General features: G+C 36.9%; 2 protein-coding genes, 2 non-coding genes and 3 pseudogenes across 4 annotated transcripts; 4 read left to right on the top strand and 3 right to left on the bottom strand.

Moving 5' to 3' along the window:
* The first annotated feature begins 43,666 nt into the window (after nucleotides 1-43,666).
* Nucleotides 43,667-43,738, top strand: TRNAN-GUU (transfer RNA asparagine (anticodon GUU)). Its single transcript has one exon. It is a non-coding gene; the product is annotated as a tRNA-Asn (tRNA).
* Nucleotides 43,739-44,546: 808 nt separating this feature from the next.
* Nucleotides 44,547-46,772, bottom strand: LOC131029617 (NAD(P)H-quinone oxidoreductase subunit 5, chloroplastic-like; annotated as a pseudogene).
* A 1,846-nt stretch (nucleotides 46,773-48,618) lies between these two features.
* Nucleotides 48,619-49,803, top strand: LOC131029618 (NAD(P)H-quinone oxidoreductase subunit H, chloroplastic-like; annotated as a pseudogene).
* Nucleotide 49,804: 1 nt separating this feature from the next.
* Nucleotides 49,805-50,401, top strand: LOC131029638 (NAD(P)H-quinone oxidoreductase subunit 1, chloroplastic-like; the record flags this gene model as incomplete). The annotated part of the gene is made up of 1 exon (XM_059218232.1): nucleotides 49,805-50,401. A coding segment is annotated over exon 1 (597 nt), but the record flags the coding sequence as incomplete, so codon positions are not given.
* Nucleotides 50,402-52,269: 1,868 nt separating this feature from the next.
* LOC131029637 (cytochrome f-like) lies at nucleotides 52,270-55,374 on the bottom strand. The gene is made up of 2 exons (XM_059217339.1): nucleotides 55,261-55,374; nucleotides 52,270-52,914 (listed from the first exon to the last, which is right to left on the bottom strand). Exons 1-2 carry the CDS (start codon nucleotides 55,372-55,374, stop codon nucleotides 52,270-52,272), a joined length of 759 nt encoding a protein of 252 aa, XP_059073322.1.
* A 234-nt stretch (nucleotides 55,375-55,608) lies between these two features.
* LOC131029636 (small ribosomal subunit protein uS2c-like) lies at nucleotides 55,609-56,725 on the bottom strand (annotated as a pseudogene).
* A 14,877-nt stretch (nucleotides 56,726-71,602) lies between these two features.
* On the top strand, nucleotides 71,603-71,674 carry TRNAN-GUU (transfer RNA asparagine (anticodon GUU)). The gene has a single exon. It is a non-coding gene; the product is annotated as a tRNA-Asn (tRNA).
* Nucleotides 71,675-72,089: the final 415 nt, after the last annotated feature.

The following is a 72,089-nucleotide window of genomic DNA, read 5'->3' as shown; positions in this document are numbered from 1 at the left end:
TATTTTAACTAAGAACATGTATGCATTATTTTTTTTTTTAAACATGTACGCTCTTTTATGAGAAAAAAATGTGCACGTGTTGTAACGCGTACATGTTATGGTTAACAAGCAAAATGCATATGTGTTTTTCTTACATTAAGCTAAAAAAGAAACATGGCCTTAGATGCTAATTCCTTTGGCCTTCCCTTTTTAAGTATAAGTTAGAATTTCTCTATCTTTTATCTTTCTTATACTTTAAGTTATATTTTATGTATATATTGACAGGATGTTTGAGAGTGATTTTAAATCTCTAGGAGTCATAACAAATATTCTAGATTTTAAGAGATCTTATGATGTTTCAGGCAGTCAAATTTTAGTAATTAGTGGGATTCTATTATTGTACTCTTGCTTTCTCTCTATCTCACGCTCTTTGTCTCCCCAAGATCTTGACCTATCTATTTCCTTATCTCTCTCATTTTTCTCCATCTTGATCTCACTCTCTCCTCTCTCCCCAAGCTCTAGATCTTATAATTTATCAAACTTAATCAAATTTTAGTAATCACTAAGCTCTCTCTCTCTCTCTCTCTCTCTCTCTCTCTCTCTCTCTCTCTCTCTCTCTCTGTGTATATATATATATATACCTCCCTCTCACTCCTCTCTATTTTTCTACATGTGTCTCCTTCCCTCCTCTCTCTCCCCTTTTATCTCTACTTATATCTATCTCCTCTCTCCCTCTCTTTATGCATACCTCTCTATCATTCCCTACCTACCTCTATTTCTCTAAATAAATCTCCCTCACCCTCTCTCTATTCCCACATCGCTCTCTCCTTCCCTACATACCTCTATTTCTCTAAATAAATATTCTTCTCACCCTCTCTCTATTCCCACATCCCTTCCTCCTTATCTCTCTCTACCTCTCTACTTATTCATCTATATGTACTCTTTATCTCCCCTCTCCCTTTCTCTAATTATCTCATTTCTCTCTATCCATCTATCTTCCCTCCTACTCTCTTTATCTCCCCTCTCCTTCTCTCTACCTACCTCTCTTTCCATCCCTCTCTACTTTTATCTCCCTTAACTCTCTACCTCCTTCCCTCCATACTACCATCTATCTCACCTCACTCTGTCTCTCTCCATACCTCTCTCTTCCTTTCTCTCCCTGCCTCCCTCATTCCCTCCCTCATTCCCTCTCCATACTCTCTCTCTAACTACTTAAATCTTTATCTACCCTCCCTTGCTTCAACTGTCCCCTCCAATTTTGTCTATCTCACCTCTCTCTATCTCTCTCCTTCCCTCTCCACCTCTCTATATCTATTTCACCCCTCTCAAATTATCACTATCTCCCCTCTTCCTCTCTCTTTCTTTATATATATCTCCATCCCTATAAGACTTCTATTTCTATCTTTTCCTCTCTCTCTCTCTCTCTCTCTCTCTCTCTCTCTCTCTCTCTCTTGTGTATATATATAACCTATTTCTCAACCTACATCTCTCCCCCTCGCTACATATTTCTCTACCTCTCTCTCTTCCTTTTCTCTCTACTTATCTATATCTACCTACCTCTATTACACTCCCTCGGTACTCTATTTAAATCTAAATACCTATATAAATAGAGAGAGGTGGAGAGGGAAGGAGAGAGATGGAGAGAGGAGATGTAGACAGAAGTAGAGGGAAGATTTGGAGTGAGAGAGGCTAGATAGAGATAAGTAGTTAGAGAGAGAGGAAGTACAAAGAAGGAAGGAGGGAGGGGGGAGAGAAAGTGATGGAGAGGTAGAGAGAGAGAGAGAGGTGAGATAAACAGTAGTATGCAGGTAAGGAGGTAAAGAGTTAGGGGAGATAAAAATAGAGAGGGATGGAAAGAGAGCTAGGTAGAGAGAAGGAGAGGGGAGATAAAGAGAGTGGGATAAAGAAAAATAGAGAGATAAGGAGGGAGTGAGGTAGAAGAGATAGGGGATATAGAGGTAAGTATAGAGGGAGCATTGGTGGGAGAGAGAGAGAGAGAGAGAGAGAGAGAGAGAGAGAGAGAGAGAGAGAGAGAGAGAGAGAGAGAGAGAGAGAGAGAGAGAGAAGTAGAGAGAGGGAAGGATAGAGAGAGCTAGGGAGGCGGAGAGAGAGGTGAAATAGAGGAGAGAATATGTGTGAGGTAGGTAGATAAGGGAGCGGATACACAAAGAAGGGTGAGAGAGATAAGAGAGTGAGATAGAGAGATGGGGGAGAGAAGGAGAGAGGGAGAGTGATAGGAAGAGAGATAGTTCTAGAGATCGATGGAGACAAAGAGTGAAATAGAGATAGAGAGAGAATGATAATAGGAGCTTAGTGATTATTAAAATTTGACTGAGTTTTATAAATTATAAGATCTAGATCTTGGGGGGAGAGGAGAGAGTAAGATAGAGAGAGGTATCAAGAGGGAGGAAAAGGAGAGAGATAAGAAAATAGATAGGTCTAGAGCTTGGGTGAGAGAAAGAGCCTGAGATAAAAAAGATAGCAAGAGAATGATGATAAAAACCCATCAATTACTAAAATTTGACCAAGTCTGAAAAATTATAAGATCTCCTAAAATCTGGAATTTGTATCATGACTCCTAAAGATTTGAAACTACTCTCAAACATCCTACTAATATATACATAAAATATAACTTAAATTATAACTTAAACTTAAATGTTATATTTTATGTATATATCCTAATGAAAAAGAAACCAAGGGAAGGCCAAAGGGATTAGCATCTAAGGCCATGTTCCTTTTCTAGCTTAATCTAAGCAAAACGCTTGTGTGTTTTTCTTGTTAACCATAACACATACGCATTATAATGCATGCACATTTTTTCTCATAAAAGTGCATATGTGTATTTATTTTAAATAAAATGTACACATTTTTAATTCAAAGAACACGTGCATGTTTTGGCTCAAATTTTCCAAGCCTTAACACAAGCAATTGCTGAATTTTTTAAAAACACATACATTTTTTGTTTGTTTTAGGCATTTTTTTTGCTAGTGGCCTCTTTTTTGTACACCATCTGGGTGCACATACCCCTATATAGACAGAGCACAGAAGGCGAATCAAAAAATATAGAGATGACCAAACAAAGAATTTGTTTACTTAATGTGACGGAAACAATGATAGAAAGGTAATAACTAACTAAAATAAAATAACAAAAATGCAAAGAAGAGTAAAAGAAGCTCACAAACATTCAATGAATGAAGCCTCCAACAATTCCTTTCTACCAAAAAACCTGCACACAACAAAACAAGGAAAAAAATGTTGGGCCTATTTTTAAGAGGTTGCCATAGCCAAACCCCTGCTTCAATCTTTCCACCTCCACAAACAACCAAGCTAGATTGATAAATGAAAATAACTAATATGATATGAATGAAGATAGCTAATATGATAGGAATGAATATATGGTACTAACTAAAACGATATGAATGAAGATATGATAGCCCCTCCTTAGAATTATACATGTTGCACAAAGAGAACACCAGTCATTCTAAGTAGAAGAAGTGTTGTGTCATGTCAACATAGCTAGATGTTTCCATGGAATGCCACCTTGCAACAAATGACACATGATATCCACAACATCAACAAAAATACATAGAGACAAGGGGATTTGATTATTCGGCATCAGAGGAACACATAGAAGTGAAATTAGATAATATATATATTTGCCTATGAGTTACTCATCATGGTCCTTAAGTTTTCCATTCAAAAGAAAGGCACATGAAGACAGAGTTAAAATAAATAAAAATTGGATCAACATGGAATAAGGCCTAAATTCTCCCAACACATTGCATTGTCCCACCATTGTCCTTGAATGCTGAAATTCAAGATATGATAGATAAAATAAATATGATTAACAAATGGCACAACAGATAATCCCCTATAAGTACCTACATAGTAACTTCAGTCCTCCAGGAGAACAAAACAACATAAAAATAGATACAACCTCCTATTTTCAAGTACCTATGAAGTAACTTAGGTCCTTCAGGAGGGAACAAACATGTAATGAAAAGCACAGAGGAACACAAACAGGAACACTCTAACCTACAAGATAAGAAGAGAACCATCCTAGTAATCCCCTCCATTAGATCATCATCCTCGCAATCTTGATCATATGGGGAGGGAGGACAAGCTCGAAGAGGGACAATCACGAGGGTAGTACTAGGCACCTCGCCAACAACAAGAGCCAAGAAGATGTAGCCTCAACATTCTCATCTAAGAGCTCCTAACATGTAAGAGTTAATGATCATGTGAAGATTGTAGACAATGTTGGGATGTCCTCTAAAGAATCAAATAGATGTCCCTTTGTAGAAGAGGCAGGTGACTAGGCCCAAGGAGATCTCACATTCTTGAGTCATTGCCTACTGACATTGCTTGTATACTCATGTGCAAGCTAGTTCCAACAAAGATGGGGACCATGAAGATAAGCCTAAGAAGGCCTAACAACATCATGCTCCATAGGAGAGGCCATATGTGTGATTTTCAGCAAAGAAGGCCAAACCAATAAGGTAGGAGGTATTCCTGTAGTAGGCACTATAGGCTTAGCCATGGAAACCCCTCCTTGTTTTGCTTTAGGAGAAGTTGAAGGAACAGGGAGTACTCTCAGAGGCTGAGATACAGGATCCAAAGGTGAAGTAAAATAATGAGGTGAATGCCTACCCTTACCATACTAAGCAGGACAAGGGATATCAGCAAGGATCAGGAACTCAAATAGATTCATGCCTCAGAAGTCAAAAATGAAAGTTTATTTCCCTTGTCTATACTAGGCACAGACGCAGGAAAAAAAGACACCATTGGAGGCTACGTAGTCCTCAAATAATAGGGATGTCTACCCTTAAGAATAGGTTTATCCCTATCCCTTGATCAAAAACGAGTAGAAGACATGCAACCCATTATAGTCTAGGATCATACAAGGAAGGAGTAGAAACTGATGTAGGAGGAGCTAAAGAAACTGCAAGTTGAACCAACTTAGGTACCAACTCCCTCATCTTATACTTATAATAATATTTGTATAACAAGTCACCATGAGAAAACATAGGCCCAAATAGAGTAGACCAAAAATGATCCAACGAAAAGCCCCCACAAGCCACCAATGGCTAGTATCCATTGTCTTGGACAACATGCTTTGTACCCTCATGAGGAAACTTCAAACACTTATGCACAACCAAGGGAATCTCATCTATGCCAATCCATCAGGGGATACACAGCTTGTGACAAAATAAATTCAACTAAAAAATAAAAATGAACATGCTCGATACTTCCTTGGGTCCCACAAGGACCATCAAGGTGGTGTAACTCAAAGGAGGAATAGATAGCTCATCATGTGTTTGAACAATAGCATGACACTCGTCATATCTTTCCCTATGCAAGCCATTAATAAATAAAACCTCCTTTGTGATAACATCAACTTTGCATGAAGGGTCAACCATCACACCTATAACAATGTGACTGTTTATCTTCACAAGGATGTACAAAGGAGCAAACTCCCCACAATAAGGAGCATCCAGAGGTATGATAGATATATAATAGGATTTCATCATCTAGCTAGGGGGAGAGATTGGAGTGATAGTAACCATATTCACATAAGGGCTACCACTCGATGTAGGAACTGATGATGCAGAGTTAAAGTTCAATGAATGAGATGAAAAAGGATTAGTATAGATCTAAATCTCATTGTTCATCTTATAAAAAAAAAAGTTAGATTTATGTTTTCAATCACTAACCCAAATAACACCACCGTCTATATGGTCCTAGACTATGTACTGCAGATGCATACAATGCTCAGTTTCATGGCCAAGCACAAAGTGATATTGACAAAATTTGGAACCATCAAACCAACATGGGTATGGCCTATTGTCGGGTAGCAATCTAATCTTAGGAATGGTCACAAGATTATCTTTTAACAATTTTTGCAATATGCTCATATAGGAATCAGATAATTTGGTTAAGAAACAATTTTATTGTGGTCCTATGTAGTTCTCTCAGTTTCCTAAGGCACAATGATAACATTCGCCACAACTTTATTCTCTCTAGAATCTCCTAAAGAAGACACACCCCCAAAGGTATTAGCACGAGAGTTTGAAGTAGAATCTTCAAACTGAGTTGGCGTATGTTGATAAGCAGTGAGCACAGAACAAGCATTGGTGAAATTAGAATATCAATTAAAAGAGATATTTTCCCTCAATTTTGGCTACAGATTCCAATGAACATTTGTTGAAGGTTTCTATCTAGTAAGGGAAATGGGATAGAAATAGACTAATAATGAGAGATAAAATTTATTACCTTCTCATTCGACTTTTTTTTACAATGAAAAAGGTTAGCTATATTGACCTTGTTGCCCATGTTTGCTTGAAACCTATTGATAAATGCATCCATAATTTGATCAAAGTTTTGAATAGAATGATCAGGTAAGGAATTGTACCATTCTAACACAGTTCACTTAAGAGACCGAGAGAATAGTTTCAACAAAACAAAGTCCAAATTATTATTTAATCACTACACACAGTCATGAAAGAATCAATGTGCACATGTGGGTCTCCCTCTCCATTATAATGATCAAACTTCAATACCTTATCCCCTTCAGGAATGATGGTGTTTAGGATACTCAATTCAACCAAACTTCAGTGGTAGTATGTAGGGAGTGAAGATTGGTTAGGAGTAGATGCAAGGTTGGTGGTATGTTGTTGTAACCATCCCATATTTTACAAAATGGTATTTGTGACAAGATTATTAGGCAAAGGAGGCGAAAGTGTGTTATGCATAGCAGCAGAGGCATTAGCACTAGAACCACCCCTAGGACCAGGGCTAGTACTAGCACCCACACCAACACTAGCGGAAGTAACTTCAATAGTGGAAGTAGCATCAGTAGAGCTAGAAGACATGTCGATGTACTCCAAGGGAACCTAAGAAACATTGATACTCAAAATAGTGCCACCAAATACAGGATCAATAGTAGGTCCAACATCCACCATATAGACTAACACCCCAAGTATAGTGACTCCGACCTAAGGGCCAATGACATCAGACTGATTGTCTTGGGTGTTAGCCTTAGCAAGAGGAACATGGGATCTAATAATCATGGATAATGCCCTCAACACATCGAGGCCCTTACAATCTGAGACAAGCATGTCTCTCAAATTATGAATAGCAATGTAACCATCCTGAGGAATAGCACCTTCTCAATCAAGAAACCCCTCAAATTCCCTTAGCTTCTCTAAAGATTGAATTTGGTCAAACGAGATCATAAGAGAAAACTTGTGATCAATAGTGGAAGGAGACCTCGAAGGACTATTTGTTGAGGTGTTGTTTTCGGAGTTAGGTTGCGAGCCAAATGTAGAAGAGCCTCCCATAATAAAACTCTTAGGTAAGGGACGGCAAGTAAAAGGATCATTAGGATCTGTAGTTCTCAAGAACATAGGGTTAGGTCTTATATGACTAACAATCTAGTGCAATACTTGGTCTAGAGGTTCTCCTCACAACAACCCTAGAGGCAATCTGGGTCGTAAAGCTCATAGACAATCCTTACAACACTTTGATAGTTTTGAAAGCATACAAAAGAGGAACCTAACATGAGCACTAAATTGTTTGTCTTAGGAAAAAAAATTACAAAGATTTTGAAATGGACTAACACAAGAGGTAAATTCATGCTGGGTTCACCAAAATGTAAATTAGGAAAAGTGAATTACTGCAAAAGGTGGTCAAACCTCTCGAGGACTCACTAACCTCCTCTCCACTCAAAGCAACCTTTGAAGTCCTCGAACCTCTAAGTTAACTCACTATAGAAAAATAAAGGTACAAAACTAACTAATGCTAATTGATAAAAATATTTTAACCACAAAAATCAAATGCATAGGTCATAAAGATTGTCTGGTAGACTTTGCAAGTTTTCTGCCTAGGACATAGGCATGATTCATGGATGATAGTACGAAACATCAATGTCTTGTATGGACAAAGCACATAAGTTGAACCAGAAAATACAAAGATGATGAGACAAAGGTTTTATTTACTTAATGTGAAGGAAATGATGACAGAAATGTATAATAACTAAATAAAATAAAATAGCAAAAATGCAAACAAGAGTAAGAGAAGCTCACAAACATCCAATGAATAAAGCCTCTAGCAATTCCTTTCTTCCAACAAACCTACACACAACAAAATGAGGACAAAAATGTTGGGGTTGTGTTTGTCTATCATAGTCGGACCCTCACTTTGGTGTTTCCACCTTCACAAACAGCCAAGATAGATTGATAGACAAAATGATAATGCAAGAATAATAAAAGAGATAGCATAAATGATATGCTAATGGAATGACTTAAAATGCAACAGGAGAGGAAGAAGCAACTTCCCTTCAACACCAAGAAGTAGGAAGCTCATTGGATTGAAGATAGGTACCAAACCCTTGGAGATGATAAAGCTTCAACAATGGTGATGGCATGAGGAACAAGTGTAAGGATGATATCGGAAAATCAATGATATGTCTACAAAAGCATGAGAAATTATGTGGAAAGCTCCAAGAATGCCAAAGATCAATTAGAGAGTCAAAATGGAGCAAAAAGGCAAGATAAGCAACCTGAAAAGGAATCCTGACATTGATGGATGCAGAATGAGGCATTACTCTACTGAAAATAGTAGGTGTAATGCTCTAATGGCCACCTTTGGACTACATTTTTTAGGGACACTAGCGTGGCATGCAAGTGTCCCCAAGTCTAACATAGCCAGGAAAGAGGACAAAAAGGATGACAAGGCAAGCCAAGTGAGCAGGCAAATGTTAGCCAAGAGATATCTCCAAGTCAACTTAAAGTAAAGGTGCTTATGTTACATGGAATTACACGGGGTGCAATTTATGATGTTACAATTAGTAATCCCATCCTTGAGAGTTAGATGATATGATTTTGTCAGATACATCTTATGGAGCACTCTATACCATGTTTTGTTGCATATTCCGTTTGTAATGGCTTTACAAGTTATTGATGCCAAGTGATATCTCCAAGTCATCTTAAAGAAAAGGTGCTTATGTTACATGGAATTACACGAGGTGCAATTTATGATGTTACGATTAGTAATCCCATCTTTGAGAGTTAGATGATATGATCTTGTCAAATACATCTTATGGAGCACTCTATACCATGTTTTGTTGCATATTCCATTTGTAATGGATTTACAAATTATTGATTATGGAAATAATGAAATTCAAGAGACCTCATTTTTTATTGATGTATGCATTGATCATTTATTTTAGATTGAACTAGAAGAAGACATTTGATGTATTGATATAATGTTGTACAATTATGCAAGAATAGAAGGGAAAATAGAGGTTTTATGTAGCCATCAAGGTCTTTTTTTGATACCTTGGTGTTTTTGATGGAAAAGAAAAATGACACTAAGAAGATATGTGTGGATTATTCAAGTCTTGGAAAAAGTCACTATTTAAGATAATTATCAACTTCCTCATTTTGATGTTCCTTGGATAATTTAAAGTGGTATTTATGTTCTTCAATTGAAATAAAAAATTGGTTATCACAAAATTAATTGTATAAACTTATTGCAACAAATTCTTCTCACTACTAGTCATGAACATCACAAGGTTTTCAGTCTTACTAAATACTAAAACAACCTTTATGAAAATGGAAAAAAATCTCTACAAAACTTTTCAAATTTGTGACATTTTTTTAGTGACTAGATACCCTAAAAGATTCTCAAATAAATATAACAGGAAAACAACATTATCTTCCTCAAACTTCCAAGATAAAAGTATTCAAATTTGAGCTTCTTTAACACACTAAGCCTTTTTGTTATGCTTGCTTAAGATTCATATATCTAAAACAACCTTTATGAAAATGGAAAAAAATCTCTACAAAACTTTTCAAATTTGTGACATTTTTTTAGTGACTAGATACCCTAAAAGATTCTCAAATAAATATAACAGGAAAACAACATTATCTTCCTCAAACTTCCAAGATAAAAGTATTCAAATTTGAGCTTCTTTAACACACTAAGCCTTGTTGTTATGCTTGCTTAAGATTCATATATATGACATACAAGGTTTACATATAAAACATAGAAGAGATACGAAATAGAATATCAACTTTATCACCAAAATAGAGCAGATTACAGAGAGTGGGTTCTGACTTTAACTTGCAGAAATTACCAGAAGAAAATTAATCAATATAGATACTTATGTCAGCATTGTAAGTCGTTGAGCATAAGTTTATCTTTGAATACCAACACCAATTACGCGGTCTTGTCTCAAGAAAGGAGAACTCTATGCAAAATATATTGTCATGGCTCAATAAATTAGCTTTCTTATCTCTTGCACACTAGTAGTATTACCTTCTTCAATCACAAATGGCTCTATCTCAGAAATAGGCCCAACTCATAGAAGCAACTCCCATCACAATAATCCTTTGAATTAACTCCAAACGGCTCTCAAGAAGCACCTGCAGCCTCAAAGGGAAGCCCATCAATAGTGTATGTTCCAACTCTCTCAAACCCTGGACCTCTGCCCACCGCGAAAGCTAAGAAGCAATGTCCTGATAATGAATAGCTTTAGCGATAATAAACTCAGACTATTAAACCTTTATTGGGCTACATAATTTGCCCTAAAATGCCAATTACCACATAAACATTCAATTTAATATAGTGGCCCCAACAATATTATTCATGCAAAAACATTAGAATCATTCAAAACTCCTTTGTGTTACAATCCCTTTAATAGGAATATTCATACAAATTGATTTTAATTATTAAACTCTAACTTCACTCAATCACAGGGTCTTTATTTTTCTTATATAAAGGTATCGCCACCAATATCTCACTATGGGCAAATAAGAACGTTTTAGCTCGTCTATTATATTGAACTTTTATTTATTCCTCGGAAATCAGATAAACTCATGCCAAAGATGTATCAAATATGCATATCTTCATGGACAATTAACACTTAGAATAAAATATTTCTATTTTTCACATCCAAAATATAAATCTACAATTTATCAACAAATTTGTCTCCAAAAGAGTCTTCACAAATTTGGCTCAGCTATGAACTCTATTGTGAATCCACTCCCACGAAGAGTCAAGTTTTTGTCCAACCCTTTTGTCAACTTCTGAAGGTTTTCATCGAGAAATTATAAATTGTTTATCAAATCCATAAATGTCCAATACACCAGCAAGAACCCCCTTATAAAGCTCTCGACGTAGCAACTATAAGATGGGTCAATTTTTCATAACTGGATAAACATATTAAATAAAGTGACCAATGAAGGGTACTCCCCTTACAAACAAAAATACACAACAACAATAGAGAAATAAACAGAAAATGCATGAGAGGAAACACTTGCTTTCTATTATCTGAATGAAACGAAATTACAACAATGAGAAAATAATATGTTATAGCTACATGGGCATTCTCATTACAATAATCTGCAAATCGGAGCCACAATTTGCTGGAATTATCCTCTACCACACCTAGTCACCTACTTTATATGGAATGTATAACCACTATAGAATGTTTTGGAAAGTGGAATCCCCTATTTTTAGGCACCAAAACCCTAACTGACCAACTTTCAGCTTAAGAAAATATTTTATTAAATGTTTGGCCCTTGAAGCTTTAGGGGCCATAACTTTCAAACCGATTGTCAGATTTTCGGCCATCATACACTATTGGAAAGCTTGTGAGGAGAATTGCAATGGCTAGTAAACTTTCAAGCCCATCCAGATCCTTTAAGGCCCTCAAAAATGCATTTGCAATTTTTATTAGAGAAATTTCTTATAAAAATTGAAGATCTCTCCAATGCCACAAGATATTGAGATGACACATTCACCATTGGCTACATTTCACCATTTAGGAGGTCTATGGAAGATTTCATGTAAAAATGACAACTTACTAAAAGTAGTAATTCTTCCATTATTAGCCCTTATTGACAAACTAAACAATATTTTTGGGTGATGCAAGATTGCTCTTGCATTAGACACCCGAGGTAATTTGAAAAGTGACCTTGTCACATCTTAGGTGTTTTGAGAAAAACCAAGGAGGTCAACCTCTGCCTTAGATAGCCATGATGAATCTTCCATAGGTCTTCCTTTTCATTTAACCAGGTACTCTTCATATTGCTCGTTTCTTGTGCTTCTACCCACACGACTATCAAAGATGTCCTCTATCTCCTCCTTATCTGAAGTAGGTGCTAGAATATTCCACTATACTTCTACTATTTCATCTGCAATACTTCCTACATGATACTCTATCAAATCTAAAATATTAAACATAAGTGAAATATTAATTCCACTTGGCAACTCTACTTCATAAGCATTTCTCGAGTCATGCTTCTTTAGAATTCTACATGGCCTGAATTCTTCACCTTCAAATTATTATATGTTCCCATTGGAAAACCTCTATTTTCTCAAATGAACCCTGACTTCGTCTTCAATATGATATTCCTTATGTTTGTTGAAAATTTTGTAAATTATGTGAATTTACAAAATTATGGTTTCAATCATAGCAATATGAGATTTAATCTCTCCTATTCTTCTAAGGGGAGGCTCCCCCTTTAACTTTCTACTCTATTTTACTAAAATGAAATACAATTTTTAATTTCTATTCTAAGCATGGGTGGAACGTCATCCTATCTTCTTTTTCAAGATAGATGTTATTCTTTTCCTCTTACTTCAGGAAAGAATTTACAATATAGAGTAGTGATAATTCTTACACTTTTGATGTTACAAATTAACTATAAATGCAAGAATGAGTAAAAAATGGATAAGGAAAGAAACAAAGTTTCTATGAAGGGTTGAAAGTCCTTCGTTGCTTCTCTAGGATGGGAAAAAGTACTTAAGGTCAAAATCTTAAAATCGTTGCTCTCCTATCAAACTTTCTTCAAATAATTTCTTTTGTATCCCTTTGTGATAAGCAATAAATCCAAAGTAAAGCACAAAGTCTTTAAAGTGATTCTTGATTATATTTTTGATAATATTTTTCTGAAAATAATGACAAGAGCTCAAAGTCTTCAAATCACAATTTTCCTTTTTCAAGATTATACAATAAAGCACAAAGTCTTTAAAATATAACTTGAATGTATCTCAACTAAACTTAATTTAAAAGAATCAATATGAAGCACAAAAACTCCAAACTGATATCAAACCCACCAATTCCTATTCTATCAACAATTGCCAAGATATGACACAAAGTTCACAAATCAACGATTGCCTCTACACTTTAACAATATTTTGAACACACCTTCACTTGAGTAAAGTAAGAATTTATAATGAAAATGACATAAGAACATTCTCACCATACACCACCAATGAACCCAACAGAAAGTTTGGATGCCAGAAGCTTTGTTCTTATTTCATCAAATTATAAAATTATAAAAGGAACACGAAGTTTCACTTCTTAGCTTTTCACTTCGGCAGAATTTCGACATATAGATTAAAGATAATAGATGCAAATTACAATGAGCTACCTCTTATAAATAGGAGAGAGGTGCAGCATAAAACTAGGAAAACTACAACTAATTGTGACAAGTCAAAGGCAGAGTTTGATTTGACTCAGGACACATGCATAGCCTAAGTGCAAAAACTAAATACAAAATTGACACTTAATGTGTCAATGCCTTATTCAAAAATACATCTACTATGAAAACTACTAACTGTCACCAGACACTCCATTTTGATTCTGTTTCATGAATTCCTTAAACTTTGGCAAAGTTGCCTTCATTGGTTCCCGATTAGGTCCTTTTGTGTGACTTGTAATGGCTTTGACTCATGTGATTGAATCTCTGAGGTTCACGTAGTATTTCTTGCGCTTGTTCAAAAGTGAGGCTAGATCATCCAGTTAACTTGGATGTCCACCAGCTTGTTTATTGTGTTAGGTCCCGGGAAGGACAACTAAGAGGGGGGGGTGAATCAGTTGTGAACCAGTTGTCAATAAATTGTAATCCAAATGCAAGTTATTCCAATTTAAACAATGTCAGTATACCAAACTTAAGTGTTGGTAAAACAGATTAACAGATATAGAAATACTGGTATAACTTAATGCATGAAACATAAAGAGAAACAACATCCACAACACATAACATAGAGATTTTGACATGGAAACCCGATAAGGGAAAAACCACGGTGGGAAACCTTACCCACAATCAGATGATACTACTACAGATAGTATGTGTATACAAATGGGGTCTGCACATGTAGAAAGGCCAACTGCCTAGAGCTCACAGCTCAATCACAAAATAGGAGTCACACTGACTACACAATTGGATGGTTAAATCCAATCATAATGTACTACTCAAAGTAGCATCTCCAATGTTGGATTCAATACCAGTTAAGCTCTGAACATGAGTGTCAAAACACCTTCATAACCTTCCTTTAACCTTCGAATAATGTTTGTGTGATTTGCACAAGGATCTGCTTATTTTCGCTCTTCAATATTCGAATACACTCATACCATAACCATATCCCCAATCTTCAATAAGATCTTACAATCATTTATACAAAACCTAAGACCAAATAAATAGGTCAGCTCGCTAAAGATATTACATTTAAATCAATTACAAATAAGTCTTGATGTGATACAACATGTTGGCTCAATACATTTACCACAATAACCAATCAATAAACAATCTCCATAACGTGTTGTGCTGATCTGGAGTAGATAACACGTATCGGTCCGTAACCTAGACCTATTTGTCGGTAAAGCCAAATCTGTCGACCCAATTAGACCAATAAGAAAAACACCAAAACCAAACTTCCAATCCATGTCTTTGACATAACCAAATGATCTCCAAGTTATCATCATTGTCGGTGAACCATATAACCTGCTGGTGAACACATACCGGTGACTGTGCATAAGCCACTAACCATACTAGTGAATATAATGTAAACCTCCAAGAAGACAAGTGTTGACATCAATGACAAAACCAATGCAACACATGACGAAGTCATCCATAATACAAACAATCTCCCCCTTTGGCATTGATGGCAACACTAGATGGAAAAACATCTAAGTGCCAAAAACAAAATGCCAAAAATAGTAAACCAATCAATCTCCCAAAGATAGATCAATAAAAAGTTGTTACAGAACCTAAACCAAAAATACATATATCCAAACAGTATATCTCTCCCTCGATGAATAATCTTTCCCCCAAGGAATTTTTTTTTTTCCATAGATATCTCTCCCCCTTTGACATCAAATGCCAAAGTAGTTAAGAATTTAAAACTTAACATTCAGCCAACTACTCCCCCTGAGAAGTAGCTCTCCTCCATCAAAGCCGGAAAAATATTTTTTTGTTTAGTCCCTGTCGGTTTGATGCCAATTTTCAACATCTAAGTCTCTGTCGGTGGGGAAATTACCCCAAGTTTCTCTCTGAGATATTCAAATATTTCCTTAGGCAAAGGCTTTGTAAAGAAATCTACAATTTGCTCTTTAGTATTCACATAAACCAATTTCACTTCATTTGCTTCAACATTTTCTTTTAGAAAATTATACTTAATAGAAACATGCTTGGATTTAGAGTGAAATACCGGATTCTTTGATATATCAATTGTTGTTTAATTATCACTGTGTGCAGGAAAAGTGGGGGGAGGAAACGAAAAATGTGATTTCAAACTGGTCCACACACCAATGGGACTCTTGGTGCAAGTTATGGAGTTATATTGAATAACTCAACTTCCCAAGGGATGTTTCATTGTTCTCTATTTCACAAGACCCCTCAAGCCAATGCCTTTGCTCTCAGATCACTAAGCAAAGTGACTTAGGGATGACAATAATGAAAACAAGGGATATTGATCAATCTAGCATGGATGCATACCTAGTTATGCATGATACTAAGTCTAACATGATTTAAACTAGCATGGATATATAACAAAATGAAAGGATTAGTAACAAAACTATCCTAGCATGCTATACTAGTCTAACATGATTATTATGTGATAATACAAATGCCTATTTAAGATGCTATGTGTAGACACCTAAAATTGTCATGTCTAATTAAATAAATATTTTTATTTATTTAATTACTTTAGCCTAATTCTTCTTTTAATTAAATAAATCTTTATTTATTTAATTAATTCATTTATCCTCTTCTAGCCTTATTTCTCATTTAGATAAATACATTTATTTATTTAAATTATCATTTTCCTAAATTAAATAAATATCTTATTTATTTAATTATCCCACTTCTTCTATTAATTAAATAAATCTTTATTTATTTAATTAATTCATTAACCTTTTCTACCCATGACACATGTCATTCATCTCTTAATTCATACACTACCTACCCCTTTCATTATTTTATTATTTCTTTTACCTACCCTCTAATCATAGCCGACCTCCTTTTACACCTCTCAATCTTATCCCTCCATTTCATATAGTGTCTTCTATATAAGGAGATGCTTCCTTTATTATCAAACCCTGGCTAATCAATTTATGCACTTGACTACACTACGCTTTTGAACATAGGCGATCCTACTTGCAACCACATTCCGTTCTTTGTTGAGTTCTTGTGCACATAAAATCTGAGAGCAAATATATCAAGCAAGATCAATGGAGATAGGAAGAATGGAGATTCAAACCCTATTGGACATGTGATGATATAATCTTTGTGATTTCATTTGATTTGCATTGTCTTAGGTAATCTTCATATGTTATGGTGGATCTTTGTTGTTGTTAGGCTAGGGTTTTGTGGTTGAATTCATTTAGCCTTTCAATATCGTTATTATTGTTATCCATTTTCACCATATACATTTTGCAATGCCCGGTGGGACATGTATTTTTGTTAGATCTATGTTTTTTGCAGATTTTTCTAACCCTATATTGTTGTTTTGTAAAACAATTCGGAGAATAATCTTGTGATGCTAGGGTTTTGGACACAAAATCAAGATCTTGGAGAGATTTGATCATATCTCACAAACAGCTTGGAAATTTTACACCAAATGTTTTTTGCAGGTTGAAGAAAGTATCAGGAGCTCTCAATCCAAAATTTAGAATTTTTGGAGCACATTTTCATTTTCTATGAATTTTTTATGATTTTTCATAAAAAAATAATTTTGAGAGCAAATGAGAGAGATTTTTGGATTTTCTTATATTTTTGGAAATCTCTCAGAATTATACATAGGATCTGTTCTTTGTGATTTTAAATTTGATGCAAAATCATTCCTCAAAAATCAGATCTTTGAAAATTAGGGTTTTGCATTATTTTACTCATATCTCACAAACTGCTTTGATTTATTGTAGAAATTTTTTTATACAGGTTTGGAAGACCATCAAGACTCTCCAGTAAAAATTTCAGATTTTTTGGATCGATTTTGCATTTTATATGAATTTTTTATGATTTTTCATAAAAAATTAATTTTTGGAGCAAATTAGCAAATTTTTTGGATTTTCTTACATTTCTGGAAATCTCTTTAAATTTTACAAGTGGTTTTTTTTTATGATGAATCAGATCTTTGAATTGGTCAACAAAATGCATTGTTGAAGGCCCCTATTTCACAAAGTCTTTTGGATCTAAAATTTACCTAACTTGTGTGCTTGTAGGAAGGGGTGATTATTTCAAACAATCCAAACTACTAATAAATTTTTGTTGCAGGTCCTTGGAAAGGGTTTTTGGATTTTTATTGTGTGTTTTTTTTTCATAAACTAGCAAACCCTTCAATTGGTGCACTAAAATTGAATCATTGTCTTTTGTGTCTTGAGTAATAGGCTTTTTTTGTTTAATCTTTAGAGGGCTTGTCTTCCCGTGTGGTCATTAGGACTACTAGTGAGAAGAGAACGACCCAAGTGGTAGCGAGGAAAACCCACCTCTTCTGAACCACTATAAACAACTGTATTCATTGTGAAAACTATGGATAACGTGTGCTGATTAGTTCATACCGACACTATGTCTCCCCACAAACCCGTTTGATCAAATTTATTTGATCAGTTGTAGGGCGTAACCCCTACCGGCTGGGAGCCTTCTGTATTTACATAGCTGAAAGTGTCGCGTGTATTGCCACACGAGTGGATGCCCTTACTAGCACCTTTTTGTTTTAGAAGCCCAAATCCTTCTAGTTGTTGGGGCAGGAGGTCAGACCTCTGGTAGCAGCCCACACACATATGGTTCTTAGTAGAGATACAAAGTTCGCCACGGGGAGTTTTCATGGGGATTGATGCTTGGCTGACCCGAGAAGTGAGTGCCGAGGGTGGAGCCAGTGAGGTCAAACATCTAAGTATCCGCTCTGAATAGCGTAGCCTTGGGCGTAAAACCCCATGTGGGATCAACAACTATTGTCTTGGCCAGCCATAAGAATTCTGCTTGACTTATTTTGAACAATCAAACATTCAAGACCAAACAACAAAACATTGTGTCTTTTGTGTCTTCAAGTGTATGCAAAACAATTTTACATTAGACAACACACTTTTCTTTGAGTCATTTTGTCTAGACACTTGCAAACATTGAGTCCTCATCAACATTGTGTCCTCTTGTCACGAAAAACAGTCAAACAGTCAGATTTGGTCACAACAAAACAACTTCACAACTTGGAAAAAATTGCACAAATTTTGCAAAAACGCGTCTGTGTCTAACATAATAGCGTCTATGTTGTATAACTGCATCTGTGAAGGGCAGAAACGCGTCTGTGTTTCCATAATCAACATTGCAATTTACAAAAAATCTCAGAAACGCGTCTGTGTTAAACATAACCACGTCTGTGTCAGGAAATCGCGTCTGTGCAGTATACAGGCACGTCTGTGTTCAAAATTGAAAAGCTTTTACAGCCCAGCAAACAAACACAGTCAGTTTTGGAATTCATGAGCCTCCTAGGTTATTTCTTCAGGTTTTCATCTAGTATTCAACCTGTCTTTGGGTCTCACACAGTCCATCATTGCTTTGCACCTTGCATTAAATTTACATTTGTCTAAACTTGAGTCAAAAGGTCACTTGCTTGTCCTCATCATACTTTGTCAACACACTACATACAACAACATTTTGCTAAGTGGTCCCTCATCAAGGTCTATCACCTTTGGGTCTCATTTGGTCTTACTTAGAGTCAAGGTCAACATGCCTCATCAAGAGAAACTATCCTCTCTTTGGAAGTCACACCTACTCTACTACATACATACTTGGTCTTACACTTTGGACATTGCAAGTACACTTCAAATTCATTTACATTCTATCCAACCCTTGGTCTTTCATATCTTTCCATTTTCATCTAGTCTCACACATCTCGGTCAATACCTAGTTCATGGTTGAAACCCGTCTTCAAAAATCTAGGAGAGAAACTAAAAAGGCTCAAGAGTCCGCAAACATGAGTTCTTATGAGTATGACAATGATATCTTTTTCAATTCTGATCATACTACATTACTTGACATGGATGCCTATAGAAACATTCCAAATGTTGAGAACATGGACACTACAAACAACAATGATACACACAATGATGATATGGACAACTTTTCAGTACATTCAGCAGATGTTGAAGAATCCATTATGGATCCCCGTTTCAATCGATTGGTTGAGGAAATAATGAGGAGGGATAGACAATACTTCTTACAAATGATGGCACAAAGTGGAGCCAAGATCCCTCATGATTTTGACATGTCTCAAATAATGGAACATAGACCTTTGCAACAACCTCACTCCAACATGGATCAAAGGAGGCCTAATAGTGGAGGCAATAGAAGACCACATCTTGTGCCTGAATCACCATCATCTTTATTTCAAAAACCAGAGGTCCCACATACACATAGTCAAGCATATGATACTCACCTTCGTGGACCATTATGGAAGTCTCATGCAGAGAAATATGATCAATCACATATCAATGCTCAGGATCAACCACCAAAGCAATTGGATATTCAAAGGCATGCTCATAATTTGGACACAAGGAAACCCCGTGTCAAATTTGGGGGCAACACATTAGAACATGACATGCCTGTAGAGTATGGTATACATGGACAAAATAGATATTTTGTTCCTCAACATGAATCTATACCAAGTGGTCCATATATGCAGCATCACTATAGACCTCCTCCATATGAACATGTGTATGATCAATATCATCCATATATGCAACATGCTCCTCCTCCAATTCATGCCTCAAGCATAGGGTATGGTCCAAGAAGTCTATCTCCACCTAAGAACAATTTGGAGCAACAAATCGGGGACTTACAAAAGAAATGGAGGACATAAATACACTAAAGCCAATTTACACAATGAGAGACATATGTCCTTATCCATTTGACAAGAGCATTCCAATGCCTCCATTTCCTACACAATTTGTGATGCCTAAATTTGATAAGTATAGAGGAAAAGGGGATCCTAAGGCACACATAAGACAGTTTTTCACAGCTTGCATTGAGGTAGCTTCAGAAGAGACATATTTGATGAGATTATTCCCACAGAGCTTAGGTGATCAAGCTATGGAATGGTTTTCCCAACATCCACCTGGAATTAAGTCATGGGGTGACTTAGCAGAGGCATTTATTCAACATTTCTCCTACAACATAGAGACAGACATATCAGTCACTACTTTATGCAACACCAAACAAAAAGAGGGAGAGTCTTTTGCATCATTTTTACAAAGATGGAGGAATCTAGCCAGCAGATGCTCTTGTGAAATTCCACAAAAATAAATGGTAGAAATGTTCACCCAAAATGTTAACAAAGAGATTGGTTATGACTTAAGGAAAGCTTGTTTGTCCACCTTTAAGGATGTCATTGAAAAAGGCTTAGCAACAGAAAAGGTCCTAATTGAACAAGGAGTCATTAAGATATTCAACGAAAACAAAGATGACTTTAAAGGAAAAGACAAGCCAAGATTTCGGAATAAAAACAAGAACACAGTCAATGATGGTGTTGTTGATGCCAATACAGTGCGACCCAAATTCATTTTTTCTGGATCAAATTAGGTGAATACTCAAACAACTTCTAAATCACGAAGGAAATACACTCCATTGGGAGAACCACTTGAGTTAGTTTTCAAAAAGCTACTGGCAAACAAGGTAATCACTATTCCAGATTTTCCTCCATATGAACCAAAGGTTAAACCAAATTGGTGGAATGATGATGAATATTGTGAATTTCATAAGAGCAAGGGTCATAAGACAGGAAATTGTCATCGATTGAAGAACATCATACAAGATCTCATTGATAGAGGTGACATTGAGATTGAAGGACACTCATCCAATCAAGAACATGAAATGTTTAAGGAACCATTCCCAAAACATGACAAGGGCAAAGCTAAAGCCACAGATGACCAAACCAACTATACCAGAGCAACCTATAACTATGATTCAACCATCAATCATATCTCGATGGACAATTATGTCTCTACCATTATCATCAAGGACAAAACCCTGAGAATTCTACCCAGAGACCCAAGATCGTTCTGAAAGGCATTGGATCTTCTTCCGAACCTACCTCTGAATGTCATGTTACAACCCACCGAGGTAAATTCACTTTGCAAGGTGCTCCAACTAAAAACACCGCTTCCTCATCAACCAAACCTGAGTATGACCTTGTAGAACAGTTAGGGAAGACACCTGCGCTCATCTCCATACTTGAACTCTTGCGCATATCCCCCGCACATAAAGCTATTCTTGACAAAATCTTGAGAGACACTGACATTCCTACTGATCTGAACGTGAACCAGTTTCAAGCCATGGTGGGATACCTTTCCATTCCACACTCCCTTACATTCACAGAAGCTGATGATGCCTCTGTAAGTCAGCCACATAATGCACCATTACACATTGAAGCCTTCATACACAAACATAGAGTCAAACGAGTCCTGATAGATGGAGGAGCAGGTCTAAACATTTGTACCTTGAGCACAATTAAACAATTGGGATATTCTAATAAAGTTGTGAATTCTACAAACAAAATCACCATCAAGGCATATGATGATGAAGAGCGTTCATCCAAGGGCACAGTCACCTTACCTCTCAAAGTTGGGCCAGTTACGAAGGATGTGGTTTGTCAAGTCCTAGACCTAGATCTCACTTACAACATATTGCTAGGGCGTCCTTGGATTCATGAAATGAGGGCAGTCCCATCTACATATCACCAATGCATTAAGTTTCCTCACAATGGAGTTGAGATAACAGTTAACGGTGATCCTAATCCGTTCATATACTGCAATAACCTGAGATCAAAAATTGAGACCATCATTCCTAGTAATCGCGAAGCTGTTCCTTCTTCGGCATACATTGATCCTGAGTCATTGAAACCTTCGACATCAAAACAAGGTGAGCTTAAAGGAAAATTTCAGGACAAGGGCATGGGGGAATACACTTTAAATCAGACCATGTACTTACAACAAGTCATGAGTTCACCAAAAGAATATGGAAGACCACATCCTAACAAGCAAGTATCCATCATTGTACTCAAATGGGACCCTACTACCTTTCAAAGATGGGGCGAATTGGAAGAGGAAGACTTATACAAAATGCTTTACAAAGACCTTGAATATGATACACAAGATCACATCAGTCTACCATGTGAGAAATATGGCAAAGGTTTCAAGATCCTACAAAAATTCGGGTATGATGGAAAAAGCCCTCTTGGGTTACGAAAGGAAGGCATCATTGAACCTTTACAACCTAAATTGACATTCAAAAAGGAATGCTCGAAGGGACTTGGTTTCCTGACTTCCAAGGTCCACACTCAAAGGACAGAAGAAGCCTTACAAATCAAAGTTGCCAAAATTCAACAAGAGGATCGTTATTCCACAGATTCCAACGAATGGGAATGGGGCTCAGACAAATCCTCCAGTGACTACGAGCTCACTGAGACATTCAGAGAGCCAGATGAACCCATAGAAGAAGAGGAATTTTATAAAAGATTCAAAGTTGGTCAAGAAACAACCCATGAGGATTACACACAGTCCTTGTCTCAAGGTCCTAGGTTGAAATCACATAGGCTGAGAACACCTGTCCCAGAATGCGCTACTAGTGATGATAATTTGGATTTGTTCATGATCAAGACTGATGAGGAGAGTGCCATCGATGACCTTGATAATTACCTTGACATACCCGAATATAACTGCATCTTCACTCTTAGCCCCGCTAACTTCAAAGACATTAAAGGCCTTCCCCTTGTTCACCACCAACTCATTGACTGGGATCATGAAGGACCTGCACAGTTTGACACATTCCAAAATGATGAAGCTTTTATTGACTATCTTGGCATACGAGATGTTCTTCCCCCTGGGGACCATAAAGCGGGATACACTATAGAACTCAATAGCGTGGCATATTTTGGTGAGGGTGTCAGACCTTCCAGTTGCAAAAATGTGAAAATAAAAACAAACCAAGGGTCTTATGGCGAAAACCACACTGTGGCGCTGTCTGACCCCAAAAAAGTAAAAAGAAAGGACGTATCTGAGGGTGAAAACCTCTCTGAGGCACCCGAAGATGGAAGGCTCAACATTCTCCCAGCATCATATGAGGAAAAGTCATCCATTTTGGTAGAGGAGACTATCAAAACAAACATTGGTACAGAAGAGGTTCCACACAACATATTCCTGGCTCAATCGTTGACAGAGTCAGAAAGTAAATTTCTTCAAAGAACGACAAATCAACTTTGCATGGTCATACGCTGATATGCCTAGATTAGATCCGGATTTGGTAATGCATCATTTGACAGTTAAACCGGGGGCAAAACCAGTGAAACAGAAATTAAGAAAGATGCATCCACAAGTGGCATTACTAGTCAAAGAAGAACTTGAGAAATTATTGGATGTTGGATTCATACGCCCAATTGATTATCCTGAATGGATCTCCAACTTAGTGCCTGTCAGTAAACCAGATCGCAGCATCAAAATATGTACAGATTTCAGAGACATCAACAAAGCTTGTCCTAAGGATGACTTCCCATTACCAAACATAGATTTGATTGTAGATCTCACAGCAGGTCATGAAATGTTATCGTTGATGGATGGATTCTCTGGTTATAATCAAATAAAGATCGCGTCTAAGGATCAACACAAAACATCATTCACTTGTCCTTGGGGAACTTTTTGTTGGAATGTCATGCCCTTTGGGCTAAAAAATGCAGGTGCTACATATCAAAGAGCCATGACTACTATCTTTCACGATCTCATGCATGTAACTATGGAAGATTATGTTGACGACCTCTTGGGAAAATCAATAGACAGAAATACACATTTAGACATACTTTCAGTCGTCTTTGATCAGTTGGAAAAATACAAAGTAAGATTAAACCCCAAGAAATGTGTCTTTGGAGTAACCTCCAGGAAGCTCCTAGGATTCATTGTATCAAAAAGAGGAATCAAAGCTGATCCAGCAAAAGTCAAGGCCATCCTAGAGATGCAACCACCAAGAAATATCAGTCAACTTTGGTCTTTACAAGGGAGACTCCAGTCCATACGAAGATTCATAGCGCAACTTGTAGATAAGTGTAATCCTTTTCAGCACTTGCTACATAAAAACATCAAATTCAAATGGGATGATAACTGTCAACAGGCTTTCCAGACACTCAAAGATTATCTTCTGAATCCACATGTTTTGATGCCACCAATTCCAGATCAGCCTCTGTTACTATACATATCAGCTACTCCAACAGCACTGGGGGCACTCTTAGCACAACAAATTGCTGAGGGCAAAGAAAAAGTAGTATACTATATCAGTCGCACATTGGTGGGATATGAGCTAAACTACACACCAATTGAGCATGCATGTCTCGCTGTGGTCTTCGCTTCGCAGAAATTACGACATTACATGCTAACTCATAAGACTAAGTTGGTTGCGAGGATCGATCCATTGAAATACCTTCTCAATAAAGCAGCACTTACTGGGCGACTAGCCAAATGGGTAATGATCTTAAGTGAATTCGACATCAAGTATGTGGACAGAAAAGAAATAAAAGGACAAGCTATTGCAGATCAGTTAGCAGATGCTCCCATGATCGATGATGTTCCTCTAAGTTCAGAATTTTTAGATGAAGCCATTTTAACAATGTCACATGCAAAGTCATGGCAACTGTACTTCGACGGCTCATACACACAGCATGGGGCAGGAGCTGGCATCCTCTTTATAATTCCTCAAGGGGATTCTATTCCAAAATCATACTGCTTATCATTTCCTTGCACTAATAATATAGCAGAATATGAGGCATTAACAACTGGATTACGGATTGCAGTTCAGTGGAAGATCCAGGAACTTCGTGTTTTTGGGGACTCTCAACTTGTAATCCGTCAAGCAACTGATGATTACCAAACAAAGGATGAAAAATTAATGCCTTACAAAAAAATGGTGGATGACCTAAAACAACATTTCACAAAGATAGATTTTGAGCAGTTACCAAGAGAACAGAATCGAGCCGCAGATGCCATGGCTACAATTGCTTCACTGATATCTACCTCCGAATGAGACCCACTATGAGTTCTTGGTGGATAACCTTTTGGTTCCTTCATATGAAATCACTCCTACTGAGATGATATGTGTCGTCGGTCTTGAGTCCCAGTTATACGGTTCCATCTTCACATACCTTCGTGCCAATACCCTACCTCCTGATCTATCCAATAACCAATGTCGCACTTTCATTCGCCAATCTTCTCGATACGTCATTTTAGCTAATATCCTATACCGGTGAGGTCTAGATGGCACTCTTCTTAGATGTTTAGAAAGTGACGAAGCTCAGATTGCGTTACGTGAAGTACATGAAGGGATATGTGGTCCACATGCTAGTGGTCCTACCTTAGCCAAGAAACTCATCAAGACTGGATATTACTAGCCCAGTATGGAAAAAGACTCATATCAGTTTGTCAAGAAATGTAAGCAATGTCAAATTCATGGAGACCTCATCCATGCGCCAGCGCAAGAACTTCAACCAATTGTGTCTCCTTGGCCCTTTTGTCAGTGGGGACTCAATCTCATAGGCAAGATTCACCCTCCTTCTTCCAATGGTCATAAATTCATTATCACTGCCACAGAGTATTTTACAAAATGGATTGAAGTCGTGCCTCTTACACAAGTCATTGGAAAATAGATTGCTACGTTTATCCTCAACTATATCATTTGTCGATACGGTATTCCTGCTTCCATTATCACTGATAACGGGCGTCCCTTCAAAAATCAGGATGTTTGTGAACTCTGTGACCGCTTCCATATTTTGTATCGTTTCTCCACGCCATATTACCCCCAAGGTAACAGTCAAGTTGAGGCGTCTAATAAGACAATCCTTAAAATCCTAAAAAAGACAGTCGACGATGCTGGCCGTAATTGGCATATCCAACTTAATCCTGCACTTTGGCCATACCGCACAAGTGTCCGCACACCTACAGGAGCTACACCCTATCCACTTGTCTACGGCGCTGAAGCCATCTTGCATATTGAGGTCGAGCTACCCTCTTTACGAGTCTCTTTGCAAAACATTATCAGTGATAAAGACTATAGGGTCTCTCGCTTACAAGAACTTGAACTACTGGATGAACGAAGTTAAACTGCATTTAATCATCTCAAGGCTTACCAACAACGAATGAGTCGCAGCTACAATCACAAGGTCAAGCCTCGCACATTTGAGGTAGGTGATTTGGTTCTTAGAGAAAACCCCAAAACTCAGCAAAATAGAGAGAAGAAGGGCAAGTTCGAACCAAATTGGCTTGGCCCTTACATCATTACAGCAGCATATGGATCTTGGGCATATCAGCTCTCAACTATAGAAGGTGAACCTTTGGAGGATCCTATCAACAGCATGCACCTTCGCAGGTTCTACACATAGCTCTTTGGAATATCCTAATTTCAAAAATACAGAAAAATTCAAAAATTTCAAAAATACAAAAAAAATTATAAAACAAAAAACAATCATTACTTGGTGAAAACTTGGCAAACAGGCACCTTATGACACAAAAAAATCAAAAAATCGAAAAAAGTAAAGAGAAATAATTTCGTCCAACGGTGAAAACCACTTCGGTGGTGCCCTGGGCAAGTACCATGGTGAAAACTGGGTCACGAGCGCCATGTGTAGAGACATTGCTCCTCCCTCCTTTAGGATTCACTTTCATCCTTTCACTTTGCACACACTGACAACCTATTCGTTCATAATAAACTTACCCATTCCCATCATGGCTTCTTATTGATCTACCCAAGATTGGTTCGCCATTCATAATTAACATCCCTTTTCACCTCCCTTTCCATCCATAATAAATCAGATCCTATCTGTGGCTAAGGCAAAACCTATGTCTAGTGATGGATGTGGAACTGAGAACATCACATGTTTCGAGGAGTACAGTTTCTTCCAGTTTTCTTAAGTCTATTCGTGCACAATCTGCTATAAAGCAGCATCTGCATCACCAATCCGCAATAAAGTTTCATCTTCTCCGCAATAAAGTATCAGTTTCATGGATTCAGTCAGTTTCAAATGAGACACAGCAGCAACAATGGGCTTCAACAAATCAAATCTTTCAACAGACTCAGACAACATATGGTTCAGTGCTATCTATCCTTTTGTGAAAGTAAACATTGTGACCACAATCAAATAGACTTATACAAGTGACAAGAGACACTAAACTTGAGGAATACAGTGGATGTTGGTGTCGAGTCTTGGTTTTCTTTTGATTTTATCTTTTGGTGACATATCTTTTAGCTTTTCTAGGATGTCTCTAACTAGAGATTTTATCTCCAGGATGTCTTTGACTAGAAAGGTGAGGATGGGGTATCATCACCTATTTGTATTTGCTGTCTGTGGATTGTCTCTTAGTAATGCTATGACTTGTCCAAGGATATGAGGACACTGTGAGTCTAGTGTGAACTGGGGCATTCCTTGTTTGTGACTATCTTATCTCCATGCAAATAGGTACAATGACTTTCTGGGTCGAACATATGCCTCGATTGTCATAACCTACTTGCCATAATAAAGCTCAATGATGATAATGCACAAGAAGCTCTTTCACTTTCATATCTTTTGTCTTTCATCCCCCTTTCTTGATTGACTTCCATCTTCCTTCTCGAGTCCGCATAGCCTGCTATCACATGACTGAGTATAATGACACACCAAAAACATTTGCATTTCATGTAGTTGCACCTGCATTACCACATATAAGCATTTCATACATACATATAGATATTACAAATGCATCACATCCTACACACAACACCTGTTAGCTCAATTTACATTTGCATTATCATATTCATCTGCATTACATACATTCACATTTGCATCATGCATACACATATAAAACATAAAAGAACAAAATATATATATTGCATTGCATCATATACATATTTGCATCCATATCATAAGCATCACATAAGAACATCTCATCACATAGGTACACATGCATATAGCTGCCACAAAGATGAATCATCTCATAAATATATATAAAGTGTCATGATACAATGATGTCAAAATCATATGGCTACAATCACCCGCAGGTGTCTACATCATCATACAAAAATGGTACAATACTGATACATAGGGAGCCCTCTACGGCTATGATGAACTCCCTCCCTCGAAGCCGACTGGCCTCGATGGAATCTGAGCCCTTGAAGGACCCACCCCAGGATCATCCCTCCTGTCCCCCTATCTGGTGGTGGTGGAGAACCCATAACCCCACCATTGGATGCCTGTCTCCTCTGGCTCCCTCCCGTAGCTGTCGCTGTCCGCGATGGTCTACGGAAGCTCCTCGCTCGCTGATCAGCTGGCACTGCACCATAATAGAGATCCCGCCAGTAAGCGATCTCCTCCCCTGCCTACAGGACATAGGCATATCCAGCCCCTGTATCCTCTGTCGCCTGCCTCCCAGCCCTCAGTGCTGTCTCAGCCTCTATGTAGCGCTGAATAGCCTGATCTCGCTCCCGCTCAGTATCTCTGAGCCACCTCCTGAGTCTATCCCTCTCCCTCTCCAGGTCCTGAATCTCATCTACCTATCCCTGGCAGATCTCCCTCAGCTCAGTCAACTCATCCTCCTTCGCCTCGGCCCCCTATCCCTTTGCCTGTGGCTCCCCTGTATGGGTGCCTGTCCCTATGCCTGTGCCTATACCGGTGGCTGTACCTACCCCTGTCCCTGTCCCTGCACCTATCTGGGACCCTGTGCTACTGGCACCTGTAGCGGTAATCCACCGCGACCCCTCACAATCCAAACCTATCTATCCTCTCCACCCTCCCTCCACGGTGCCACCCTCCTCTCTCCAACTACACCCTGCCTCCTCCATCGGCCTCTACCCCCATCATCTCCATCATCATCACCATCCCCTCCACCATCTCCCTCTAGCGGCTCTCCCAGATCTGTCGGGCGTGGGAATGGATGCTCGGCCCAGTACGCTGTATACTCTGCATCCATACCGGCATCCTCGATCTCTGGCCATATATCCCAGGGTAGGGGCATCATCTCCACTAGTTGTGTAATAGCCTGATCATATGATAGCAAGGGCCCAAACTGCGCCTGATCCCTGACCGTCTGCGCATACATGCCTGAACCCCGTGGCATCTGCTGGATCCTGCCAAACTACCTGCCCACCCTGTCAACTAGCTACCTCTCTAGTACATAGGGCATCCGCCCAATTAGATACCTGCTTCGGAAGGTGTACGGTAGCTCTACTACATCACCCTCCCACTGCTTGCATCCCAGGTACGACCTCCATATAACCATATCAATCTCATCTATAGCTCGCCGCCAGTACTCCAACCTACCAATCTATGGTTGCGAGGTGATCATATCATACAAATGCACGAAACTGTATCCGTGACCTCTGCCCCTGAAATGTATAGGTCATGTCACCGGTAGATGCTCATAGGCCCACACCTGTAACAATGTGACCCCACAGCCCAATCCCACTAATCCATGGTACACAAACTGATGAAGCTCATAATATAGGTGTGCCAGCACGCACGGTCCCCAGGCATATCTGGTGTACTGTGTCACTAGTGTCTCCAATGTGCTCCCCCATCCCACAGCCAACCCTCGTGTCACTCTATCCGGACACAAGAACCCACTGATCGCTCCTCCTATCACTATCGGTAGTGCCAATCCTGTCTATGTCATGGTATCCCATGCCACATGCCCTGCCCTCATCTCCAGTCCTGGATCCCAGAACACTCATCTCAGGGCATCCCTATCTCCATCTCAATCATAGGGTATCAGCTCCCCATCGATCGATATCCTTAGAGTCCGATATACATCCTCTAGGGTGACTGTCATCTCACCCATCGGCAAATGAAAAGTGCAAGTCTCAGAGTGCCACCTCTCAGCTAATGCAGTCAGCAATCCCATATTTGCCCAAAACTCAGGCACATACAGAATATGTCTCAATCCCATAGCCTCAATGGCAGCTCGATCATCAAATGTCAGCTCAGGTCACAACCTCTGAGTTGATGGGAATCTCTCTCGTGACTCCAGCATAGGCAAATACTCTTGCAGTCAAGCAAATCAATCATGTCAGTCATAATGGCATTCACTGTTCATCACAAAATGCTACTTTTTATCTAAGTGCATATGGTACTCTATCCTAGTAACACTCACTGTTCATCACAAAGTGTTGCTTCTATCCTAGTGGTACTCTCTGTTCATCACAAAGTACTACGTGTTTGGCACTCTCTGTTCATCACAAAGTGCTGCTCACATTTGCACTCACTATTCATCACAAAGTGCTGCTCATATTTTGGTACTCACTGTTCATCACAAAGTACTATATCTTGGTACTCACTGTTCATCACAAAGTGCCTTGATCTATCCTATCCTAGGGCCTCTACTTGAGTGAATCCTCTTGAGTAGTTTCCTAATTGGCAACGTATGTTCTATCACAGAATTGTCAATCTTAGCCCTATTTGTTATTCTAGTCTCCCCTAGAGGACCTGCTTGAGTGTATCCTCTCAGTAGTTTATCCAATCGACAACGTATGTTCATCACAGAACTGTCGATTTGACCTTGAAAACATAAATGTGCCTTCATGACATAAATGCGCTTATAGACTGCATAAATGCGCCTGCTTTACACAGACGCGCTTGAAACACACAGACGTGCCTATACTCTGCATAGACGCGCCTGGAAGACACAAACGTGTCTGCCTAGCATAGATGCGCCTGCATAGTGTAGACGCGACCGCATTCTGCACAGACGCCTTTTCCAACATAGACGCGCCTAGCACAAACATAGACGTGCCCATCCAGCATAGACGCGCTTGGCACCAACACAGACACGCCTAGACGTTTTTGACATTTTTTTGGACCCTATCCTAGAGTGCATTTATTAACCTATCTAGCATGCATTAATGACAACAATAAACGCATCAAAGTACAAGGAGGTTTTTGGTACTTACCGGCTCTCCTGCCTCTGCTGGCCTCTGATATCGGCGAACGCGATCGAATCTGTGAACCAATGTCATCGCTGCTGACTAATGCTGCTCTATTTCGCTCTGCACTCTGATCTCGTGGATGTGTGGATGATAATGAGGATGTATTCCCCTCGTGGTCTATCTTATAGACTACCCTAGCCCTAGCCCTCATCTCCCAAGTCAGTCTTCTTTATCTCGTGACTCTGTCACTTTATCCGGTCAGTCCATTCTATCCTGTCTTTTTTATCGAGAAATTGTCTGCGATCTTTTCAGACATTTTTTCATCCAATCTCTCGAGGGAGCATATCATTCCCATCTTGGGGCAACTTTGTATCAGTTCATCTTATCTTCTTTGAAACAACACGACAAGCCGCATTGTCTCAAAGAGGGGCAAAATGTAGACACCTAAAATTGTCATGTCTAATTAAATAAATATTTTTATTTATTTAATTACTTTAGCCTAGTTCTTCTATTAATTAAATAAATCTTTATTTATTTAATTAATTCATTTATCCTCTTCTAGCCTTATTTCTCATTTAGATAAATACATTTATTTATTTAAATTATCCTTTTCCTAAATTAAATAAATATCTTATTTATTTAATTATCCCACTTCTTCTATTAATTAAATAAATCTTTATTTATTTAATTAATTCATTAACCTTTTCTACCCATGACACATGTCATTCATCTCTTAATTCATACACTACCTACCCCTTTCATTATTTTATTATTTCTTTTACCTACCCTCTAATCATAGCCGACCTCCTTTTACACCTCTCAATCTTATCCCTCCATTTCACATAGTGTCTTCTATATAAGGAGATGCTTCCTTCATTATCAAACCCTGGCTAATCAATTTATGCACTTGACTACACTACGCTTTTGAACATAGGCGATCCTACTTGCAACCACATCCCGTTCTTTGTTGAGCTCTTGTGCACATAAAATCTGAGAGCAAATCTATCAAGCAAGATCAATGGAGATAGGAAGAATGGAGATCCAAACCCTATTGGACATGTGATGGTATAATCTTTGTGATTTCATTTGATTTGCATTGTCTTAGGTAATCTTCATATGTTATGGTGGATCTTTGTTGTTGTTAGGCTAAGGTTTTGTGGTTGAATTCATATAGCCTTTCAATATCGTTATTATTGTTATCCATTTTCACCATATACACTATGAAGATTATCAAAGAGACGCTAAATGCTTGATTAAAATGATTTAGATTGGATACTTGGTAAAAATGTCTATACGTTTGATACTAAAGACTTGGATATGAAAATGGAGAAATGAGGTCTCTATTTATAGGAAAAATAGGGCAATGAAGGGTCAAGATTGGATAATCTTGACAAGGGTCGAGATTGAAAGTTATCAATCCATGTTTACAATTCTCACCAATGAAATGGTGACAATAGTCAACATAAGACTGCTTGAGAGGAGATGTAAGAATCATTAAATGCTTGAGAAGACCTCATGGTTACCTTAGGAGGTAAGGGTTAAGGTTAGGTTAAGGTTATCCATTGGATAAAGCTTTTACCCAAAGGATAAATTCTTGTGCAAGGGTTAAAGGAATAACCATGGTCAAAGAAATGAATGCTTGATGAGACCCTTGGGTTAGATGAGGGTTGAGTTAGAGAGAAAGTCTCTAATCATGCAAGAGGGTTGAGTTAACATTAATGGTTTAGAAGAATTTCAAGGTTAACTAGTTGAAGACATAAAGCCTTTAATGGTTTTCAAAGACTTTGAAAGTTTGAGAAGTGACTTCCCTTTGTTTAGGGATGTGACAATAATTAGAAGATGGATTAGGCTAAATTAGAAGTGATTAGAAGAATCTAGAAGGGGTTTTAGAGAGGCGAGTGGGAGATGTAGGAGAATGCAAGTGGATAGAGGGTAGTTTTAATTAAAATAAATTACTTTATTTCAACTAAAATAGATGCAACTTGCATGAATACAAGTGGGGGATTTAAATAAATAAATTAGATTATTTATTTGCACTGAACAATTTAATTAAATGTAAATTTATTTAAAAGGGGAGAAAGAGGAATTAATTAAATAAAGTGATTTATTTAATTAAAGGGGTAGAAAAGACAGGTGAATTTAATTAAATAAATTGAATAACTTATTTAATCAAATAGATGAATGTGGATAATTTAACTAAATTTAATTTAATTAAATAGAGGAATGAGAGTAAAATGAATATTAAATATTCACTTAAGAAAGTGGTCATTTTTATACGTCTACATTTTGCCCCTCTTTGAAGTGATGTGTGTGCACATGTTGATTCAAAGAAAATTGTCAGATATGTCGATGTCATGTGTCGAGATGTCGATATGATGTTGTCGTGCCCCAGTTTTGATGAACGATGTTGATGATGCCCCCTCGGGAGATGAATCAAGTATTTTGAAAAATTTGTTGATTTGATAACCATTTTTTAATGGATTGCATTTTTAAATTTTGACTGTGTTGAATGCAGAGTTGTTTGATTCATCTCCCGAAAATGACATTTGATAGGGTTAAAAGTGAGAAAATGAGCAAAATGCATGCCCCACCTAGTAACCATGGTTGACTTTTACCCTATAAAAGGTAAAAAGTGATTTCATTTGGATTATTTGCACATTTTGACTTCTTGCGAGAGTGACACGTGGAGAGTGACAAAAATGTTGGTTCCCTATGCTTCTCACTATTTTGAGTGCGTTTGCCGATACCAGAGGCCCGCTGTGTATGGTCCACCTGTAAGTCATCTTAATTTTTCCCTATTTGCTTTTTGTTTTGTCAATTTTAGGCACGTTTTTTTTTTTTTGCTTTTAATTTTCGCGGTTTAGTGCGTAGGACTCCTTTCCTAGCGCATACGATACAAACTTTAGTGCATAGGGTTGTTTAGCTAGGGTAGCGTCTAGGAGTCATCTTGCAGCACATCATAGGTTTAGGGTAGTGCATAGGGAGCTCTAGCGCATAGGGCTAACAGGTCGGTGCATCCAGGGAACAAGGTAGCGTGTAGGGTTAACCTAGTGCATAGGGTTCTTAGGTTAGCGTGAGGGAATATTTGGGTAGCACATAGGGTTAACCTAGTGCATGGAGTAAAGGTCTTAGCACGTAGCCGAGTTTAGCTAGCGCATAGGTGGCAGCATAGCACGTGGGAGGGTTATCTTAGCATGTGAGTAGGAAAAATAGTTGGAAAGAAGTGGGAATATTGCATTGCGGGGAAAATAAGATGAGGTAGATGATTTAGGAGTGAATAGGTGCTTGTTGAGTTGTGTCAAGGTCGTGCCTGTTGTCTTAATGTCCGATTTTGCTGCTTTGATATGGATTGCCAGATTGAGTGTGTTTTTGATGAGGATCCTAATGTTCTTTCGATATGGATCTTTGATTTTTGCCTTGCAATTGAATTTGATGTCCGATATGAGTTCCGATTCATGATTTTCGATATGGTTCCTGATATGATTTTCGAGTTGCTTGTGTTATGGGTTTTTGAGTTTGATTTCTCGATATGGTTCTTATGATATGGATTTTTTATTTTCGATGTGGTTCTTGATTGTCGATATGGAACTTGATTTGATATTTCAGTGTTCAAGTTGTTATTGATTTCGATATGGGATTTGATTTTTCGATATGCAACTTGATTTGATATTTCGTTGTTTCAAGTTGCTTCTGATTTCGATATGGGATTTCATTTTCAATATGGAACTTGATTTGATATTTCATTGTTTCAAGTTGTTCTTGATTTCGATATGGGATTTGATTTTCGATATGGAACTTGATTTGATATTTCGTTGTTTCAAGTTGTTTTTAATTTCGATATGGGATATATCGGATGGATATGGGAACTGATATTGTACATTTGTTGCTTTGCAGGCACAGCTTGGCGTACTCCAATCGTGAGAGTGATTTCCAAGACCATGGTTCTTGATTCTATGTTTGACACAGGTGGATAGAGATATTATTGAGAGGTGTGGTTTATCCTCTTTGTTGGACATGCCTCGGTATATCATTAACCAGGGTTTGCTGATAGCTTTGGCAGAGAGGTGGCACAGTGACACGAACACCTTTCATTTGGCTACTGGTGAGATAACAATCACTCCAGAGGATTGTTATTAGATTCTACTGATTCTAGTGATTGGGGCACTATTGCCATATGAGTAGATAGAAGAGGATGGGAAAGAGGCTCTTCGTCGGATATTTCATGATGATAAGATTTGCAGATATGAGATCCCTTGGCAGGAGTTTATAGATTTTGATTATGCTCCACTACCCTCTGTACTGGTAGGTTTTGTAGGTGGATTCTTGTGTCCCGACCGTAGGTCGAAGGGACTGGCAGTGGGTTGGGGATTGGTGTTGGAGGACATGGTGACACAGGGATGCAGGTTTTCTTGGGGATCCTGTATGTTAGCACACCTATACAGGGAGCTGCACCAGGTAGTGTATCTAGGATACACGAGCTTATCAGTCGGGGTTACATTATTATAGGTGTGTGCTTGGGAGCACATTCCTGCAGTGAGGCCACTTGTAGATAGGGATAGGCCGATTGGTCGAGCCTATGCATATGGGTATACAGGTATAGTTATCCAGTGTAAGTTGGGAAAACTAGAGCATTGGGGAGGGTGTTGGATGATATTGATACGGTCATCTAGAGACCATATATGGACTGCGAGGTATGGGCCGAGGACGAGCTAGAGATGCCTTATGTTTACATGTCGAGATACCTGATTGGGTGGACACCTTTTATCATTAAGAGGTTCTTGCATAGTTGAGTTCAACGGCAGTATGGTCGACAGCAGGGTATACCACAAGGAGCATGCTTATATGCTCGTCGGAGACAAGATGTGCCAGAGTGGGGTCCAACTGTTGATAGTGCAGTGGTTGTGGAGGAGCACATGCATTTGGCTGGACAGATATGGGATTACGGGTTTGGAGTGGTGGATGTTGGGATGAAGGAGGAGTTTGCAGCATTCTTCCTAGCCCATGTTGTGGCACGGATCTGAAAAAGATGATTTCTGCCTTTGACGATGATGAGGATGAGCAGCCAGAGAGGCTAGTGAGATGGAGAGAGGAGGGAGAGGAGATGGAGGAGGGATATGGAGAGGATGGAGGAGATGATGAGGGAGATGGGAGGGGAGGTGGTAGAGGGAGACAAGGAGATAGAGGAGGGGATGGGGGAAGGAGAGGAGATGGGGGGAGGAGAGGAGATAGAGGGGGAGAGGGGAGGGGAGATGGAGGAGATGGGGGGAGAATTGGATTAGTCAAACGACCAGGTGGTGATGGAGGTAGGGGAGGTTTGGTTCTTGGAGCTGGCAAGGTTGGCAGAGCAAGTGAGGTCCTAGCAGATCTGGGTGGCATAGAGGAGTTTAGGCAACCGACCCAACGGAGGAGATTAGATGTTTTACCTCCACTGGGGCCTACAAAAAGGATAGGTAGTGTTACCACCCAAGTACGAGTGCAGATCAGGGTACCATCGCATTGACAGGATTCACAAATTCAAGCATTTCATGTTACAGTGCAGGAGTTGTAGGCACAGGTGCTAGCTCAGCAACGTTAGATTACGCAATTTACCGTAGAGCAAGATACGGCGATAGAGCTCCTAGATCAAGAAGAGGAGCTTGTAGAGAGACTGCAAAGAGTGACGACCAGTGCCCCTATGAGAGACACTCCAAGGGAGATACGGTACACGACCATGGCAGTTGAGTACTATAGGCAGCTATATGAGGATCTAGTCCCTAGAGAACCGAAGGGCTCCTAGTTTTACTACTAGTCAATTAGCTCAAAGTCAGTCAGGGACAGAGAGAAGAGGTGTTACAAGGCCTTCTCGACGTGATCCACCTGGAGATCTGGGAGCTGGGACATCTGCTGCGAGACCGTCAGCCTCAGGAGATAGTCATACCTGAGAGACCTGTCTTTGTTGTATTTTGATCATTGTTGTATGCTGACAGACATAACATCCCTTGTATATTTTGACCATTGTTTGAGATATATATATATATATATATATATGGCAAAAGCTATTATCGAAAGGATCCATCCTATTATCGAATGGATCAAACCTATCCTCCAATGGATAGAACTCCTTTGCTCAGAAAGAGTAAAGATAAAGATCAACATTCGGCCAGATACTGGGACAGAAAATATTCAAACGAATGACGAGCCTCTTGTAATGATTAGGACCACCCCTACATCGAATATTAAATTCTCTTTGGAAATAATGGAAGATCCATTAGAACCATTTTCAATGCCGATCCAAGATTTGGATCTCGCAGATCTAGACAATTGGACAATTACGATTCATGAGCGAATCAAGCAGATGAATGAAGAATATTTGTTGAATCGAGATATTCATAATAAATTGTGAGCTGACTTCGAAAATCGAATGAATCAACCTTCTCCTGACATAAAATCCAGATTGAAAAAAGGGTTAATTCGAATCAAAATTTTTAGTTCTATTTTCCAAAACAAGAGCATTCGATTCATTAGGAAGAAAATGCCTTACTTTATGAAAGTTTTTCATTTAAGGGCAAAATTAACGCTTATCGATCTCAAAATAAGTATTTTGACTCTGATCGAGTCCAATTTAGAATTTTACATCCAATTGAGTACAAATATTGAGGCAATTCAAAAAAGATTCACTCCAAATAGAAATATAAACCCTTCTATCAAAAAGAAGGAAACCCCAAAAATATCTCAAGCATATGTATTTCACAAGATATGGCAATAGGTAATACGCATGAAAGGCTCCTATGCAAAGGATTTATTAAAATCCAGAGCATCGTCTCCTTTCATCAAACAAAATGTCAAGGACTTTTTGGATTCGCAATTCGCAAGGACTATTGAATTGTAACGATCCTCGAGAGTTGACTGCTAAGGACTGGAAGCAGTGGTTGAAATGGTGTACTAGCTACAGAATAATGCCGCAGAAAAACAAAAAAATTATTAGTAGCCGATTCAGGTGGAATGACTTTGCATCCTTTTTGGGAGAAAAACAATTCGTGTGTTTTTTGAGGCGGTTAAAAAACCACATCAAGCTTCACAGATATCATCTTTTCGCTTATAGTTATCTGGATCATTCGAAAGAAGATAATCACGGACCCATGATTCAATACATACTAGAACCAGATTATCAAGCTATTACCAATTTTCAACAGAGGAAGAATCCTGGGTACTCCAAGAAGAAGAGGAAAAAGAATTTTGATTCTTCGAAAAAGAAGAAATTCGATTCTTCGAAAAAGAACAATTCTGATTCTTCGACAGCTAGGAAGAATTTGTATTACAAATTCCATTTTTGGTTGTTACCAGATATAAGAAAAAAAGCGAAAAATGCCTCAAACCTTGATGACCTTTTTCCTCCGGATATAATCCGAAAACACATCAAACACATATGGGAATTCAGGGAAATTCAAATAGCGCAAGATTTCGATGTCGATGCTTATGTAATAGAAATTCTTAGGAAGAGAGAGGATGAAAAAAGGAATAAACTCGCAGAGCTTCAAAAAATAAAAGAGGAAAGAAGACAACGAAAACAAGAAAGACAAAAGATGAAAGAGCAGAGATTCCAAAAATTAGAATTGGCGACTACTCCAGAAGAAGTGAAGAACCTGAAAAGGGCGTTCAAGCTAGAAGATGAGCAGAAACGCTTAGAGAGAATGCAAGAACTAAAGAAAATGTTCCAAGAGAACAAAAAAGCCATAAAAGCTAGACAGCTTCAAAGACAGGCTGCTTGACAAGCTGAAAAACATAGACAAGAGAAAGAAAAAAAAGAAAAAAAGGAACTCCGAAAAAAACATCGTCAAGATTCTAAACTTGCAAAGAAAATAAATGAATTTATAGTTCAAGACTTTAGAAATATTTATCATCATAAAAGAAATAATGAAAAAATTAATACAGAGAAAGAGAAACTGCGAATAGAAATCAAAAAAAAAAATTCAAACGCGATGCGAAGAAACATTCTCAAGATGATAAGAAGGGATGGGATGAGTTGAAAATAAAATTGGATTCTGGATTTGATAATAAAAATAAAAAGGTAGGCATCACATCAGAAACCAAAAATGGACCTAAAGGAGCAAATAAACCAGAAATCAAACATCCAAGGGGTCAAAAACGCTTTGAAAAGGAAGGGGGAAAAGAAGAAAACCCCCAAAGACTAAAGAAAAAAATGGATAAATTGTCGTATCGAGAAATGGTGAAAAATATTCGTGTTTGGAAAACCAAATACAAGCTCGAAAAACTGCCACTTGCTCCTTGGCTTTCCAAGGGCAAAAATGCATCCCGTTTTCTAGATAAAAAGAAATTAGGTAATGAAGCCACTGTAGCCCAACTAACTACGCCCTATTTGGAAAACGGAGAGCTCGACTTGGATTTATTGGAAACTATTTTGTATCTCAAGAGTTGCTTCTAGGATAACAAGAATGATTTTTTGAGAATTTTTGCCGATGAAAGGCGAAGATCTATGCCACTTGTACCGGGTTACTTTAATGACCGATTTTTGATATACAAAATCGCAAGTCTCTTCTTAAAACTAAAGAAGAAGAGAATAAATGTAAATCTTTTTGATAGATCTCAACTTTTTGATAGATCTCAATGACGAAGAAAAAGAAAAACTATTGAGGATGTCAATGAAAAAATTTCATGTTCTTTTATTTTCGAAGATATTCTCCTTCCAAGACGTCGTAGACAATTTCAAATTTTGAATCTTTTGAATCTAGAAACCCCTATAGATCAAAGTATAGGATTAAATAGTAAAGCGATACTAAATGACGAAGGTCTCATCGAAAAAGATGAACCTCTTTGCATAGATACAAGAGCAAAAATCAGACGTTTTCTTTGGCCTCGTTATCGAGTAGAGGATCTAATTTGCATGAATCGATTCTGGTGGAATACTAGTAATGGTAGTCGATCTGTTATGTTGAGGGTACGCATGTATCCCAAAATAGATCATTGGGAGCATATGCAAAATAGTTTTTATTTTATAAAACAAAGTTTTGTTTCAATAAGAGAGATTCTTCAAGATTTGGCAAATCGGACCAAAAGTTTATTGGGTACGAAGCGTTCACCGGTTTTTGGACAAAATGAACCTCTAAATTAGGCAGAGCTACAAAAAAAGAATAATTTTTGTAGCATAAGTGCGTCTTTTCCTTCCGGTCGCTCCCCGTGCATTGAACTTCTTACAAAAATGATAAAATTGATAAGTTCTTTTAGGCATAAACTTAGAAAATTTCTAACAGAAAGTAGAGATTCTCTTCCAAAATTGATAAGTTCTTTTAGGGATAAACTTAGAAAATTTCTAACGGAAAGTAGAGATTCTCTTCTAAAAAATGAAATGATAAGAAAAAATCTTAGAAAATTTCTAACGAAATTGAAAAATTATCTTTCAAAAAAGAAATGGGTAAGAACCGTTTGTTCTAAAATTACAACTAAGCTAGAAGAAACTATACATTATTTAGACAAATATGAACCAAATCGGAGGCAAAAAAACAAAATTTTGCCAAGTCTTGGTTGACGGTTTAGAGGATCGGGGGGATTCTCGTGCCGCTAGGCAAAAATTGTGGACTCTATTTTGGGATTCCTGATTGGCTACAGTTTAAATTATATCATTTAGCTTCTAAAATTGTTTTTATAGATAAAGATTGTTTTAAGTTAGCCTTTTATTCTATTTTTTATTATTTTTTTAGAAGATAAAAATTAGTTTTTGTATTTACGCCTTTGTTGGTCCCGAGGGATGGAGTAGGCTAAGTTAGTCGTCTTTCTGGTTTGCGGTTCAAGGTCAGAAGGTGACCCCGAAAAAGCGGGGTCAGAACGGGGTAGAGAAAATACCTCAAGCCGATGTCCAATGAATTCCAGCGTGTTTCCACGCTGGGTAACCCACGTCATACTCCCAGGAAAAACTCGAACGACCTTCAACAAATGGGTACCTATACCTGAAACTGACACAGGTAGGTAGGTAGAGAATACCTAGGGGTGCAAGATAACTCTCTCTAAGGAACTTGGCAAAATAGCTCTGTAACTTCGGGAGAAGGGGTGCCTCCTTGTACAAAGGAGGTCGCAGTGACCAGGCCCGAGCGACTGTTTACCAAAAACATAGGTCTCCGCAAAGTTGTAAGACGATGTATGGGGGCTGACGCCTGCCCAGTGCTAGAAGGTTAAGGAAGTTGGTGACCTGATGACAGGGAAGCCAGCGACCGAAGCCCTAGTGAATGGCAGTCGTAACTATTACGGTCCTACGGTAGCAAAATTCCTTGTCGGGTAAGTTCTGACCTGCACGAAAGGCGTAACGATCTGGGCACTGTCTCGGAGAGAGACACGGTGAAATAGACATGTCTGTGAAGATGCGGACTACCTGCACCTGGACAAAAAGACCCTATGAAGCTTTACTATTCCCTGGGATTGACTTTGGGCTCTTGTTGCACAGCTTAGGTGGAAGGCGAAGAAGGCCCTCTTTCGGGGGGGCATGAGCCATCAGTGAGATACCACTCTAGAAGAGCCAGAAGTCTAACCTTGCGACTGAACCCACTGTCCAAGGGACAGTCTTAGGTAGACAGTTTCTATGGGACGTAGGCCTCCCAAAAGGAAATGGAGGTGTGCAAAAGATTCCTTGGGCAAGCCGAAAATTGATCCTCCAGTGCAAAGGCAGAAGGGAGCTTGACTGCAAGACCGACCTGTCGAGCAGGGATGAAAGTCGGCCTTAGTGATCCGATGGTGCCAAGTGGAAGGGTCGTCGCTCAACGGATAAAAGTTACTCTAGGGATAAAAGGTTGATCTTCCCCAAGAGTTCACATCGACGGGAAGGTTTGGCACCTCGATGTTGGCTCTTCGCCACCTGGGGCGGTAGTATGTTCCAAGGGTTGGGTTGTTCACCCATTAAAGCGGTACGTGAGCTGGGTTCAGAACGTCGTGAGACAGTTCGGTCCATATCTGGTGCAGGCGTTAGAGCATTGAGAGGACTTTTCCTTAGTACGAGAGGACCGGGAAGGACGCACCTCTGGTGTACCAGTTATCGTGCCCTCGATAGACGCTGGGTAGCCAAGTGCGGAGCAGATAATTGTTGAACACCTATAAGTAAGAAGCCCACCTCAAGATGAGTGCTCTCATAAGGTCATGGTGAGACGAGCCGTTTATTAGACGATAGGTGTCAAGTGGAAGTGCAGTGATGCATGCAGCCGAGGCATCCTAAGAGACTGGAAGATTTGAACCTTGTTACTACATGACATGACCTGATTGATTTGATCAAGTACACAGAGTATGTTTTGATATAACATTTTACTGTAGATGTGATAAAGAATAAAAAAAGATCAATAAAGGGAATCGAGCCTTTCCGACTCCTAATCAATATGTTCTTTCCAAACAATAAGCCAAAAAAATCCAAGAAGTTTTTATTGCATAGCTCCATTCGTATCATTCTGAGTTCTCTTCTCTACTTGGCAGGGCCCCAAAAAGGCGCCCCTGCCGAGCAGAGAACTCAACAAGTACTAACCAATATCTTGTCGCCTTCTTCATTTATGGTTTGAAATTTTGGTGTCTCAGGCATAGGGGAACCACACCAATCCATCTCGAACTTGGTGGTTAAACTTTACTGTGGTGACGATATTGCAGGGGAAGCCCTGTGGAATAATAGCTCGATGCTAGAATAATAAAAAAGCTTACTTCTTTTTAAAAATAAACCCAACCCCGGCATTCTTTTTTTCCCATTCCACACTGCGAAATCCCTCCTCGCCCACAATAGTCCACATAGAGAGACTATGAGTATCTATAATAGATATATAGAATAAAATTCTCAAATTACTATGACTGCTCTCGAACTAGTAATAGAACTGCGAATACCAATAGCTAAATTTGTGGTTTACTATAAAGGTCCCTAGACTGCGTATACATACTATTTTTCATATGTTCAAGATTATATTATATATATAGTTATTTGTGTATGACCTTCTTCTATAACTCTTTCTCATTGGTGCCAGGCATACTGGTAAGAACCAAGGGCTCTTACTAATTCATTAAGACACCTGCTTATTCAAATTAGGGTCATCTATTTACAAATTGCAGTTTCGAGTGCTACTATATCCGCTCTGTTTCACGGTTTAAAAAGAAAGGGGTAGTTGCTATAGGGTAACTAGTAGGCCGGGGATAGAGAGGTCTTTGTTAGACTTTCAACAAAGTGCAATTGCAATATACTTAGCTCATTGGCAGCTCTGCAGCACCGTATCGACCTATCAATATGTATCTCGGATGGAGGAGGGGAGGCAGCGAATAAGATTGTGGTGGTGATTGACCGCCGTCTCCGAAGAAACAAAGGAGGGATTGCTATCATAACCTATTAGGCTTATAATATAAGCCTAGAATAGGCATAAGAAGGTGGAGGTGTTTTGAATAAACCTTTGCATTGAATTTTTCAATCGTTGATGCACTTGTTATAGGTTGTTTCATTTCAAAGATATATAGAAATTTCATACCTTCATTATTCCTCAGTAGCTCAGTGGTAGAGTGGTCGGCTGTTAACCGATTGGTCGTAGGTTCAAATCCTATTTGAGGAGAGCTCTTTTCTTCAAGGACTTTTTTTTATGAACAAATAGCAAATTATTGTTTCAAATTATGAATAAGATATTGTCGATAACAGAGATCGAACCATAAAAAGAGTAAAAAATTGTCCAATTTCTAGAGCTGAATTGGAGTAACCCTCTATTTGCCCCAACACATTTTTTTTTTCACTTTTTTTAATTTCATTGATAATTTTATCCCAGCAATGTTACCAACATCTCTGTGTAGATTGGGAATAATCTAAACCCCGGGGCTAGCTCGCTCATTTATTTAAAATTATGAGCGAGCTAAGGTGATTTGTTACTAGCAGGTTTCTTAAAATACATTCATCAATTCTCTCGAATTGATTTCCATCAAGTAGGCCTTTCATCTTTCTACCTTATGCAGACTGTACAGCGTTTGAATCATGGGCTAGTTGATAAGATATGTGAAATCTTATTCAATCCGCTCAGGAATTTTATTTTGGTAAATGAAGTATTGGAAAGTCGTAAAGTATGAAAATGGATCTCAGCGATCGTACCTTCATCGGATCAATGACTCACCTATTTGTCTTTGCAAGCATTTCAATAAGTTTTTTCATAATCTTTCATTTATTTTTATTTTTATTTTTTTCTCTCTATCTATTTGTTCCATGTAAACCAGTTGATGAAATAACTGAATCATATTCATTCACAAAGAATATCAATTAACAATATTGTATTATTGAAAAAATAAATCCAGGGAACGATATTGAAAAAGGATGTTGTTATAGACATCAATGCTGATAAATAGCACAATATATATATGTGTATATATTCTAGTTTTCTATGGATAGAATGAAAATGAATAGTAATATATTAATATAGATATTAATACACAAAATAAGGAAAAAAATATATACGAAGATATACGTCCCCCTCCTAAGCATCTCATTCCCTCTCCTACAAAAAGACCTAAAAAACCTACTCCATTTGGGATTCCATCAATTGCGCATTGATCAAATGAATGACTTGTTTCAGCTAATCCTCATATACCTTTAATCAAGATTATGTCATAATATATGTCTATATAAGCTTGATAAAAAGACCAATTATATATAATATTAATCGATTGGTCCATAATAATCTTCATATGAGGATTTGTTTTATGATATACATCCTGTGATAAGAAGTAAATAGGTCTATATAGAATATAGGCAATCAATATACCAAGAAATGCTATACCAACTGAGGGGATTGCGTCTATGAAAAATTCAGACCAATTCTCCGGATGTTTCTTATCAAAAGGGGTCGTCGATGAAGCAAACCATTGAGAAAATATGTCATACCTCATTCCACTTCGAAAAAAAGGAACTCCTATTAATCCAACAAACAGAGTAAATATTCCCAATACAACTAAAGGAAATAGCATTGCCTTGCCCAATTCTTTCGGATATGCAAAAGATCCTTTATAAAAGAAAGGATAAGTGACAACCAAACCTCTGTTCTTTTTGTACAATCCTTCCATCTTATTTGAAATTTGAAATGCTTCTTTGGAAAAGGAATTATTCCTCCCTATAATTTGATTCGACATAGAATCTGCTCTCGTTCTATTTAGTATCCTGGATTCCTCCTCTCCCCACATAGAAGTTTAATATAATGTAATATGGTTGTTATATGAATTAACTAAATTTATGCGGAAGTCCCCTTCAAAAGTGAGTAAATACATATGAAACATGTAAAAGGCAGTTAATCCTGCTGTGAACCAAGTTATCCCCCCGAAAATGGGAGAATATAACTTACTATCACTAAGAATTTGGTCTTTAGACCAAAAACAAGCAAAAGGTGGAATACCAGAAAGAGAAAGTGTCCCTAAAAGAAAAGTGATTCCTGTAATTGGCATATATTTCCTCAAACCACCCATAAGAGCCATATTCTGACTTTTACGGGGGCAATATCCAACAATGGGTTCCATGGAATGGATCACTGATCCGGATCCTAGGAACAATAATGCCTTGGAATAAGCATGTGTAATCAAATGGAACAGAGCGATTCGATAGGAATCTATCCCTAGAGCTAACATCATGTAACCTAATTGAGACATAGTAGAATAAGCCAAGCCTCTTTTAAGATCTTTTTGGGCGAGAGCCATAGTAGCTCCCAATAGCGCTGTTATTCCCCCTATCCAAGAGATAAGATACATTATTAAAGGTAGAGCTTTAAAAAGAGGAAACAATCGAGCTACAAGAAAAATTCCTGCTGCTACCATAGTAGCGGCATGTATAAGACCTGAAATAGGAGTAGGCCCTTCCATAGCATCAGGTAACCATACATGAAGTGGGAATTGTGCAGATTTGGCTGCTGGACCTAAAAATAAGAGAAAAGCACACGAAGTAACAAAAAACGAACCAACCCCATCAATGGCAGTCAATTCATTTAATTTTTCAGACAAATATTGAAATTCGAAACTACCTGTTACCCAATAAAAACCTAGGATTCCTAATAAGAGTCCAAAATCCCCTGCACGGTTAGTTATAAATGCCTTTTGACAAGCATTAGCCACACTGGGTCGCGTAAACCAAAAACCTATCAATAAATAGGAACACATTCCTACTAATTCCCAAAATATATATATTTGTAATAAATTAGGGCTAATAACTAGCCCCAGCATAGAAGCATTAAAAAAATTAAGGTAAGCAAAAAACCTTACATATGTTTTATCATGAGACATATAATTATCGTTGTAGATCATAACCATGGTTCCAACTGTTGTGACTAAAACTAACATAATGGAAGTAAGTGGATCAATCAAATAGCCCAACTCTAATGAAAACTTATTATTGATAACCCAGGACCAGAAATATCGATAGATGGGACCGCCGATAAGCTATTGCAAGAACAAATTGAAAGAAAGAAACATAGCTACGCTTAACAGAAAAATGCTAATAAGAGCCCATGTACGGCGAACACTCTTAGTTGCTCTTGGAAAAAATAAGGAGCCTAATCCGATTGGTACAGAAGCTGAAAGCGGAAGGAAAGGCACGATCCAAGCATATTTGTATATAAATTCCATAGGAAGATTAAATGATTATTCTAAATATTTTTATATTCCACATTCTTGATTTCCAATCCACTAGATCATGAAGAGAACAAAATAAAAATGATAGATCATGAATAAAAAAGAATGATAGAATATGGGATGGAAGGGATGGAATCCTATCGATTTCATATTGATTGTGACCTTTTTTCATCTTTTTTCTGCAAATACCAGATTGGAACCGATCAATACTGATACTAATCAAATATTTGTAAGATGAGCAAGAAGGAACTCTTTTTCAGTCTAGGTACTGCGCTATTAGTCATGTACACACACATTTTTATTTTATTCAATTTTCTATTGTAGATGAATAGTAGTATTAAGAATGGAACTTAATAGAAAATGAAACCAATTGGAATTCTTAAGATAAGAAATAATTGAATTTGTTAAAATGACATAGTGGGTTTTCATTTACTCAAAATTCGTGAGTATATACGTATGTAAGAATTGATAATTATTATCAATTTGTATCGTGGATCCCCTATTGCTAATCAATATTATATGAATAAGGTTGCAAAATGCAAGAAAAATGTGATATAATATTCTAAAAAATGAATTTAAAGATATAATAAGTTTGCAAAATAAAAATAAAAAATAGTATATAATATAAAATATTATATATTTTCTAAATAAAATCAAGGTATAAAAATGGATACTATTCTTATGGATGTACCCAAAAAATGCACCTCTAAATCAAAAACACAAAATCGTAACAATGTTTGGAGGAAAAAAGTGTATTGGGCCGCAGCAAAAGCTCTTTCGTATGTTAAGAGTGAGTATATTTATTCTAAGCTTGAGCTTTACGGTGATGGTGATTGGAAGATAATCCCTGCAGCTAATTCACCGGGAAGAAAACCCGAGGGTTTTCTTTCTTCCACAGCATCCTCCATAGTAGAGGAAGAGGATAAGTGGGAACGAGAACAAAGAGGATGAGAAGAAGTCCTCTGGCTTGACCCAATTTTCACCACTATTTTTGACCCCCCGATTTTATTGTGCCCAAAAAAGAAGATTCTGAAAATGATAGACAAGAAGATCCTGAAAATGATGAATAAATTAGAGGAAGTGGTGTACACCCTCCAAGAGGAGCAATGGGAATCTCTAGGGTCTCTTGGAGGTACTTGGAAAGATGGTCGGGCAGAAGGGACACGGTTCTATAACCCACTACAGCCCTTCTCTCTAACCTTTAAGATGGGAAATTTATGAATCATTCCGTCATCTTTTTTTCTTTCCCAATAGAAAAGGAAAGTGCATCATTCTTTTTAATAATCCCGGCTCCCACATTAAATCTTGCTGGTATGGTCACTTTATTCTATGAAAGTTGCATTTTATTTTTCTATGCCGAAGATAAATTCGATCGAAACGTAGGAATATATGGACCATGAACAAAAAGAAATGGATCTCATTCTTTTTTCTTACTCTAAATGAAATAAATATGAATTTCGGAATTTTTTTTTTTTATGATCAAAAATTTGTCCGTTCGCCCCTCTTTGATTCCTAGAGAACAAAGAGGATCTATTGAATCTCAAGTATGTTATTTAATCGGTCGAATTAAAAGACTTACTGAACATTTGGACCTACATGGAAGAGACTACTCTTCCCAAAGAGGTTTGTGGAAAATTGTGGGTAAACATAAACGACTTCTGATTTATCTGTTCAAGAAAGACAGACTTCGTTACAAAAGTTTAATCGGTCAATTAGATATGTGTGGACCGCGTTAATTTTGAACGAAATTTTAAGATCCAATTATGGTTTATTAAATTCCGGATCCTAATGAGTCATTCTTTCTTTTGTTCTCATTGATTTTTGAAAAAACTAGGGAAGAGTTATGATTATGGTTGCTAGGGAGAAAGACCTCATGATGGTAAGTATGGGTCCTCATCATCCATCAATGCATGGTGTTCTTCGACTGATTGTTACTCTAGATGGTGAAGATGTTATTGACTGTGAACCTGTATTAGGTTATTTACATTGAGGGATGGAAAAAATTGCTGAGAACTGAACAATTTTTCAATATCTCCCCTATGTAACATGAAGGGATTATTTGGATACTATGTTCACAGAGGCAATAACGGTTAATGCACCAGAAAAATTGGAAAATATTCAAATACCTAAAAGGGCTAGCTATATTAGAATGATTATGCTAGAGTTAAGTCGTATAACTTCTCATTTGTTATGGTTTGGACCTTTCATGGCTGATATTGGTGCGCAGACTCCTTTCTTTTATATTTTAAGAGAGAGGGAAATGATATATGATTTATTTGAAGCTGCCACGGGCATGCGAATGATGCATAATGATTTCCGCATTGGAGGAGTAGCTGTAGATTTACCCTACGGTTGGATAGATAAATGCTTAGATTTTTGCTATTATTTCTTCCCAAAAGTGACAGAATATGAAAGGCTTATTACACGCAATCCTATCTTTTTGAAACGAGTTGAGGGAGTAGGCATTATTAGTAGAGAAGAAGCAATAGATTGGAGTTTATCAGGACCCATGCTACGAGCTTCCGGAATCCAATGGGATCTTCATAAAGTGGATCATTATGAATGCTACGATGAATTGGATTGGGAAATCCAATGGCAAAAAGAAGGAGATTCGTTAGCTTGTTATTTGCTTTGAATCGGGGAAATGAAAGAATCTATAAAAATAATTAGACAGGCCCTAGAAGTAATTCCGGGAGGTCCCTATGAGAATTTAGAGGTTTGACGTTTAAATAAGGGAAAAGATTCGCAATGGAACGATTTCGAATCTCGATTTATCAGTAAAAAACCTTCCCCTACTTTTGAGTTATCAAAACAAGAACATTACATGAGAGTAGAAGCTCCCAAGGGGGAACTAGGAATTTTTTTTATAGGAGATGATAATATTTTTCCCTGGAGATGGAAAATTCGACCACCTGGTTTTATTAATTTGCAGATCCCTCCTCAACTAGTTAAAAGGATGAAATTAGCCGATATCATGACGATTTTGGGTAGTATAGATATCAGTATGGGAGAGGTTGATCGTTAAAATGGTTATTAATATAGAAGATCTCGAAGAACAAGCTATCAATTTATTTTATCGATTGGGATTTTCAAGAGAAATTTCTAGTCTTATATGGATTCTAATCGACATAATTATCCTTCTATTGGGAATTACAATAGGATTATTAGTTATTGTATGGCTTGAAAGAAAAATATTTGCAGGAATACAACAATGCATTGGACCTGAATACGTCGGTCCTTTGGGAATTATTCAAGCCTTGACGGATGGAATAAAACTACTACTAAAAGAGGATATTATTCCATCTAGGGGGGATATTTGGTTATTTAGTATTGGACCAGCCGTAGTGGTCATACCTATTTTTTTAGGCTATTTAGTAATTCCCTTTGGTCGCCACATTATTTTAATGGATCTTAGTAAAGGTGGTTTTTTTTGGATTGCAATTTCAAGTATTGCTCCCCTTGGACTACTTATAGCAGGATATGGATCAAATAATAAATATTCTTTTTCAGGTGGTCTCCAAGCTGCTGCTCAAGCTATTAGTTACGAAATTCCTTTAGCTATATGTGTGTTATCTATATCTCTACGTGTGATTCGTTGGAATATGATATTCATTTTTCCCTCTTTTTATTTCTACTTGTAGCTAGGAAATCGGAAATCATCAAAGCAAATCAATATTAGTCATAGCTCAATCACAAAAGCTCAAATGCAATGATCAATCCTAAACACACTCAATAAAGACATGAAAACAAGACATTCAAGATTGAAAACTAAGAAAACCAAATGCAGACTTGAATGTCTCCTTCATGTGGCTCCATTGTCCTTCTTTCTTCTTCAAATAGATTTGTTTGTGGATCTCACCTACTAGTGGATAAACATTATATGAAAGCAAGTAGACAAGATTGTAGCGCAAGAATACTCGAAGCGTGATTGATTCGACCAGGTAGTAGGGGCCTTGATTGAAGAAATTCATCCAATTTATAGACAAATTGGAGAAATGACAAGATTAGCATCAAGAGATTCGAATGGAAATCGCAAATCAAGAATGACAAACATGACAAATTATGACAAATTTGCACTTTCTATGCAAAATTGATTGATTGATAATTTTGACAAAATTATGACAAATTTCTATGTCAAAATTGATTGATTGACAATTATGACAAATTATGACAAATTTGCTATGTCATTCCCATGAAATTAGGAGAAATATAGGAGAAAATTGAAATTAGATGAATTAGAAATTAGGAAATTAGAAATGAGGAAATTAGGAACTAAGTGAATTAATTAACAATTTTTCACTTATTAATTAATTCACAAAGAGGGAGGAATTAGTTAGCCAATTAAATAAACATTTAATTGTGACAAGAAGACTTAGGATAAATAAATAAATTATTTAACCTAGAGGGAAAATGACAAACAAGATTAAATGAATAAATCATAAAACCCTAGAAGATGAATTAGAAATGCAAGGATGATAATTAGGTCTTGATTGAAGGATCGATTTGATCATGATTCTGACTTGATAAAAAACCAATGCTGATAAATGATTGAGATTAGTTGACAAACTGACCAAGATTGATAAAGAGACCAAATTGATAAGTGCCAATTGACATGATTGAAGAGGACAAGGATCGATGACGAATCGATCGCAAAATGACAAAATTGGCAAGGACAAGGATCGACCAAAATCATGACTGAAGATTGTTATCAACAAGACCAAATTCGAAAGCGAGACAACTGAAGAATGCAGAAGAAGGACTCGATGATCGCAAATGATAAAGACCAAGTGCGTGACATAGGAGAAATGTTAATGCAATGCAAGAACCCTAAAATAAGGCAATGCGCAAATGTTAAAGTATGACTCCGCAAGCGTTGACCATTTTTAGACGTTTACACTACTAAAAACTAAAAAGAGGGAAAAATAGAAGTGAATGGGATTCCTTCATTCCGATCAAAAAACTAGATAGTCATATGGGTGAGATCAAATAGTTTACAAATCTTGCAGTAAGATGATTAAGTCCCATCCCCATGTACAAGAGCGAGAGCATGCACAATCAGTGAAAACTGTGTACCCCAGTTCATATATTAGCCATTGGGGCCCAACAGCGAGGAGGCAAAGGAAAAAAGTATGAAGTTACTATCCTATATACCAAAAATCAAGCAAAGGTAGATGGTGAGAAACACCAAGATATAAAAAAGAGGGAAGGGGCAAATGAAGGGCTCTGAAAAAGTATGACTTTATTATTGCAATTTTTATTTACATAATTGCATGAATCATCCATAAGATGGAGATTCACTTTTATGGGCCTAAAAATTCATTTCGACCAATTGAACTTTCTCAAATTGTTTCTTCTTAAGAACCAGAAATATCTGTGTTAAAACGACATATGCTAAGAATAATAAAAGAGCTTGAACACATAAAGGATCTTGAAGTACTATTTCTGCATTTTCCTGACCAAATCCACCCACATTAGGGTTATTCGTTAACGACTAATTCGCCTTGATGAATTCACCTTCTGAAACAAGAAGTTCCGGTCCTGGAGGTACAAAGTCAACCACTTGTCGACCGTCTGATGGATTATCAATAGTTATTTGATATCCACCCTTTTCTTTATGCACAATTTTACTTACTTTACCCGTTGTTGAAGCGTTATAGACTGTATTGTTGCTTTTGCTCCCATCGGGATAAATTTGTCCTCTTCCTCTATTACCACCTACATATATGGGATATTTCAGGAAGTGAGCTGCTTTATTAGTAGCGGGATTTGGTGAAAGGATGGGAAATACAATTTCACTATATTTTTGACCAGGAACAGGACCTATTATTAGAATATTTTTTTGATTGGGACAATAGTTTTGAAAATAAAGATCACCTATTTTTTCCTTAATCTCAGGATAAATACGATCCGGAGGAGCTAATTCGAAACCTTCGGGTAAAATAAGAACAGCTCCTACATTTAAAGTCCCTTTCTTACCATTAGCAAGAACTTGTTTTATTTGCTTGTCATAGGGTATTTTAACAACTGCTTCAAAAATGGTATCAGGAAGCACGGACTGTGGAACTTCAATCTCCACAAGTTTTTTAGCCAAATGACAATTGGCACATACAATATGCCCAATTGCTTCTCGAGGATTCTAATAGAATTGAGGACAACTAATGTAGAATTTTTTTTTTAGATCTAGCTTTTTATTTCCTTTATCTTGATGCTGATAAAACGAGGAATAGTACAAGATTAGGCATAATCTAGTTCACTTTCATAATTTTGATTTAAGAATAATAATTGAAATTATTAATACTTAATTTCAATTTCAATTACTAGAATATTCTTACTTTTTTCTATTAATTATTTCGCATTAAAATAAAGTCAATAAAAATGAGAAGTAAGTGAACCTAACCCATTAACTGATTAATATATAAGTTATTCTGATATTGAAAATTAAGGTAGATTTTGAAAGTGAACCTTTCTCAATCACTTGAAATTATTCAAAATTTTCATATTTGGTTGTTAATTGGATATTCTGTCGAATAATTTTTTATTTCTGAAAAAATGGATATGTAAGTCTAAATTCTAGATGGAATTATTTTCCTTTTCTCTTTAATAGCATAATTCAATTATGATGTACCAAACATTCTTATATTAATGTACTAGACATTTTACTTTGGTCATTCTACCGGTGGAAAATAGATTGGAATTGAGATATAAAAAAAGATAAGAAAAGGTAAATGGTAAACAAATGAACTGTTCATTTTTCATTATACTCAAATAGTATCCCTTTTTAAACTTATGAATTGAATAAAGGGAAAGGAACGAATAGAGTTCTTTCCTCTAGCTCTATGAGCTAGAAATAATATCTATTCCTATTTATTCATAGAAATAATGTAGTAGTAAAAAACATAGAGATTCATAAAGTATTTAGAAATGTTACTATGAGTAAGATTCAAGACGTAATAATATTCAATAGAATAGATATTGTGAATAATCTCTAGTGAAGAGCAAGGAGGAAGAAAAGCTAACTTGCTTTTCCAGCATTCTGTTGATATTTATTACATTCAGAAGATAATTTTTGGAAAATAAAAAAAGGGAATAGAAACAACTTCAAATTATCATGCATTTACTTATATTGTATTAGTTCGGTTTAACTGAATAAAATCTATGCCAATAAGGAATCTTCGAAACCCGATTTATTGAAAGGGATGATGGATGAAAAATTGTTCATAAATATACAAAATAGTGTATACCCTTTGATTCTATCAGATAGGGTGCTCGGAAAAGGTTGGAATAGTTAAATAGGAGGATTACTATGACTATAGCCCTTGGAAAGTCTTCCAAAGAGGAACAAACTTTATTTGATATTATGGATGACTGGCTACGCAGAGACCGTTTTGTTTTTGTGGGTTGGTCCGGTCTATTGCTTTTTCCTTGTGCTTATTTTGCACTAGGCGGATGGTTCACGGGTACAACTTTTGTGACTTCGTGGTATACTCATGGATAAACTGTCTACTCGTAATTCGAGTACATAAATAAAAAGATGTAGTTTTTTTTTTTTTATTTCTACTAAATCAACCAGCCATAGCTGTGTAACCCTATTCCTTATAAATCAACCCCTAAGTAATAGGTCCAAAGTAGAATAAATCCTAGAGAAGCAACAATTGCCGATTTTTCCCCTTTCCAACCCCTGTTTATTCTAGTATGTAGATAAATTGCAAATATAATCCAAGTTATTAGTGCCCAAGTCTCTTTTGGATCCCAACTCCAATAAGATCCCCATGCTTCATTGGCTCATAATGCCCCGGAAAGTATACCTATAGTTAAAAGAGAAAATCCTAGACCAATGGCACGATAACTCAATTGGTCTAATTGGTTAGTAAATAACCATTTACGATAATTTATAAATGAAAGGCCGAAAGTATGCTTCAATTACTTTTTTTCTTGGTCGTGTGAATTCCCATTTTTATTGAAGAAAAAGGAATTCTTCACATTAATAAAAATCTTTTGATTTATTTGGGACGTAATGACCAAAAAAGCTATCGATGATAGGGATCCACATAAAAGAGTTGCATAACTAAGCAATATCATACTTACATGCATCATTAACCAATGAGATTGTAAAGCGGGTACTAACATTGCAGATTGCTGCATTTTATCTGGAAGACCTAAAGTAGCAAAACCATGAGTTAACATAGCACTTGGCGCGGTGATTGCACCTAACCACCAAGCATCCTAGCCCCGTACTTCTATAACTATATGAATCATGGAGGAAGTCCATGAAAGGAACATGAATGACTCATACAAATTACTTAATGGTAAATGCCCCGAATAGAGCGAACGAGTAACTAATACACATCACTATCATGCTCTTTCCTCCCGAATTACTAAGTTCTTCACTTTTATAAACTAAGGTTCCCCATTAAATGAGAGTGACAACAAAAGTAAGAGAAAAAGAGACATGAGTTGATATATGTTCTAGAGTTATAAGTACCTGTGCATGAACTTGAAACCCCCCTATTTGCCAATAAAAATGCTGACCTACTTCCACACCGGATATCTCGTAGAAATAATTCAGCATGTTAATAGGAAATTGTAAAATATCCATATTACCCTTTAAATAGAAAGATGAACTTCAAAAAGAAATGATTTTGGTTCAATGACCGATTCCTCAATTATTTACACTATCATCAGTCAGGCTACGAAATAAAATAATGGAATGATTATTTGATTGATTAAGAAGATTTCTTAATTTCTATCAAAATAGATTATCTTAATCTATTCTATAAGATTTGGGAATAGTAGCCAACTAAGTTATAGCTTCTCTTTTTTTATTTTTAAGTCAGTTTTTATAGTACAATTCTCTACCCGCGCGAATTGCTAAAATTTATTTATTTAGGATCAGGCGGATTGGTCCTCTACCATCATCATTGGCTGGGATTGGGATATCCACGAGATCTGGGTCACAATCTGTATCAACTAAGCAAATTGTTGGAATACCCAAAGTTCTACATTCCCGAATAGCAGTATATTCTCCTTTTTGATTGAGAATTATTACAATATCGGGCAATTTTGTCATGTATCTAATACCCCCTAGATCTTCCTGCAATTTGTTCAATTCTCTCTTGAGTATTGCTACTTCTTTTTTTGTAAATCCATCAAATCCTCCCGTATTTTTTTTTTTCATTAAATTTTTGAATTTTTCAAGTCTTGCTTCTGTAGTAAACCAATTAGTTAACATACCCGCGAGCCATTTTTTATTTACATAATGACATTGAGCTGCTAAAGAAGCTAATTTAGTAGCATCAGCTGTTTGATGTTTTCTACCAACTATCATAAATTGTTTTCCTCTTTTTGCTCCATCAAACACAAAATCACAGGCTTCTGATAAAAAACGAGCAGTGTAAGTTAAATTTATAATATGATTATATTTATCATATATGAATAGATCTAAATAAAGAAAAATATCTATTTAGATCTATTTAAACAAGGTTTTATCTCATATTATAAAAAATATATCTATGTGATATATTGATCAGATTCATAAAATTTTGTCATTTTGAGTATAGAAAAAAAGAAAAAGTACTGTAATTGCTGGAAAAAACAAGCCCACCAAAGGGACTAAAAAAGAGGGTAAGCTGTCGATTATCATATCAAAGTTGATTATCATATCAAAAGTATATTAAATAGTCTTATTTACAAAGATAGATTATAAGATCAAATGAGTGATAGGACCAAATAAGCGGACGTGCCTTTCTTCGTAAAATACCTAATTCATTGGGTGTTTTGTAAAGTAATTAATTACTTTACTTTGTTTGATACAAAACAAATGGGACCAATTACCACATTGTATATTGATACATATAAATGATAAAATATATCCGCTTCTCAATTCTATTTTTTGAAACTGTTCTATTAATAGATAGATGTTCACCTTTGAGACAAAGGTATAATTCCATAGCATAATCTGTCTCTAATGTGAGAAAGTTACATAGTGTCTACTTTTTCTGATAAAGGGTTATTTTCATGGGTTTGCCTTGGTATCGTGTCCATACCGTCATGTTGAATGATCCTGGCCGGTTAATCGCTGTGCATATAATGCATACAGCTCTAGTTTCTGGATGGGCCGGTTCGATGGCTCTTTACGAATTAGCAGTTTTCGATCCATCTGATCCTATTCTTGATCCAATGTGGGGAGACAAGGTATGTTCGTTATACCTTTTATGACTCATTTAGGAATAAAGGATTCATGGGGTGGATGGAGTATAACCGGAGAAACCAGATCTAATCCAGGTATTTGGAGTTATGAAGGTGTGGCCGGGGCACATATTGTGTTTTCTGGCTTGTGCTTTTTAGCAGCTATCTGGCATTGGGTATATTGGGATCTAGACGTATTCTGTGATTCCCGTACAGGAAACCTTCTTTAGATTTGCCTAAGATTTTTGGAATTCATTTATTCCTCTCAGGAGCAGCTTGTTTTGGATTCGGAGCTTTTCATGTAACGGGTTTGTATGGCCCTGGAAGTTTGCTGATAGGGCCTAAGGAAACTGGACGATCGTACTTGGCTAAAAGTTTAGAAGTAGATTCTTATTTACCTTTAATAAGAATATCTCCTAAAAGTTTTTTTGAGGCAGCAGAAACTTCTGTCTCGCTATGAACCTGAGTATACATCTTCAGATAAAAAATCCTACCTTGAGCAAGAAAATATCCTTAGGTCTCTCGACTGGTCAGGTAGGCCAAAAGACGTATATGAAAAAGCGCATTATGATAGAAAACCCCATAAGTTTTTGTATGACTGAGTAGGGGATCCTAACCCTCTAGAGTATTTTGCGAGAAGAGTAATCCAATTCGTGTTTGCACTCAAATTGGCAAAATTGATGTCTCCTTGCGTCATATGGATTCCAAGCATTCATGAACTGAATGATTATTTCTTCCTTATTGCATTATTGATAGAACTCCTCGAGGATCCATATAATGCGATTGATGGTGAAAAAGAAACCACCATCAAACAAAATATTGTTGTTATTGCTTCAACTCATATTCCAAAAAAAATTGATCCAGTTCTAATAACTCCTCCTCGTAGTAAATGAAGATTCGATACGTTTATTAACACTAAAAAGTTGCCTGCCCCACATCGAGAAAAAGAATTTCCTTTGCTTTTACGTAACAAAGGGCTCTACTTGAGAAAAGAGTGGAACTGCTATGATGAATTTGGATTAACTACCAAAGGCTTTACTACGCGAGATCTAGCAAAACTTGCTGATGAAATATTTCTAATTAGCAGGAGCCAAAATACTTCAGCTATAGACAATGATATAATTGGGGTAGCTTTGCATAGATCAAATTGGGGTCCTTGCAATTATAATCTGAAATTCAGTGAATTTTTTAAAGGACTTCCCTATAAGATAGGGAAAGCTATTATACAAAATAAATTAACGTATTTAAAAAATTCCCTAAGGCTTACTCTAGATTTCCAAGGTCGAAGGGCAAACTATTTGCATCAATGGTATTTAGAACCTTCAATTGCCGGAACAGCTGCGAAAGAGTTTACCATATTCTATCATATTTTGGGTTGCTTGGCCGGATCAGTAGCTCAAGATTGTTGGTTTCTATCGGAATCAAATTCTGAGAATTGGAGTCCTTTTGATCCTTTCATTGAGAATGATTTCATTCTAGCTTCGAGTCTTTTACAGGGTCTTCTGGAAGAGTTTCCATCGTTGGCATTATATCGGGGTAATTCTGATTACATCACAATTGCTCCTCAGTTCAAAAGAGATACGATGTAAAAAGGATTATCTTCTATACTAGATAAAATCGTTTTATCTAAAGAATTAAGAAATTCCTATGGAGAAGAAGAGGAAACTCCTATAGTTTGTGATTCTAGGACCTGGCGTTTTAGTTTTATTCGCAGCAATCGATTCGAGCATATCAAAGATATAACAATAGACAATCCTTTATTGGATTATCTTCATCTGTTTGGAAGGTTTCTTGAAGAAAGACCTCACAAAGCTGGTTCCCACTTTTTGGTACATCCTGATTTTTGCTGAAATCATACATTTTTTGGAAAATATAATTATTTAAGCTTTAAGAGGTCCCATTTGAAGTAATTAATTGAAGAGAGTTAGATCAAAGGCTCTTAGATCAAAATTTCTTCGATAGAACCTCTCTACTTCTAAATCATACTTGCAATGGAGTCTCCTTTGCATCTATAAAATGCTGATAAAAAACCAATTTTACATTAGCTTTTGAGGGGTCAAACGAATTCATTTAGAAGTTTTTTTTTTTTGAGGATTTAGTCCTTATTATAAGCTTTCCAAATAGTATAATTTTTAATATATTTAAGTTTATTAATATATTTTTATTTTATTTTTTATGAATGTAGGTTTTTCACCGAACATGAACTTCTTTGTTCAATGCATTGGGAAAAATAGCAAACTAATTCAAAAAAATTCTGAAAAATATCTATGCCCTAGGTATTGATGTCTTCTTTCTAACAAAAAAAATAAAACTTAATTTTGATATATATAGAGCAAGTTATGTGTTCAAACGTACACCTATATCTAAATTATAATTAGTCGGACTTCAAAACTTAATAAAATAAAAAATATTCAACATATCACTATCAAACCAACTGCATACCCTGGGTATTGATGTTACAAACCAAAATTTAAAAGAGATAAGTTTTTATCATTTATAGAAAAAAATTTATACGTTTTGGGATCCACATCACTCTTAAAAAATGTTGTTTCCTGTAAAAAACTACTTTTGAGGGATATGCAAAAATCAATAAAATTTTATTCAAAAAAATTTGAAAAAAATATATTTAGAATCTACAAAAAGGATGTTACAAATCACTAGTTTACATCATCTTCAAATTCTTAACGATTTAAAAGTTATAGGTGTCGGAAAGTGAAGGTTTTTTGCTAAATGTTCATCTAAGTGTCAAAGTTGGTCAAAAAGTGGGAACCAGTATTGTGAGTTCACCACCCATCTTTCTAGTTTGTATTGGAAGAAATTTTTGATGTCTGGTCCCGACTTCTGACCTCTTTATGCTACGAAGGACGATATTCTAGAAAGAAAGACAGCTGCTTTCTGGGAAGCAAAATTCTTATACAATAAGTTTCAAAGGATGGGAATATATCAATTTGACACAGAAGACTATGCAACGGAGTATAAACCTTTAAATATGCCAGTAATCTATCTAGCTCGTCAATTTCTTTGGGATCCCGTCAGTATTCGCTTTATAAATAAGCACCCTGCTTTTGAACGAAGAGAACTTTTTGTTCCTAAAGAACTCGTGAAGAGTATTTATCTTACTTCTTCTTCAACAAGGGACCTTAAATTCAGTATTAAAAAAACGTTAAAGGCTATTCTAAAGCGTAAAAAGGTGAGAAAAATAGCCCTAGGAATGAAAATTCAGACTAATGATGACGATTTACCTCTTAACATTAAAATGGAAGAAAAAGAAAATTTTGAAAGTTTCAAACGCTTTCAAGAAATTGGTATCCGATTGAGACGTGTATTACCATATTAACAATCGGTGATAAGTGAACATTGGTTCCGTGAAAAAACACGGGATGATAAGTTTAAACAACGTTTGCTCAAGGGAGAAAGGGAAAATAGAGATTTATTATCTAATGAATCTCTTATTTATAAAACTCTATCCGAAAGTCGTGAATATTTATCAAATTTATTCTTCTCTAATAGAATGTTATTTAAACAAATGATCAATACATTGTTAAAAAAAAAATGGCTTTCTCCGAATGCCATTGATTGCTTATTAGCGGAAGGATTGAATAAGAATAAAAAAGCCTAGATCTTTCATTTCAATATAAATTGATATTACGATGATGTAAGAGTAAGCATAGTAATAAATATGAACCAAGTCAGTTCGCTTGAACTTGATGAAATATTCTCTACTATGTTTACTCTTTCTTTTTTATTCCGAAGAAATAATCTTTCATTTGATTCTATAGATTCCTATTATTTGTTCAAATTCGATCGGTCCCAATTTTGCAAGACTTTGAAAACGATAATTTTGAGTATTTTAGCCCGTATCAAAAAAGAAAAAAAAATTGATATTATTTCAATTCGATTTGTCGATATTACGATTTGTTGATATTATAATTATAATATCAATTGAATTGCTCATTCAATAGACATTATAGTATGTCTGCCTTGAAGAGGACTCGAACCTCCACACTATTTAGCACGACATTTTGAATGTCACGTGTCTACCATTTCACCATCAAGGCATCCAACAAGCTAATTCTATTTCATGGATCAAATATTTCACAATACAATATTATAATCGCATATCGTTATATAGTTCAGCGAAGGTGGATCAAAAGGATATAATATGAGCTAGATATTATTCAATATCTGAATAATATCTAAATAGTATCATGTTCATGCTATAAATAACATGCATGAGATGGAAATAAGCATTTAGTAAACAAAATGAAAGGATATTGATAAACATCTTTCTATAGGAAAGATATTGTATAGATGATAGATAATTCGTAAATCGACTTCGTCCACGAAGAAGGGAGCTATAAGTTAGACAATGTGAATTGTTGCACGATAATGAAATGAATTGTTGCAAGATAATAAAAAATAAACTAATATTTTATATAGATGAAATGAATTTTTGCACGATAATCAAAAATAAACTAATATTTTATATAGATAAAAAAAATTGTCGCACGATAATCAAAAATAAACTAATATAATAAAAGATAAAAAAAATTGTTGCACGATAATAAAAAATAAACTAATATAATAAAAGATAAAAAAAATTGTTGCACGATAATAAAAAATAAACTAAGATAATAAAAGATAAAAAAAATTGTTGCACGATAATCAAAAATAAACTAAGATAATATATGTGCCTAAAAAGGATTAAAAAAAAAGAAACAAGTAACATGGGTTTAAAAAATGTGTCGAAAGTGCCATATCAAGGGCCCAAAGAGGAGGAAGCAAGCTGGGTCGAATTAAATTATATCACCGAAAGTATGCTTTATTTAAATCAAGAAGAAACATGTCAAATACTTTACGTTCGACACCCATGTCGAGTAGACCTCGTTCTTGTTAGAACTATTCATCCCTAAATCATAGCGAGGACTTATTTAATATAATAGCTTGAGAAATATATGCTTTCCAATAGAGATATTGTTACTATTTAAGAATAGTCAATATAAATGAAAAAAAGCTGTATTTCTTTAAATAGAGTTTTCGAACTCTAAAAATATTCTATTCCTCTTTCCAATTTGTTTATTTATTTAAAATAAGGAGTATTTTATGTTTCGTTATCATGGACCTCGACATCTTTTTTGTATAGTTTCGATACCAAATCAAAGTAATAATTCTAATATTAAAATAAGGAGGATTTAAAAAATGGTAGCTTTTCTTTTGCCTTGGATACAAAGGAGCATTCCAATTGTGCTTTTCGGGGTGTATTATGGGTTTTTATCAACATTGCCAATCGGTCAAGCTCAGATGTATTATCTCAGATCCTTGTTGATTAAGGATAAGATCTTAGATACAAATGGTGATAAAAGCATTCCTACAGGAAAATTGATTCTTAGTAGTTGGTTTCTTGGGCAAGTTATAATTTTTTCATCCATTTATCTGTGCCCTATCTATAGCTTCGTTTTGAAACATCACGCGATGACTCTAATGTTTGTGCAGTCTTTTTATTTCTTTTTATCAGGATTCTTCTCTCCAATGTGTTGTTCCCTTGGATGAATAATCCGGTGATCGAGTTTTTTCTTGGAGTTGCTCTACAATTGCTGAATCCTGCCCTTTTCCATAAATCCGTCTATCCGTGGCTCATCAACATCATGTTATTTAGGTACAGTGGAAGCCTTTTATTTCTGATGAGCACCACAGCCGGATGGCTCACAGGGCAAATTTTATTCGTCAAAATCACGAACCTCTTTTGTTTACGCATCGAAGGTGATTCGCCTTTAAAATTGGGTAAAAGGAGGCAGCTCTTTGCTTTCACTTTTCAAGTCATTTTCTTTGGTTACTTTATGCTGGCATGCTATGGGAAAAATCCGTCACTTTTCATGACTAAATATGTAGATAATCGAGCCTTTCTTCAGGGCCCTCTAGAAGAATTTGAGGAATCTTCGCAAGAACTTGATCGAAAGAAAAAATCTCACAAAGATGATTATAAACAAAAAACTTCAAAGAAGAAAAAAAAAATTAAAGCTTATGTTGATAAAACTATTTCTCTTTCTTCCATTTCTCACAAAATGGTAAGGGTGCTATCCTTAAAAGAACTGAATAAAGAAACTGATGCAGATTTTGCTTTATCCAACATATTAATAAAAACCTGGCCATTACTATTTTTTTATTATAACCGATTCAACGTACCCAACCGATACGTGGGTATAGGAAATTTCATTCTTCGTGGCCCTGTGAAGAGCCAAGTAGCCGAATATTTCTTTGATGCTTGTCTTAGTGATGGGCATCAAAGACTATCTTTCACAGCTCCACCCAGTATCTCTTTCTTTGCAAAAATGGTAAACCTCGGTGATCAAAGTCTTGATCGAAATCAGGATCACCTTTTTGAATAGGTATCCAAAAAAGGAGAGAAAAAAAGCTTCCTAGCACTCGAACTTGAAGATCGAGTGAGAGCTCTAAGCAATGGATCCCCTCTTGTAGATGTGATAGAAAAAAAAATCAGATTTTCTAGAACTAAAGATGGAAATTATCTTCCAGAAATACACGATCCTTTACTGAGCGGGCCATTCTGCGGGTTGATGAATCAATTTAAATCACCGTGGATGCTACCTCCAGATGATTCTACCAAGAAATTACAGAAAAACGCCCATGATTCTACCAACCAACTTGATCGAATTTCCTTAATTCGACAAGAAAATACGGAGAAAATCGTTCAACCATGAAACGAAAAAATCAAAATTATTTCCAAATGGTGGCTCGATAAAATTCGTATCTTCTTATTAGAAGAACAGGAAAAAAGGAAATTTTTGGATGACGCTTCATTGGCAAATTTATTGTCAAGATTTGAAGTTGTTTATCCAAAAGATTCAGTCGAATATGTGTTGAAAACATTGGCTCCAGCACCTCTAACCAGACGGATAGAAAAGGAAATCGCTTCTTGCAATAAAAAAATATTCATTCAATATTTATTGCAGATTTTTCTTGAAACCACCAGTACGAAATCGGAATTGTTTGTTAGCATTCTTCCTACGGAGCAGGCTTTACTTTATGAGCGATTTTTTTTAATCAGCTCAGATGAACTACCAAATTTTGAGGTATCTATAGATACTAAAAAGATCCCTTAGGAGATTTTGGATAAGGATCTTCCTTCTAAAAAGAGCAACGCTAAAAAGAAAAATAAAAAGAAACTTGACCAAGATTTTCAAGATTTTTTTGATTTCTATGCCCTTTATCTCAAATTCATGGAACTGAAGAAGAAAGTGATTGTTAATGATTATGAACCTCGAATCTGAGACTTTAATAGCTGCATTGTGCCTAAATGGCCCTCAACGATAATATCGGGCATTTATGATACTATGTGTGTCAAAGATTGTCTGGAAACTCGTCCAAAAAGGGCTCGGCATTTAATTGTTATTTAACCCTTTGAGAAAATAAAAGAGCTAGAGCTTGAAGATGAACATAAAAAGAGCGAACAAGGAATTCTGAAAGACTTCTTTCAATGGTTCAAAGATGAGAACCAACAATCAGAAGAACAAGAGCAAATACCAAAACAAGGAATAGCGAACGAAGTGGAGGACGAAGCAGAGGAGGACCTCGTAACTAAAGACATACATGTCTTTAGTTATCCATATGAAGGAGATTTTCGTAGATTTTTAATAAAAGGAGCTGTCCGTTCTCAAAGACGAAAAGTATCAGTGGTCAACAATTGGATACCTCGACCACAGTCGAGTCCTTTCGAGAGACTAAAAGAAATGATGCAAAAGCCACGTTGCAAGCCAAATCCTAAAAGGGAAATCAAAAAAGATATTACGATTTCAAGACTCGTAAGATATTTTGACAAATATCTGGATCAAAAGCAAAAGAGAGAGGAAAATCGTCGCCGTCAAATATAGCAGGGCTTCGATTGGGAATTGCTTCACTATCTCAGAGCGGGTGTATTATTCACACATACATATCTTCAGAAAAGATTATATTTCCCTTCATTAATAATAGCCAAAAACTTCGCTCGTGTTTTATTATTTCAGGCCCCCGAATGGGAGAGGGATTGGTCCAATTTGAATAGGGAATTTTATATTAAATGTAATTACAACGGATATGAATTGACGAACATCGATGTGCCCAAAGATTGAATGAAAGACTACCTAAAAGAAGGTATTCAAATCAAGATTGTATATCCTTTTTGCTTGAGACCTTGGTATGAATCTACCCCCCAATCTACTGATGCTGACAACAAAACTACTAGCTTTTTATCCATGTATGGAACAGAAAATGAACTACCTTTCGGTAATCCAACAAAAGTTCCTTCTTTTTGGAGACCTGTTGGCGAATGTATTTTGAATTCTACATCTCATCGGGCAAAAGCTATTATCGAACGAATCCATCCTATTATCGAATGGATCAAACCTATCCTCCAATGGATAGAACTCCTTTGCTTAGAAAGAGTAAAGATAAAGATCAACATTCGGCCAGATACTGGGACAGAAAATATTCAAATGAATGACGAGCCTCTTGTAATGATTAGGACCACCCCTACATCGAATATTAAATTCTCTTTGGAAATAATGGAAGATCCATTAGAACCATTTTCAATGCAGATCCAAGATTTGGATCTCGGAGATCCAGACAATTGGACAATTACGATTCATGAGCGAATCAAGCAAATGAATGAAGAATATTTGTTGAATCGAGATATTCATAATAAATTGTGAGCTGACTTCGAAAATCGAATGAATCAACCTTCTCCTGACATAAAATCCAGATTGAAAAAAGGGTTAATTCGAATCAAAATTTTTGGTTCTATTTTCCAAAACAAGAGCGTTCGATTCATAAGGAAGAAAATGCCATACTTTATGAAAGTTTTTCATTTAAGGGCCAAATTAACGCTTATCGATCTCAAAATAAGTATTTTGACTCTAATCGAGTCCAATTTAGAATATTACGTCCAATTGAGTACAAATATTGAGGCAATTCAAAAAAGATTCACTCCAAATAGAAATATAAACCCTTCTATCAAAAAGAAGGAAACCCCAAAAATATCTCAAGCATATGTATTTCACAAGATATGGTAACAGGTAATAAGCATGAAAGGCTCCTCTGTGAAGGATTTATTAAAATCCAAAGCATCGTCTCCTTTCATCAAACAAAATGTCAAGGACTTTTTGGATTTGCAAGGACTATTGAATTGTAACGATCCTCGAGAGTTGACTGCTAAGGACTAGAAGCAGTGGTTGAAATGGTGTGCTGGCTATAGAATAATGCCGTAGAAAAACAAAAAAATTATTAGTAGCCGATTTGGGTGGAATGACTTTGCATCCTTTTTGGGAGAAAAACAATTCGTGTGTTTTTTGAGGCAGTTAAAAAACCACATCAAGCTTCACAGATATCATCTTTTCGCTTCTAGTTATCTGGATCATTCGAAAGAAGATAATCACAGACCCGCGATTCAATACATACCAGAACCAGATTATCAAGCTATTACCAATTTTCAACAGAGGAAGAATCCTGGGTACTCCAGGAAGAAGAGGAAAAAGAATTTTGATTCTTCAAAAAAGAAGAAATTCGATTCTTCGAAAAAGAACAATTCCGATTCTTCGACAACTAGGAAGAATTCGTATTACAAATTCCATTTTTGGTTGTTTCCAGATATAAGAAAAAAAGCAAAAAATGTCTCAAACCTTGATGAGCTTTTTCCTCCGGATATAATCCGAAAACACATCAGACACATGTGGGAATTCAGGGAAATTCAAATACCGCAAGATTTCGATGTCGATGCTTATGTAATGGAAAGTCTCAGGAAGAGAGAGGATGAAAAAAGGAATAAACTCGCAAAACTTTGAAAAATAAAAGAGGAAAGAAGACAACGAAAACAAGAAAGACAAAAGACGAAAGAGCAGAGATTGCAAAAATTAGAATTGGCGACTACTCCAGAAGAAGTGAAGAACCTGAAAAGGGCGTTCAAGCTAGAAGATGAGCAGAAACGCTTAGAGAGAACGCAAGAACTAAAGAAAAGGTTCCAAGAGCACAAAAAAGCCATAAAAGCTACACAGCTTGAAAGACAGGCTGCTCGACAAGCTGAAAAACATAGACAAGAGAAAGAAAAAAAAGAAAAAAAGGAACTCTGAAAAAAACTTCGTCAAGATTCTAAACTTGCAAAGAAAATAAATGAATTTATAGTTTGAGACTTTAGAAATATTTATCATCGTAAAAGAAATTATGAAAAAATTAATACAGAGAAAGAGAAACTGCGAATAGCAATCAAAAAAATTATTTTCAAACGCGATGCGAAGAAAAATTCTCAAGGTGATAAGAAGGGATGGGAAGAGTTGAAATTAAAATTGGATTCTGGATTTGATAATAAAAATAAAAAGGTAGGCATCACATCAGAAACCAAAAACGGACCTAAAGGAGCAAATAAACAAGAAATCAAACATCCAAGGGGTCGAAAACGCTTTGAAAAGGAAGGGGGAAAAAAAGAAAACCCCCAAAGACTAAAGAAAAAAATGGATAAATCGTCGTATCGAGAAATGGCGAAAAATATTCGCGTTTGGAAAACCAAATACAAGCTCGAAAAACTGCCACTTGCTCCTTGGCTTTCCAAGGGCAAAAATGCGTCCCGTTTTCTAGATAAAAAGAAATTAGGTAATGAAGCCGCTGTAGCCCAACTAACTATGCCCTATTTGGAAAACAAAGAGCTCGACTTGGATTTATTGGAAACTATTTTGTATCTCAAGAGTTGCTTCCAGGATAACAAGAATGATTTTTTGAGAATTTTTGCCGATGAAAGGCGAAGATCTATGCCACTTGTACCGGGTTACTTTAATGACTGATTTTTGATATACAAAATCGCAAGTCTCTTCTTAAAACTAAAGAGAAGAGAATAAATGTAAATCTTTTTGATAGATCTCAACTTTTTGATAGATCTCAATGACGAAGAAAAAGAAAAACTATTGAGGATGTCAATGAAAAAATTTCAAGTTCTTTTATTTTCGAAGATATTCTCCTTCCAAGACGTCGTAGAGAATTTTGAATTTTGAATCTTTTGAATCTAGAAACCCCTATAGATCAAAGTATAGGATTAAATAGTAAAGCAATACTAAATGACGAAGGTCTCATCGAAAAAGATGAACCTCTTTGCCTAGATACAAGAGCAAAAATCAGACGTTTTCTTTGGCCTCATTATCGAGTAGAGGATCTAATTTGCATGAATCGATTCTGTTGGAATACTAGTAATGGTATTCGATCTGTTATGTTGAGGGTACGCATGTATCCCAAAATAGATCATTGGGAGCATATGCAAAATAGTTTTTATTTTATAAAACAAAGTTTTGTTTCAATAAGAGAGATTCTTCAAGATTTGGCAAACTTAGAAAATTTCTAACAGAAAGTAGAGATTCTCTTCTTAAAAATGAAATCATAAGAAAAACTCTTAGAAAATTTCTAACGAAATTGGAAAATTATCTTTCAAAAAAGAAATGGGTAAGAACCGTTTGTTCTAAAATTACAACTAAGCTAGAAGAAACTATACGTTATTTAGACAAATATGAACCGACTCGGTGGCAAAAAATAAAGAATTTTGCCAAGTCTTGGTTGACAGTTTATAGCATCGGGGGGATTCTCGTGCCGCTAGGCAAAAATTGTGGACTCTATTTTGGGATTCCTGATTGGCTACGGTTTAAATTATATCATTTAGCTTCTAAAATTGTTTTTATAGCTAAAGATTGTTTAAAGTTAGCATTTTATTCTATCTTTTATTATTTTTTTAGAAGATAAAAATTAGTTTTTGTATTTACGCCTTTGTTGGTCCCGAGGGACTGAGTAGGCTAAGTTAGCCGTCTTTCTGGTTTGCGGTTCAAGGTCAGAAGGTGACCCTGAAAAAGCGGGGTCAGAATGGGGTAGAGAAAATACCTTGAGCCAATGTCCAATGAATTCTAGCGTGTTTCCATGCTGGGTAACCCACGTCATACTCCAAGGAAAAGCTCGAACGACCTTCAACAAACGGGTACCTGTACCTGAAACCGACATAGGTAGGTAGGTAGAGAATACCTAGGGGCACGAGATAACTCTCTCTAAGGAACTCGGCAAAATAGATCTGTAACTTCGGGAGAAGGGGTGCCTCCTTGTACAAAGGAGGTCACAGTGACCAGGCCCGGGCGACTGTTTACCAAAAACATAGGTCTCCACAAAGTTGTAAGACGATGTATGGGGGTTGACGCCTGCCCAATGCCGGAAGGTTAAGGAATTTGGTGACTTGATGAAAGGGAAGCTAGCAACCGAAGCCCCGGTGAACGGCGGTCGTAACTATAACAGTCCTAAGGTAGCGAAATTCCTTGTCGGGTAAGTTTTGACCTGCACGAAAGGCGTAACGATCTGGGCACTGTCTCGGAGAGAGACTCGGTGAAATAGACATGTCTGTGAAGATGCGGACTACCTGCACCTGGATAGAAAGACCCTATGAAGCTTTATTGTTCCCTGGGATTGACCTTGGGCTCTTGTTGCGCAGCTTAGGTGGAAGGCGAACAAGGCCCTCTTCCGGGGGAGCATGAGCCATCAGTGAGATACCACTCTAAAAGAGCCAGAAGTCTAACCTTGCGACTGAACCTACTATCCAAGGGACAATCTCAGGTAGACAGTTTCTATGGGACGTAGGCCTCCAAAAAGGTAATAGAGGCATGCAAAGGTTTCCTCAGGCTGGCTAGAAATCGGTCATCGAGTGCAAAGGTAGAAGGGAGCTTGATAGCAAGACCGACCCGTCGAGCAGGGATGAAAGTCGGCCTTAGTGATCTGACGGTGCCGAGTGGAAGGGCCGTCGCTCAACGGATAAAAGTTACTCTAGGGATAATAGGCTGATCTTCCCCAAGAGTTCACATCGACGGGAAGGTTTGGCACCTCGATGTCGGCTCTTCGCCACCTGGGGCGGTATTATGTTCCAAGGGTTGGGTTGTTCGCCCGTTAAAGCGGTACGTGAGCTGGGTTCAGAACGTCGTGAGATAGTTTGGTCCATATCCGGTGCAGGCGTTAGAGCATTGAGAGGACTTTTCCTTAGTACGAGAGGACCGAGAAGGATGCACCTCTGGTGTACTAGCTATCGTGCCCTCTGTAGACGCTGGGTAGCCAAGTGCGGAGTGGATAATTGTTGAACGCCTATAAGTAAGAAGCCCACCTCAAGATGAGTGCTGTAATAAGGTCATGGCGAGACGAGCCATTTATTAGATGATAGGTGTCAAGTGGAAGTGCAGTGATGCATGCAGTCGAGGCATCCTAAGAGACCGGAAGATTTGAACCTTGTTACTACATGACATGACCCGATTGATTTGATCGGGTACACAGAGTATGTTTTGATATAACATTTTACTGTAGATGTGATAAAGAATAAAAAAAGATCAATAAAGGGAATCGAGTCTTTCCAACTCCTAATCAATATGTTCTTTCCAAAAAATAAGCCGAAAAAATCCAAGAAGTTTTTATTGCATAGCTCCATTCGTATCATTCCGAGTTCTCTTCTCTACTTGGCAGGGCCCCAAAAAGGCGCCTATGCCGAGCAAAGAACTCGACAAGTAATAACCAATATCTTGTCGCCTTCTTCGTTTATGGTTTGAAATTTTGGTGTCTCAGGCGTAGGGGAACCACACCAATCCATCCCGAACTTGGTGGTTAAAATTTACTGCGGTGACGATACTGTAGGGGAAGCCCTGTGTAAAAATAGCTCGATGCCAGAATAATAAAAAAGCTTACTTATTTTTAAAAATAAACCCAACCCCGACATTCTTTTTTTCCCATTCCACACTGCGAAATGAAATATTTGTTATCTGGTGGAGACAGGGCCTGTAGCTCAGAGGATTAGAGCACGTGGCTACGAACTATGGTGTCGGGGGTTCAAATCCCTCCTCACCCACAACAGTCCTCATAGAGAGACTATGAGTATCTATAATAGATATATAGAATAAAATTCTCAAATTACTATGACTGCTCTCGAACTAGTAAGAGAACTGCAAATACCAATAGCTAAATTTGTGGTTAACTATAAAGGTCCCTAGACCGCATATACATACTATTTTTCATATGTTCAAAATTATATTATATATATAGTTATTTGTGTATGACCTTCTTCTATAACTCTTTCTCATTGGTGCCAGGCGTACTAGTAAGAACCAAGGGCTCTTACTCATTCATTAAGACACCTGCTTATTCAAATTAGGGTCATCTATTTACAAATTGCAGTTTCAAGTGCTACTATATCCGGTCTGTTTCACGGTTTAAAAAGAAAGGGGTAGTTAAAGGGGTAGTTGCTATAGGGTAACCAATAGGCCCGGGATAGAGAGGTCTTTGTTGGACTTTCGACAAAGTGCAATTGCAATATAATTAGCTCACTGGCAGCTCTGCAGCACCGTATCGATCTATCAATATGTATCTCGGATGGAGGAGGGGAGGCAGCGAATAAGATTGTGGTGGTGATTGACTGCCGTCTCCGGAGAAACAAAGGAGGGATTGCTATCATAACCTATTAGGCTTATAATATAAGCCTAGAATAGGCATAAGAAGGTGGAGGTGTTTTGAATAAAGCTTTGCATTGAATTTTTCAATCATTGATGCACTTGTTATAGGTTGTTTCATTTCAAAGATATATAGAAACTTCATACCTTCGTTATTCCTCAATAGCTCAGTGGTAGAGCGGTCGGCTGTTAACCGATTTGTCGTAGGTTCAAATCCTATTTGAGGAGAGCTCTTTGCTTCAAGCACTTTTTTTTTATGAACAAATAGCAAATTATTGTTTCAAATTATGAATAAGATATTGTCGATAATAGAGATTGGACAATAAAAAGAGTAAAAAATTGTCCAATTTCTAGAGCTGAATTGGAGTAACCCTCTATTCGCCCCGACACATTTTTTTTTCACTTTTTTTAATTTCATTGATAATTTTATCCCAGCAATGTTACCAACATCTCCGTGTAGATTGGGAATAATCTAAACCCCGGGGCTAGCTCGCTCATTTATTTAAAATTATGAGCGAACTAAGGTGATTTGTTACTAGCAGTTTTCTTAAAATAAATTCATCAATTCTCTCAAATTGATTTCCATCAAGTAGGCCTTTCATCTTTCCACCTTATGCAGACTGTACAGCCTTTGAATCATGGG

The sequence above is a fragment of the Cryptomeria japonica genome, chromosome 3 (genome assembly GCF_030272615.1).
Source record: "Cryptomeria japonica chromosome 3, Sugi_1.0, whole genome shotgun sequence".
NCBI lineage: Eukaryota > Viridiplantae > Streptophyta > Pinopsida > Cupressales > Cupressaceae > Cryptomeria > Cryptomeria japonica.
The sequence above is the reverse complement of the archived record's forward strand: the minus strand, read 5'-3'. Positions and strand labels throughout refer to the sequence as shown.

Excerpts from the sequence above, each read along its gene's own strand:
- LOC131029637 (XM_059217339.1), bottom strand. The coding sequence starts at position 55,374 with ATGGATATTTTACAATTTCCTATTAACATGCTGAATTATTTCTACGAG. Across the intron at positions 52,915-55,260 it reads GGTTTCAAGTTCATGCACAG|AATCCTCGAGAAGCAATTGG; the intron begins GTACTTATAACT and ends CAATTCTATTAG.